The sequence below is a fragment of the Oreochromis aureus genome, linkage group 13 (assembly GCF_013358895.1).
Source record: "Oreochromis aureus strain Israel breed Guangdong linkage group 13, ZZ_aureus, whole genome shotgun sequence".
Taxonomy (NCBI): domain Eukaryota; kingdom Metazoa; phylum Chordata; class Actinopteri; order Cichliformes; family Cichlidae; genus Oreochromis; species Oreochromis aureus.
In genome coordinates this window covers 6,820,167-6,892,255 of record NC_052954.1, presented here as the reverse complement: position 1 = coordinate 6,892,255, position 72,089 = coordinate 6,820,167, and the positions used below count along the sequence as shown (strand labels likewise).

The window sequence follows — 72,089 nt, the reverse complement described above, 5'->3', positions numbered from 1 at the left end:
TAAATCAAGTCTCAGTTTGACTAATTTAATTTCTATCAAGTGGTTTGATAAAGACGTTTGTCACATGGATGCCACATGTTGTTTGGTCCAGAGACAAGAGAACATTGTCCACCTAATTAGTTTTTCTTCAGTGCTGAATGATAAAAAATAAGTCTGGGGATGAAGAAGAAGTTTGTTAAAATTATTAGTGTTTCGGACACTTTAACATGGAGTGTTTTCACACCTGCTGTGTTTAGTCCGTTTAAACCCAACTGTGGTTCTGGTTCGTTTTGGATGTGGACCAAAACAAGTGCACGAGAACCCTTTGGAGGGGGTGATCTTGGGCTCACTCAACTACGACGTTTATGTTGCTTGTTATGTTGCGTCTGTTAAGTTTGAGCTAAATACTTACCCGTAGCTGTGGGTGGTTTGCATTAGTCATAGCAGTCATGGCCGCCACTCCCTGAGCCTGGTTCTGCCGGAGGTTTCTTTCTGTTAAAGCAAAGATTTTCCTTCCCACTGTCGCAAAGTACTTGTTCATATGAGGTGGTCTAATTTTCAGGTTTTTTTCTGTATTATTATAGGGTCTTTACCTTACAAGACAAAGCCTTAAGGTGACTGTTGTTGTTATTTGAATTTATATAAATAAAATTGAATTAAATTTAACTGAATTCTGGGATCTAGGACAGTAAAGAACACACCACGTTCCTCCTGTATTCACTCTTATTGCTTCTGCCCCAAACACATCTGGTAAATAAGCAGAAAGAACATTCTCACGTAGTTTGTAAAGACAGTTTAGTTTTCTTGGATTTTTCTCTGTTTGAAAAGAAAACAAACCACTCAAAAAGGTGCAAGTTCACAAATTAATTAACAGATTTGCACCAGACAAAATGAATTCTAGGTGTAAAAATGCTCTTACATTCATGCACTTGAAAAGGAGTTTGTCGTTGAGTCACATTGTGTCAGAATCCCTCTGTGACCTGCAAGAGAACAAACACACAAATAAATGAATGAAATTCAGAACTACTGCTTGCACACTCAGTGCATGCAGAAGTACATGCATTTTTTTTAAAAAGCATAAAAAGTACATAATTTCCTATTGTTCTTGTAAGTGATTACAATTGCTAGTTTTGTTGTAATTCAGGCTTATGTACTCTTTTGCTCCATGGTCCTGAACATTCCCCACAGCTTGGAACAACTCCTGCATAGTTTGTGGCTGAGTCACACATATAGCAGGTTTGCAAAGCTATCTATTTTGAGAGAGCCCATATCAAATGTGGCATCTCCTAGTTCAAAATTTCAGACTATGAATTATTATAAAACCCGTCAATGATAAATGTCTCCTCCGGGTGCTTCCAGCAGAAAAAGTCTTGTAACAAAATCAGATAGTAAAGCACGGTGTGTAGCTTTATGATGCAAACTGGGTTTGATATTTACATTTTTAAAGTCCTACAATCTAAGCCAGCTCTGCAAAGGTCTGCAGGGCGCCAAAATGGCCGACCTCCTGTTCCCAGGAACTCTAACTACAGGCTTTAGCAGAAAATGACCACTTTAAGCCTGCCTCGACCGCCCTGCATGGCGACATGCACGGTGATTGGCGGGCTGGTGACAGATGCATGCCATGATTGGTGGGGGCCATAATTCAGGCTGTAATTTGCAAAGTGGAAATGTAGGTGACTGAATATTTTGTCTGTGTGTGTGTGTGTGTGTGTGTGTCTGTGTGTGCGTGTGTGTGTGTGTGTGTGTGTGTTTGTGTGTGAGAGAGAGAAGAAGAAACATTTCTGGCAGACATGCTCAATTTGCAGCAAAGGTCTTAGTTACAGTTTTGCCTCTTCCTTTTTTTTTACCACTCCCCCATCATGTGCTTTTTCCTCTATTGGAAGAAAGACACTAAGTAATGACTTCATTTCCTCTTTTATTCAGTTCAGCTTGCCGTGGTCAGGGAGTTGAAAGTGTCTTCCCACATGATCTGCTGATGGCATGACTGTTTTAGTTCACAGGTCAAAAAACCGTTCATTCACGTGTCATCACGTGAATGAACATGAATCACGTGTGATAGCGTAATGTGTCATTGCCATTTCAGGTAGTGTATAGCTGTGTGTAGCTCTAATTGTGTAGTTGAATGTGTGTGAGTGAGGGACACAGGTTAAATGGCACTAAAGAGGGTTTTTCTCTCAGAGGAAACAGTTGTTAGCAAAGAGGAAGTGTCTCCTCTTTGCCAGGAGATAGCTGCCCAGCTGCAGTGCTGAAAGATGGGTGACTGAAAACACACACACACACATGCACGCACGCATTCCCATGTGCACACACAAATCTCCCCACCTGTTACTCAGTTACGATCGATAGTTCCTTTGATGCTTGGGAGTGTGGGGATGATGGTAGCGGGGGGGTTGGGGTTGGGTACAGGGCTACATGGCCCATGGGATCCATGGGTGTCAGGGGCACTTTGATCCTTGTTACAGCCTTACATGCAGAGCACTGTTCTCTAGAGGGGGTACCACATCCCCTCCGTCACCCCTCCTCACAGCACCTTTCCCCTAGACTGCTCCCCCTTACCCCTCGCTTCTGCCCCAGCTCATGTGCTGATCCCTGGGGACAGGTGAACCAGGTACGGAGCATGGAGAAACACTCATGGTGGATTAGCACTGAACAGTTAAATGGCATTGAATACTGCAGACACAAACACTGACACTTATTTATACTTCTTTAAACAAAGTCCAAACTCAACACTGACTTGCTCATTTTTAATTTTCTGCTAATGTCACCGTGACCCCAGCACACATGCACACATGTGAAAATCTCCTCTGCTGTATTCTGTTACCGAGATATTTTCATGTGTGTGCAAAGACGTACGAGCACCCACGTACATTTTACAAACACATGTAAAGGTAATTCAGTAACATCAGCCTTAGCATAACCAGATTTATGACTTGTGTGGTTCATACAGAGTTGAAATGTATTCAGTTTGAAACTAAAGCGCCCCGACACCCTAACCACAGTGCAGAAGAAAAGAAACTGACACAAAGGAGTGTAAGAAAAAAGTGAGAGATGGAGGATAAGACAAAAAAAAAAAGTCCGGGTTTGTGGGCTTGTGGTTTCAACGACAGTCAAGGCCAATGTTTCACAAGATAAAGAGGAAGAAGAGGGGGCATAGAGAGAGAGAGAGAGATGCAGAGAGTGAGAAGGGAAGGGAGAAAGAGAAACACGTCCAGCACGAAGAGGACAGCAGGCCGAACACTGCATCCATTGTCCATGTGGCCTGGTTAACATTTTAATGAAGGAGCCACATCCACAGTCCTGCACACTGGCTCACACAATGATTAACACTCTGCTAATACACTGAGACAATACCACGGCTTACTGCAGGCTCATTGACATGAGCACATATGGACATACCGTACTGTGGACCCTGCCAATCAAATGCACACAGAGGGACACTCATTCACAGAAACTCACACAAACATGTGCAAGGGTTCATTTGCATAACTAGAGGATATGTTTTCCTAGCTTTGGCCATCACGTAAACTCTTCTGCTTACTTAGCTTCATAAGTAACTCAATATACACAATGTAGATGCCATTTAAGATGCTTTGATTTCTGGTTAGCCACATATAGTGTGTATGAGTCTTTGTTTTTCTGTGGTACGTGCAAATCAGCATTTGCCCTACATTCAAGTTGCAGAGGTCGGTGGCAATGGACCTGAAGCTAGCTGCCAAAAATACCAAAAGAATACAAGCACTTATGTAATAAGAACAATCAGCTAACAATTGTCCATAAACCCAATACAAACCCATGGCATGACTTGCATGAATGCATAAACAGAGCACACTCGGTACTCTTGTATTTTTTTAAATAGCTTGAGCTGCTTATTGCGAAATGGAGATGATTTCAACACAACAACATGTTCTCATTCCCAGAATGATAGATGCTGTCATTTTGTCAAAACCAGTGGTGTTTCATAATGTCTGACCCACGGTGTTGATATGAGCCATTGGTTTCGCATCCTTTCTGAGGATTCAGGGTTAATGTCATGAGAGGAAATGTTTTAACCCAGGGGTGTCCAACGCCAGGTCTCAAGGACTGGTGTCCTGCAGGTTTTAGATCTCATCCTGAGTCAACACACCTGAATCAAATTATTAGTTCATTACCAGGCCTCTGGAGAACATCAAGACATGTTGAGGAGGTAATTTAGCCATTTAAATCAGCTGCGTTGGATCAAGGACACATCTAAAACCTGCAGGACACCGGCCCTCGAGGCCTGGAGTTGGACACCCCTGTTTTAACCCAATCATTATATATTTTTTGTCATTTTTAGTCAGATCTAGCTTGCAAATTTGTGCTTTACTCCATCACTGACCCGTCAGCACTCACTGTTGGCAAAGGACAGATGTCTGTAACACTACTGGCATCTGACAGAAGATCAGTACTGGGGACAGTGGGATAGGAGTGTGTTGTGTATGTCGCATTAAAATGGAGGAGAACGTTAATGTTAAAAAAAAGAAAAAGACATTTCCAATAAATGCTAACTAAGCTACACTCCTGGATACACTGTGTCAGTTACATCATATAGTGGAGCTGATCAGGCTAAGTCAAGAAAAAAGCTAATGATTCCACAAGATGCACCAGAGAGCATTTCAGGAGCATATTTATAAGCTGGTCTATTTTCTACTGAACCAAAGAGTCAAGAAGTCGAGATCAGGAATATCATCGTCACAGCTAAAGCTGTCTGTGGACATAACATGCTGACACACGTCTGGTATAATTCTTGTGTAATGCATACACCGATCTGCTATAACATTATGACCACTGACAGGTGAAGTGAATAACATTGATTATGTCTTCAGCATGGCACCTGTTGGTAGGTGGGATATATTAGGGAGCAAGTGAACTTTTTTTTTTCCTGAACTGATATTCTACAAGCAGGAAAAATGGTTTCAAAACTACAGTTCTTTTGCAGTGTTCCCGGTCTGCAGTGGTCAGCATCTATCAAGTGTTCGAAGGAAGAACAGTAATGATGCTTTTGGTCAGTTTTCTGCTACTCAACATTGCCATCCATGTTGATGTTACTTTTACACGTACCAGCCACCTAAGCATTCCTGCAGACCGTGCACCCTTTCATGGAAACAGTATTCCCTGATTGCTGTGGCCTCTTTCATGTAAGGAGTTTGACGTGTTGACTTGAGCTCCATATTTCCCAAATCAAAATCCAATTGAACATCTGTGGGACATGCTGGACAAAGAAGTCCAATCCATGGAGGCTCAACTCACAACTTACAGGACTTAAAGGATCTGTTACTAACATCTTGGTGCCAGATACCGCAGAACACCTTCAGGAGTCTAGTGGAGTCCAAGTCTTGATGGGTCAGTGCTTTTTTTTGGATACAAAGGGGAACAACATGATCAGGCAGGTAGTTATAATGTTATGCCTGATTGGTATATATGTGCATCCAGAAGAGGTGGATGAATTTATAGCTTTTCAGCACCTAATAAGAATCCAAAGGGGTTGAATCTGATTTCAAACTCTTCTTTTTCTTGGTTTCAGCTGCGCCTAGTCTTTGTAATTTTATTGAACTTTCCAGTATACCTCACAAAGGTGAGGTGAGAAATTTGCATTTCTGAGCACAAGCAGAGATTATCACCTGACTAAATACATCAGGACTGATAGAAGCCCCTTCAGAGGGGGCAAAGTCATTGCAGTGTCAAAATCTGCTCGACTGTAACAACATGTGAGATCATGAAAACATTAACCAACAAACTTTTTTTCAGGGGGTTTTTGTCATAAATTAAAACCAGTTGTCCAGCTTTCCTGACCACAATAATATAGATGAGTGGAGGAGAGAGCTTTGATTCTGACAGGGTAGAACTAATACAGCCGACTTCAACGTTTCAAACACAACGACAAGTGAACATGAAAAGATTTATGCTCGTCCAAGAAATGCAATTTTCCATGATGAATAGGCAATTTTAAAATTGTGGGTGAAATGACCCTTCAGATTTGCGGTGAAATAACCATAAAGACTAGCACTGGGCTTGAATCAGCCCACCACCCGTACTGCTCAATGCACAGGAAGGGAGGGATCGGTCGAATGTTCAAATGCATAGGAAGGACTGTCCTTTTGAACGAGCACAAAAGGAGCCTCCATCTTCTTTATTCTCCCCCATCCCCACAGACACACACACAATTACACACTATCCAAGTGATGTAAATCTGGCGGACATATGTTGAAGAGGCTATATAGGGGTTGTTTTCAAACCAGATCCAAATGTTTTTGAGAGCAGACTGCAGCAACACGTTCGTATGTGTCAGCAAAAGTTCAAGGTGCCTTATCCTGCCACTGTGTCGAATGCTCTTTCTCCTTGCCTCTCACACTCTTTCCATTAATTCCTTGTGTCCTCACGACTTTTTAAAAAACTTTTCTTGCAACCCCCCCCAAAACACACACACACACACACACACACACACACACACAATAATGTAATGTGTTCTGCAGCTGTCTCTCTGGGGGAGGCAGCGTAAGGGTGATATGATGAAGAGGGTAAAGGAAAGAAAGGAAAGAAGAAGAGGCACATGAGGAGGAGGAGGAGGAGGAGGAAGAGGGGGAGTAAATCTTGGGGGTCACTGCCACTGGAGTTGGATTCCTTCACACCAGCTGCTGATAGCGTCTGCCTGGGAACATGTGAGTGTGACAGCCCTTACTAATGCTTCTGTACTGAAATGGTCTTGACCAGGTCCTCGTTCTGACAACAAGTTGACAGGAAAATGTGAAGGTGAGGAGATGCGGATAAAGGAAGGAGGCAAACTGCAGGAATTTCTTTAATCTGAAAGAGATACAGCAGCAGGGGAATGGTGGGACTTTCCAAAGTCTGCACATCACTGAAGACAAAGAAGCCACTAGACTTAAATACTCTCCTAATTCCTCCAGTTACATCCCTGAAACCAGGGCGCCTTATTAAGAGTATGCCCCCATTGCATTTAGCCAATCCCCTTCTGCTATGACTAGTTAAATTAATGATTCTCATAGGTCTTTAAAAGCTCATTTTACCACTAGATAACAGAGGCTACAATTTCAAAACAAGGCGGCAAGGAGGGGTACAGAGGTTAGAAGGTGTAATGCAAGCCTGGAGCCAGTAGCAATCCTATTAGTCCCTGAGAATGTGCTCTCATGGACATGGGCATTCTGGTTACAGGGCTTTTTTTAACCTGGGATATCAAGTTTATACAGAACACAGAGGAATCTGTTGGCATACCCATGTAGACAATGATAAGGTATCATGTAGGTGCCTGTGTGTAGTTATGTTGTAGTTAATCTGCCACTTCAACTCAGTCTCACTACTGGGTCATCACATATTGACACTTTGTATGTCAATATGTGCTGACCTGGGAGAAACATCCAAAGCAGTCTCTGAGAATGCAGTTAAGTGCGCTTTGCTGGTGTCATCACTGCTGTGGGACAATGAAGGCTGTATTTCTGACAGAGCAGAGATGCTTTGGTGTCTTTGGTATCTGTTGTTGTATCTTTTGGCTGCTCCCTTTAGGGGTTGCCACAGTGGAGCATCTGTGTAGATTCATTTTATCTCTAGCATCCACTTCTTTCACAACAACCCTCTGCATCTCCTCCTTCACTACATCCATGAATCTTCTCTGTGGTCTTCTACTTTTCCTCCCATCTGGCATCTCCATTCCAGCCCTCCATCCCTCCTCTGCTCATGTCTGAACCTTCTCAGCCTCGCCTCTCTAACTTTGCCTGCAAAGCGTTCAGATTTGCCCCTGTGATGCATTCATTTCTAATTTTGTCCATCCTGGTCACTCGCAATAAAAATGCTAACATCTTCAGCTCGGCCTCCTATCTTTTTGTCAGTGCCACCATCTCCAGATCACAGCAGGGACACTCCTCTCCATCCACTCCACCCTGCATTCACTGTCTTATTCACCGCTCTTGTGTCTGTTGCTTTGAATGGATGATCCCAGGTATTTAAACTTATCTACCATCACTTACTACTTCCATGTTTACCATTACACCTGTCTCCGTCTCATTCACACACACACACACACACACACACACACACGCACGCACGCACGCACACACGCGCACACACACACACACACACACACACACATTCTGTCTTGCTCCTATTGACTTTCATTTTGGTGTTTTTTTATTGTTTTGCTTTTTAATTGAAAGAAAACTTGTGGCTCGACTTCTGCACCTCTGAGTTTAAAATCTGTCATTGTTTTGGAAGCAGTCACATCAGCCCCAACAAGAATTCATGTTGCAATACTGTGCAATATAGACACTATAAAAGTTTACCAACTAACCCACTTAGCAATTATTGGTTACAGGACCACTTTCCTCACATTCCTATTGAGCTATGAAGATATTCTTTTTGTTTTTTCGATGATCGTCTGTAATATGTTTCATTAATGTTTTTAAGGGAGAAAATCAGCTAAACTTTGATTAAACCAAGTTTTTAGGTAATACACATATGGTATGATAATGTTATAATGTACTGCTTATGACAAAATATATAATGATTGGCTGGGACCCACTGACATTTCCAGAAGTCTATCAGGTTTCCCAAAAAGTTGATTCTGTTCATCTGGATGTAGTGTTTTCAGTGGGAGAAACATTTTGTAACTCATCCAAGTGACGTCTTCAGTCTCTATCAGGTATCAGTTTCACCAAAGAAAAAAATGACGATTAAATCTTAGATGAATTCATTTAATGTATTTATGGCCTAAAAAGGTGCAGCTGATCAAACAGTCTATCCATCCATCTATCTAAGGCAACTTTTGGAACCCCTTTGGAACCACTGGAATAAGCTACATCCACACCCACAGGCAAAAAATACCTTAAGGATATTTGAATTTTTGGAAATTTGAATTTTGTGTTTTCTGATTTGTCTCCTTTATGGTCATTTTTCATTTTCTAAAACTGTTATCCAGTGTATTTAAATATAAAGCTGTGTTTTCCTGTACAAACATCCACATGCAGTGAGTTACAGTGAGAGGAGTTTCAACACCTTGTTGCAAATGTCACTGACTTATTCAGTATGTTTGGGAATGATAACTGTAGAAACATTAAAATCAGCACAGATTCATTTTCACAATAAGCATCTCAGGCTCTTTCAACACATGCAGTCCTGCCTACGAGGTAAAAACCTTGTGACTTGGCTGTTTCCTGCAGTCATGTGTGTCATCCATGGGTGTGGATAAACGTTAGCTTCAAGTCTACCTGTTATTACTGCAGATTTTTTTTCTGATTCTTCTTCTGTTTTTTGTTGTTTGTTTTTTAAAGTCTTCAGGTCTATTATTACTTACCTTTGTAACTTAACTATAGCACAAGCACAAATTTGTACATACCATGGGAAAACAACAGCACCTACACACTCTGTATGTGGCTAACCATAAATTAAACTGAATCACAGCTGGGCACCTGGCAAGTACTTCAACAAGTGTGAGCCACAATGACCAGAATGCAGCAGCACATAACATAACACATAACATAACATTCATAAATATCTTGAAGATATTCAGCAACATTATGAGCTTAATGTCCTTTAAATGAGTTATGATGTAATACTGAGAAATGTAATCCTGCATTTGAGTCACTCCCACAGCACTGAGTGTACTCAAAGAACAAAATGTTCTAGCAATCCATAAAATGCACGTTTACCCAACACGTACTCTCATCAGCTGTCACAGTCGTGTACATTAGGCTCCATGCCTATATATTTATACTCATCTGACACGTATTTGCACTACACATTCCCCAACCTTAACCATCATCACTAAATATCTAACCCCGACATTGACCCTAATCTTATTCTTAACCTTCAGACTACCCTTTGAAGGTCTGTCCCACAGTGCTGGGTCCTGCCTGAACATCCCCACTCTCCAATGCAAATACACTCAGACACACACTGCGCGCATGTGTGTGTGTGTGTGTGTTTGCGGACACATTTCCTGCCAGGGAATCGTTGATCACCGGCATACATCTTATCTCAAGCACACACAAATGCATGGCTATACACACATACCGCAAGACCAACACAGGCTCACCTGCATGGAGTTTACACTGCACACCCACACACAGTTGAGTTAGCGCTGACAGGTACAGTACACAGAATACCGGTTGGTGCATGCACACACACACACACACACACACACACACACACAGTGAGAGAGCATGGCTGGAGGTGCCTGGTGTTGTTTTCTGACTCATATTACAGCTCGCTGAAGCAGCTCCTTCTGCTGCGGCAGCAGCTCTCATTCCACTCAAGCCACATGAAGGAGAGCTGGCTTCCCTGTTAAACAGACGCTTTAGTGCAGCACCGCCGCTGGGTCCCACCAACCTAGAGAAAGAGCGAGGAGAGGAGAGGGAGAGAAAGAGAGACCCTCCACCCTGCAGCAGTGCAGCCACACCACAGCCATTATGTGCAGATTCAATGGAATCTAATGTGGAGGATGTGGCTGGCTGTATCTCAGATGCTGTTTATGTAACTGTGGGGAGAAGCCGAGTGTGGAATATTGAACGGAGAATAGCGGAGGCCAAGGACAGAATAAAGCCATCCATTCTCTCCTTTTTTTTTTTTTTGTCTGTCTGGGTGAGCGCTCCTCTGCAGGACTTTTTCCAACAGCTTAATGAGCTCTTGACAGAGCCATCGTAGACAAAAAATACAATTAAAACATGGTCGTGTGTTTGAAGCTATGGCAATTACAAACTGATGATCATGTGTATGAACAAAAAGAGGGTTGTTTGGCACAGATTTCAAAAAGCAACAGGTCTATGTGTGTTCCAGGACCATACATGCAACTGTCAGCTAGGCTGGGAATGAATCACAACCGCTGTATGCTCTCCCCATGTTTTGTATTAGACTGCCCCCTAGTGTTGGTATCAGGTGGGGCATAGTCTGTCCTGCAGCTTGCTCTCTCTCTCTCTCTCTTTGTCTTCGTGCTAACAGGTATTAGCTCTGGGGGAGCCTCAACTTGAGCGAAACTAGCAGATGTGGAGGTGATAATGACTCTCAAAGTCCTCTTGTCCTTGGCTCGGGGAGTTTTCCCAGACCTCATGTGCTCAGTCAGCTGAATTAGAAGAACAACAAGTGCTCTGGGAGTCGGAACATACAGTATGTGTGGATGGCGATGGAAAGATGGAAAGATGATGTGAGAGGTTTGATAAATCCCTCACGTCCAGCCGAAGCGATGGCCCAGACGCCCCCAAGCACACAGATTCCCATTCAGACCCATTTCTTTCGCTCATTGTTCTCCTTCTGTTTTTGCCAACTTGTAATTGGCTCCTGTGTCAGTGCCTGTTTATGCTGTCAAGTAAGTAATAAGTTTGACAAAGTGAAAGGAGACGCTGGAATCTGTTCAGTTTCTGTTTAACAGCTCCCCTGCACTGTTTATCTGAGCACAATCCCAGGCACTTCATTTTCAAGATGTTCAAACACTGAGAGTGAATTTTCTGGAGCATTGGAAACAGGTCGAGTTATCTCACCACACCGCCTTGAGTAATTCCGTTTAGTGCGACTGGATACTTTTTTTCCGCTCCCCAACCAGATTCATCTGACAGCTGCAGTTTTGACTGTGCAGAGTCAAAACATTCACATGAAGGAATTCACACGAAGTGCTCATACACCGTCAGGCTAACACTAATAAATATGATGTGGTGCAGGGGCAGCACATTTTCTCAACTGTCCAGTTTGATTTACTTTGCTTATATCTTTTACTTGAGTATCTAAACTCAAGGGGAAAATAATCACAGTTGCTAGTTTTCCAAGGTTATGCAATAAACAGGAGCTTTTTTTCATTAGGTAGTTTACAATTTTTGCTATGACTTCTAATCCTGCTTAAATAACAGTTGTCAGTGTAACTCTTAGAAGGGGCCTGTGTATTAAATGACACATATTGCACATTTTACAAGAAAGGGTTAGATAAACTCCAGTGCTAAATATATATGTTAAAATATTTATCAGTGACTGAACTCTTTTCTCCTGGCTAAACTCTTATAGTTGTATATTAACGGTACATTACATATATACATATAGGTCAATTTAGTTCAATTAAATTCAGTTTTTTTATATAGCACTGCAGCAGTTGCCTCAAGGAGCTTTATATTGTAAGGTTAAGACCCAACAATATTACAGAGAAAACTCCAACAATCAGACCGCCCCCCATCAGCAAGCAATTGGTGACAGTGAGGAGGAAAAACTCCCTTTTTATAAATAGAAACTTCAGGCAGAACCAGGCTCAGGGAGTGGCAGCCATCTGCTATGACCGTTTGGGTGTGAGGGGAGGAAGAAGAGACAAAAGACAATGTGGAAGAGAGCCAAAGATTAATAATAACTAATGATTAAATGCAGAGTGGTGTATAAACACATTCAGTCCACTATGGGAAGCCCCAGCAGCCTAGACCTATTACCACATGACTGATCCAGCACTAACTATGAGATCTGTCTCAGAATCCAAACTGGAAGGTGGTTCCACAGAAGAGTGGCCTGATAGCTGAAGGCTCTGCCTCCCACACAGCTTTAAATATCATAGAAACCACAAGTCTGAGAGGAAATTGCTCTGTTTCTGTTTCTCTCTGACGTTTCCTTAATCATCTTTTCTGTCTGTGCTGTTGCAGTCGTAGATGCTCAAATTAAACGATGTGGTCAAAGTATGTGCAAAGAAATCCCTGGAAGCCAAAAGCTTAAGCTTCAGATATAAAAGGTCAGTTTTAGGTAATTTTTTCTACTCTTTCCTTTTTATGATGTCAGAACAGATTTCCCTAATATGGTCATCTCATCCACAGAAGTCTCACCCCAAATCTTCTGTTTACAAGAGGAAAGACAATGAGAAGAAAGTTGGGTTCCAAGATGTGGGAAGCTAAAACTGAACTGAGAGACTCCAGTAAGGCCCACAATAAACAAAAAAAGGATTACTGTGAACTCTGAATCATACCTAACTACTTAAAGAGAATCCAAGCATGAAAATACAGAGCTTGGAATGTGCATAACAGCATATCTGTTTTAAAGAATAATGTGTTTGTGGTCGAGGAGTAACATTAGCAACACCCTTACGGGTTGCTAAGTTTGTACTTGATTGAAACCTGACATGTTAGCACAGTGTTGTTATAGTAGCTAACATTAGGCCATGTGTGGATGGTTGGTGTTCAGTGTGGGGTAGAGGTGTGTGTTTCTGTAATGTGAAAGCCTACACCCAAAGCTCGTTTTATCTAGTGTCTCGCCTCAAGAAAGCTTGGCTCCAATCCAAGACCAATGAGTGACGTCACATTTAACTACAACCCCTTTTTATAAAGTCTAGTACTTTGAGCTCTGTGAAGTTTGTCCTCTGCATTTTTTAAAGTGGTGAGGAGAAAGGTTTCCAGTGAACAATTACTGTAGAAATACGTGAAACACTTGATCATTTGTCTAGTGTGGATCTGAAACAGTGCCAACATGGCCTTAATTATGATGTCAGAGGGAATCTAAAGCACTTATTCATTAATTACTGATCATATATTGTGCATTTTTTCACAGAGAGGACAGAAATCATATTTTACCCCTTCAAAAACCCAATTGGACCACCTGCTCCTGTGTGCGTGAGGAAACTGGGTTTTTGGTTCATATCTCCTGACCTGCAATACAGCCTCACAAGACTATATGGCACTTTCCAAAAGTCATTCATCTCCCTGAGCAAGGCAGGTTTCAGTGCATGCCTCAGACACACACACACACACACACACACACACACACACACACACACACACACACGTATGCATTAACAGTAGAGTGTATGTTTAACTTAGCAGCTAGAATAGTCCCCCAGTGAGACGTGCTGATGGATGGATGTCACGAGGCAATGACCTGCCTGGGTCTCCTCTGTTTCACACAGCCACATTAACTGGGTCATCAATCAGTGTGTGTCTGTGTGTGTGTGTGTGTGTGTGTGTGTGTGTGTGTGTGTGTGTGTGTGTGTGTGTGTGTGTGTGTGTGTGTGTGTATGTGTTTCAGAACATGCACAAGCGCCATGTGTTCAAACTGCAAAAGCATGACTCCGTATGAGCTGGTGATACACTCATTAATTGCAGCGAACTAGCCAATCAAGAGACCAAACAGCAGGCTGATTAGTCGTAGACTTGTGCAAATAAACTGCAAAACATCTGCGAGGAAAAGGAAGGTGTGGACAATCGAGACTGGGTGAAACAGAGATGAGCAGGATAGTTTAGCTTGAGGTAAGAGTTGTACAACTTAGCCATACACTGCCCCCTCTGCATCCACGTCAGAATCCCCGTGGATACATTACCAGACACAAAAAGGGAACACACACACACATAAAAGCAAGAACGCACATGAATTCACGTACTTATTTTTCTTTCTTTGCACTTATATTTGTCTCTCAAGTGCACCCACTAATGCTAATGGTCCCTGCAAAGAAGATCCATCCAGAGTTGAGCAGTGCTACAGCTCAGCGGTTGTGATGAATGAAGAAAATCAAAGCTGCAAATTTTATCTGGGGCTCCAGTGTGTGTGTGTGTGTGTGTGTGTGTTTCCCTTCCAGCTGTGCTCCAGCAGGGAGCACAGCTTCACAGCCCAGTCCCCTCTGATACAACCTCTGTGGTTTATATAACAGTTGGCAGACACAATTGTAGAGAGTGTGTGAGTAAATTACTACGTATTTTAGTATGTGTAGGGGCAGGTATCTGTGTGTGTGTGTGTGTGTGTGTGTGTGTGTGTGTGTGTGTGTGCGCGCGCAAGTATACCTCCAGCCTGGCAATGCAGCACGGTGAAACACTGATGTAGAACAGAGGTTATCTGGAGTGAACATGCAGATGTTTATAGCAGAGATGAAAGAGCCTGCATTTACACAGACAATCACACGCTCACACACACAGATAGACATTAGCATACAGGACAACATGCATGTGCAGAGTCCAACACATCCCTGCCATGGTGACACACTCACACCAGTGTGAATGGCATTACACTAGCTAAGGAATCTGGCTGCTGGATGTTTCCGCCATTCCTCTGTCAACCATTCATCTCTCTGCTTCGAGGGAGGAGGGGAATGAGGGGTGAGAGAGGTGCACAGAGAGCCAGATTCAGAAAGAGAGAGAGAGAGAGAGAGAGAGAGCCCGTGTCTTCATTCAGCCACTGGCGATATGCCAAGAACATTCTGTACTGGTTTACGTTTCTATTCGTCATGAAGCTGACCTTCCTGTCTGCTTCTCTGCCCAGTTACTGTCTGCAGGAATCCCCTCCTGACTGCTCGCTCATCTGTCTACGCTAAAAGTCTTACGGACTCATACTCTGGAAGAAAAACGTGATGACTGACAACAATAAATACGTCTGCCTTTATAGCTGTATGCATAAATGTGTGAGGACTGTGTGCCTTTATAAGACAGTCATTGAGTTCTGGTTCTCCAAATGCCTGAATTTAGGCTAGCTAGTCAAAATCCTTTCAGATGCCTGGATCTGAAACAAGTTCATAGAGTGACTGATATCAAAGACAAAAAGTTTCTAAACAAGCTTTTTTCACAGCTCAAAACCCAAACTTAGCAAAATCTGCCAACTAAATACAGCCGATGTTGTATTATGTAGCACATTGTCTATATTCATACAGGCAACATTTCCCTGCTCTACCCCAGCCATCCCATAATTGGCAGCTTGTAGAACTACCTTTAGCAGCAATAACTTGAAGTCATTACTTTTTGTTTGAGTTTTTCAGTCTCTCTTGCTTCAGTTCATTGAAGGTTCAATTCTTTGGCTTGTATGCATTCATTTATGCTCAGCTCTCACAGCATTTGGTCTCACAGCTCTCAAATCATTTCATAGATTTGTGTGTTTGCTGTGTTGGGGATCATTGTCTTGTTTCATGACCCAATGTGGGTGAATCTTTTTGTTGGACCAAAACCTTAACATTTAATTCTAGAAATGTTTGATGCTGCAAGGTACCAAGTCCTGTGTTTGCAGAATAAGCCCAAATAATGACCCCCTCCACCACCGTGCTCAATATTGGCATGAGGTGTTTGTGTGCTGATATGCTGCACTTGGGTTTGCCAAATGTGGTGCTGTGTATTTGGTCACTTATCTCCACTTTGGTCTTGAGTGTCCAAAGGTCACTGTTCTAGCAGTCTTGTGGACTGATCAGATGCAACTTTGCAAACCTAAGTCGTGCCCTCGTGTTGTTTTTAGAGAGAAGAACCTTTCACCTGTCTTTTTCTAACTGTACTGTCATGACCTTTAACATGGTAACTGAGGCCTGCTGTGTCTGAGATGTAGCTCTTGGGATTCTTGGGGTGAATTTGGTGGGAAGATAGTCGTATTTGAGTAGCAGCACCAAGCCAGAACTTACCGTCAGAAGTTCAGTGGTTCAAGCTTTGGTTATTCTACATACCAAAGTAGAGTGTGAATGTTAGATATAGAAAAAGCGACAGGGTGGAAAACACTAAAATTATATTAGTTATGAGCGCAGCATATAAAAATAGTGGGCAAATAAAGTAGAGTGGTCAAACATTTCCATTGAGGTAGTTACAGTTATGCGTTACTCCTTTCTACCATTAGGGGGCCCCAGACTTGAGAAAGTGTCCTATGTAGTTTAAAACTTTGTACTAAATTGCGTGACATGTTAATGGATATGTTTAAAGTATATTTACCTGTCTGTGTGTCTATTTGTCTGTAGTTTTTCCTGAACAGACCACAGTGCTACATATGACAAACAGTCTAAACGCAACCAGCTGTGGCCTGGAGTCACTGAACTGCTGGGAGCCCCTATCCCAGCAGCATTGCTTTCTGTTCACACACACAAGCCCAAATACATATGGTATGATACGCAATTACATATTTCTTAATGTGGAGTTAATGTTTTTTTAAAGCAAATGCTATTCTTTCCCTCTTCCTCTACTTCTTTATTTTCTTAAAGGTTCGCTCCAGGGTCTGCGTGTGCGTGAATTTTTATATGACCACGTCCTTTGCGTGTACATTTATGCGAGTACATGGTGCACAAATGTCCACTTAGTCCAACAATCAATAAAAGCCTCTTTGTTTGAATTATATTAGAAGGAGTAGACCTCTCTATTGGCCTCGCAGCACCATAAACACCACTTATTAAACTGTATAAACTGGCATTATCCAGCACAGATCTGACAGTAAAAAATATATTTTCGGTGTCGCCTCTGGCTGGGGTATATCAGTAACAGCTTCTATAGGTTATTAGTGAGGGTGTATGGAAAGACTGATGACAGAGGAATATGTGCTGTACAGCACGGCTATAAACAGACCTTGACTTGATGTGAATTGAAGAGTATTAGCATGCATTTCGGCACAGAGAGCAATTAGAGAAAGGAGTGGAGTTCATTTGTTTGCTGTGAGTGGAGGAAAGTCAGCCAGTGCTGACTGACAGTTCACGAGTGTCTGAGCTGAAACTGGGATGCAAATAGCGATCGGGGCAGAGGAAACCATGGGCCAAAGAAGAAGAGGTGCACACTTCTTACTTGCAAACTGTCAGTCAGTGTTAGCATATTAGTTTCATGCAGAATGTAAGTTACAAAAAATACTAATCATAACTTGTATCTCCAGAAAAGGAACTCATGGAAACCTAAGCTGAACTTTTAAGAACTTACTAAAGCTTTGATAAAAGGTTCAGCAACAGTATATCACTTTTATTTACTGTTAGGTACACAGTGGTTGTTGGAAAGATGAAAATAGAGTGCTACTGACATTCTGTCATATTTAGGTTGGCTCTCTGACAATGCATCGAAACCCCAACCTCTTATACTAACGCTGGCCAGAATCTGTTTTTAAGGCCAAGAAACGTTCTCAATCATTCTTTCTCTTTAAATCTGCTGTTCTGCCTGATACAAGTTGATATGTGGCTTTTGTTGGCGAATTTGTTTTGTCAAAGTTGCCAAGTGATGGCACAGTACTGCTTCAAACCTGTGAAATAATGAGCCCAGAAAGTCCTTAAAATCAGTGCCAAGCACTGAAAACAGAAGCTGAAGCTGTGGCAATGGCTTGTGTTGTGATTAGTGCAACATGTCAACACACGTGCACACACACACACACAGTATCCTTTCATACATTCAATACACATGAATTATTCAACTGTGCTGCATTCAATTTTGTTTTGTGAAATCTCTTTTAGTTGTCTTTTGGTCTCAATCAATTAATGAGAAAAAATATTGTTCTGTTTAATAACCAAATGTCGTGCTAACTGTAAATAACAAATGGAGATAGCTTCCTGTTGTCCAGCAGGGAGTGAATCCTCAGGTTTCTAGATATGTCTGGTGTGGCTCTATGGAAAAACACAACTTCTGTTCCCTTATCTATGACCTCAGGATACCTGATAAGTTTGTGGTCTAAGGTCTTACAGACAAAAAGCAGGAAAAATGTTTCACCATGTGACTGCTAGCCAATGAGCATGTCCCCCAGATTCTCAGTCCGATCTACCTCACACTCCTTACATCAGATTTTGAAATACCACGTCAACAACGAAAATTCTCAGTTTAAGGATTTCACTAACCAATAGGTGATGTCCCTATCCCGTCTTTAAGTCTGACATCATTAGCCGTTTCGGTGTCCAAACTCTGCTTCAGGTCCCAAAGTCAAACGAACACTGCGGCATCACTGAGAGTCACAAACTGTCTAAATTCTTTCATCTTTAATAAAATGATCAGTGTGGCTGCTCTACCAGGATGCCTGCATGTCAAATTAAGTTTAACATCCAGGCATCCACGAAAACAGAATTCATGAAGTTTAACAGAGTTCAAAGTTAGCAGGGAGTTAGCTCGCTAGTTTCCACCTAAACATAATATACCACGTTCTGACTGAGAGATTTATGAAAAATGAAAACGTACAGCTCTGCTATCACCTCCGACATAAACAAAGATAGAAAACTAAACAGCAGTGACGTTTGTAGGATTACTGAAGTTGGGCTAGCTGATGAATAATGATGGCTAGTGGTGGTAGCTAGCTACACAGCTATGGTTAGCATAATGTAAACACATGAAGCTGGAGGATGAACGCTAACTTTTTTCACCCAATTAAAGTTAACGTGAGGGTTTCCGATGGTTAGAGACAAATACATGGCAGGATGCTGTAAACGGACCAAACTTCAGTCAGGAGAACAACTGAGATAATCCATCCACAATATGAGGTTAGTCGTTAATATACTGCTGCATTGGCTGGGCTGTAGTTACATCGTAAGGTTTTAAAAACTGAGCTTTAAAATGATTAGCGGTAATAAAAACCGAGAGAAGCCAAGAATGATCACTGACTGTTTTTAGGGGCTTGCTGCGATTAAATAGAACAAGATACAAAGCATTAAAACATGTTAAAAACCCAACAGCCTTAATAAACACAGAGTAGTTTGGACCCGGAAGCAGGGTTCATATGTCATCACTTACCTGCATCCATTCTTTATATAAAGTCTATGGTTGCCAAGCTAGTTGTCTGTCTGCCAAATGTTTCTGGGAATTTGTCACAGATTTTTATACTTAAAATACTCCTTCTTACAGACAGGGAAGTTGTGTAATATAAAACCAAAACAATAAGCTGAAAAACACTATAAAGCGCGGCAGACTTGGTGGTTTCATTTGTCCTTTCACGTGACACAAACATAAATTATCCATGGTCGATATTAAAAAGTACTGATTGGATCATGTTTAACTTGCTGCAGGGCAGAAGGGATGTAAGTGTCAGCAAAACCAAATGTGCATGAGACAACAGTAAAAAACATGTTTGTTTTCCTTTTGGTGGTGCCTCTTCAAACCAGTCTTCAGCAGCCTGGGGCTATCTGCGCTTTCACAGGTAGAGCGCTCATCAAAATGAATGACAGCTGCTCAGTTAGTTGGTGGACCAGCTGATGGGGGAGGGGAGCGTGACTAACAATACGCTTTAGGCCTGCAGGCATTAAGTTGCATGTTAATCCTTCGAGTTGTGTCTTGCAAAATGCTTTAAGCAGCTGACTTTAAAGCCTTTAGCACGTCCAACTGGTTTTAAAACTTCACAAACAGCCCTGCTTGGCCAAAACAGTCATAATTATTCCATTTGTCTTGTTTTTATCCAGCACCCAACCTTGGATTTATCCATGCATATACCTTTAAATCACAGCCAATCACACGCACACAGGAGGGTGAGTGTGTAAAGGGTCCACCGATCTGTCTTTGAACGCAGCCTGAGCAGCTGTAACACTCTGCTGTTGACTTCATGTTGACTTAGCCATTAAAGGCTGTAAGACGTCTGAAATCAAAACCTGCGTAACTGTTTGGATTGGACTAAGCGTGCCTTATAAGTGTACACTTGAGCTGTGTTAAACACTTGTACTTCTGACACACACAGGTCGTCAGTGCAACTCGTAAAGAGAACAACAACTCATAATAGCACGTTGCTCTCCCATACTCTCGCAAGAAAAAAGAGGTAAACAACAACAATGAACATAAGCAGTGAAAGTGAAACTCATATTTCAGCGAGACGAGAGCAGACTCGGGCTTTGGTTAAAGGAAGATGTAGGCCTGTGCAAACGAGTGCAGATGGGTGATTAATTGCTCTGGCTCAGATGAAACAATAAACAGAGCGAGAGCTGGATTGTTCCCGTCAACCTAACTGTCATGTCAACCTCTAACATCTTGATTTCAACATTCTTCCAGTCTCCACATTTCACTCGTGACTCACATGTTTGCTCTTTTTGAGTCAACATTTTGAAAAATAAAGACATTTGAAAGACAGACCCATCCTTCTTTCATCTTCTCTTTTCCAATCTTGTTAGCGCCCTCTGAAAATCACACAGTCTTGCTGTTTAAGAGGTCTTTATGATACACTGACACACCTACAGTAAACGTGCACACAGCTTCAAGCTAAATTCCTGAAAAAAAGCAATTGCTACACCCAGTGACACCTCAGAGAGGTTGCATGAACCCACTTGTTTTTCCATTTTACGCTTTTTCTCGTTTTCTTCTTCTACTACTTCTTTGCTTTGACATTATAAAGACATTTTGACAGATTGTTGAAACAACGCTTAAAGTCTTCCAGATGGACTGTCAATAGGTCCCCTTAAATGAAGTCCTTGTTTTATGGAATCAAAGCACAGTCAGACTGAATTACAGCTGAGAGTGACATGAAAGGAAAGGAAAGGAAAATTCCCTTTTCCTACTGTAATGCAGCAGATAACTTAATATTGCTCTTTTTGATTATTCTTTTGATAAAGTCAATTAGCCATTTGAAAATGTGTGATGGTGGCAAGATGGGAGCTGAAAATACACCAAAAATCTAAAAGATTTTTAGAGAAAAAGTCAAACAAACTTCCCCTTTATCAAGTGTTCCTAGTGTAAAGTTAGAGAAATGCTCCCATGGTGTTGTTTTGTGGTGGTATAGTATGACATCAGCAGTTTTCAGATGGATGGTAGTGCAATCTTTCCACGTTGAACTCGTGGGATCCATAAAATGTTGATGAGCGCTGCCATTGGCACATGTGCTGGACTTTCAGGACTCTGGAGATTGAGCATCTGTTGACCCCATTACTCGGTTAAACAGTCCGGTCGGGGTCCTGGGACCTGGAAATACTGAGGGCATGACTAACAGACAAACACGTGGGCATGTTTATCAGTTTAGCCTGATATCGTGTTCCTTGATGGATTTATTCAAATGTGCACACACACACAGATACATTTGTCCTGTCTTTGCAAAGATATTTGTTGCAAAAATATAATGCTCATCCAAATTGTAATCTTAACATTGTTTTCTCTCCTAAAACAAGTGAAACACCCCTTTGCAGTTCAAAATGTTAACTTTGCCCTGTCAAAGATAGCTGTATAAATACAAACACGTGTACTGTACCCTAAACAGGTCTACTCCCTAGCTTGGGATATTGGTATTTTTAAAGTCTTTATTAAACTGTGACATGCCTAAGCCCAGTGGGTCACCATGTGTATGCCAAAAACTCTCTGGCATATCCATTAAGATGTCATTAACAGACTTTGCTCTATGGGTGGCTTAAATGGCCTTAGGCTCATTCAGATGCAATTATCTTCACATATTCAATGAAAAAAGAAACAGGTCCAGCTCCTCTGGCCATTTGTTCATGCAACTGGCCAGGATTATCTATGTGTACCACTGAGTGCTATCATCAGTTTAGCAAGTAGCCTACACTTACATGCCTCCCAGTTGTGGATCTGGTTTTCTTGGCTAAATCAGAGGTTCATTTGGTTCCAAAGTGAAAGGGACATTTTTTTATGTTTGTTTTTAAACACAAAGGACCAGATTTATACATTCCAGCGCAAACTGGGTTTCGGTACTATCTGTATTTATAAAGAGGGCACGGTAACGAGACTGTGTATAAGAGTGGGGAAATCAAAATATTTTGCAACTTAACCTGTGGCATACATTTCTGTTAGCTTCTTTCTCAAGGCGCAAAATATAAGGAAGAGAATCTTTAAATCAAAGCACATGGATTTACTTGTTTTTGTGACATGCAGTTTACCGACAACTGCACAGATATTCAACTGCAAAAAAAGGGCGGGTCTAATTTTTTACACTTGTTATTGAAGTGAACCGACAGCGCAGCTTAAGCTACTCACTGTTGCTGTTATTTGAACGTGTAAAAACTGCTTAAAAACATCAATATAATAGAGAACTCTGGCCCTACTCGCAACAAAAAATGCGAAAATATTCAAACATCTACATTTAGGGACAAATTCTCGTATGAAACTGCCACAAATTCTCATGACAGTGACAAACCTTTACACACTGATTCTTTTTATTTCAGTGAACTTTCTTCTTTCTGCACAAAAGACATTTTCTGTGGGTGGCTAACCTTGAGCTAACCCTAAATATAACACAGCCTGACAGTAATATCACAATAGTTTATTTTCTTGCTGATCCATAGAATAATAAAATATGATTTCCCCAGCCTCTATTATCATTCCACATGAAACGCTGTTTAGTTCCAGGAGAAACAACCCTGCTGTCATTCTGCTCGCTATTGTGCAGTTATGCACAAAATAATATTTTCTCTCTAAATTAGCATTATGGAGTTTGCACCAGTGCTGAGGGCTTCAACATAACAAGGTTGCAAATCACTGTACACACTCTTGTACTGTAAGCACACACAGTGCGTCAGCTGGCTAGTAATTGTCTAGAGCAGTGTAAACAGGAAACATGTCGCGGGACCTCGAGGTTCGTCATCAGACCTCCCAAAGCTTCGGTACACAGCAGAACAATATGAGCATGACACTAAAAATATACACACATTTGTCAGCATATCTGAATTTACCTTCAGTGTGAGAGAGTGCATGTGGGCATTCGTGCATGCCTGCGCATGAACGATTATGTGCGAGTTTATCTACCGTATGCGTCAGTGTGCGTTCATGTGGATGTGTGTGGAGCTGTGTTGTTAGGAGGCAGCAGTATAAACATACTTGTGGAGAATGGGGCAATTTCCTGGTACACACAGCTGGATAAAACCCTGGACAAGTTAAGACACAGTAAGAGAGCGAGAGAGAGGAGAAGAATAAAAGGCAATGTTTTTCTTTTGCTTCTGCTCAATGCTTTACAGGAAATGGTGGAGGTTTTGTAGATTAAATAGGATCTCTTTCATTTGCAGTTTCGGGAGAAGTTGTCTTGCTTTGCTTAGGTAGTTATTCAAGCACATAGATATAGAAATTACTTTTCTAATTGTCTCCAAAAAGACATTTCCCTGTTCAAACCTCTTGGTCAGCTCAGGGCTTAAATGTTTACCCTTCCATGCACAGTCCAAAGACGTGCTTGTTGGGTTAATTATTAAGTAGGACCGCAAGTGTGTCTTTTTCTGTGTTAGCCATGCGATGGACTGGTGGTCTGCCCACTGTGTACCCTTCCTCTCACCCTAGGACAGCTGATACAGGCTCCAGCACCCCCACATCCCAAGCTGAGTAGTGGGGTTGAGTGGTTAAGAAAGCAAATGTTTGGGTAAGTTTAGGATCATACCTTCCTGAGCCTGTCTCTCATTCTTTGAGTATATCAGTGCTGTGACTTAAGACCAGTGCCCCCACAGACTCGCCACATACTGATGCTTAGTTTAGACCCCATGGGGTTACATTGTAACACACAGGATACTCTTGGCAGCCATTTTTCAGCAATTCAGTGTTGTGAATCACCCCAAGCCATTATCTTTTACTGCACTCCAATCCTTGGCTTAACCAAGCATAGTTTTCTATCCAAAAACTAAATGGTTAGTGAAATTATTTCAAAACTAAGTGGCAAACATAAAGCTACCAAAAGGGCCACAAACCTCAGACTTGTGATTGATACCTGGCCCTGTTATGTAGACCTTAATGCTCTTTTGAACAGGACAGTTTATGCCAATACTTCTGTATTTAGTGCAACAAGGGATCGATCCCAAGGGACATCCTGTGCCTGTCTCTGATATTCCAGCTGTCTGGGATAATGGCATTATCTGAAGCTCTGAGAAACAGTTCATTTTTCCTGTTTTTAAACAGGATCTTTTTTTTAAACTGCAGATCTCTTGTCATAAAATCAAGAGCCTACAAAAAAAAGGGTTTCAGATCATGGTAGCTTTAGATGTAACGATTTCAAACCACTGTAAAGGGAGCAGTTAAGTCACAGGTGTCTCTGTGCTAACAACAAGTGGCTGAAAAATGAAGCCAGTGCAGAGGTTTGGGTGCATTAACACTTTGCTAGGCTGCACTTCCATTAATCAGAGTCACTGAACTGGACCTGTTTACCATGTTTGAGGTACAGACCAGTCAAAAAGTTTGTGCTTTAGTTTTTTATAAACCCAATCCTAATATTTTATTGGTCTGTTATTCAACCCTATTTGCAAATGTCTGTGCATTGCACCAGATTAGTTTTTGAAAGCAGTTTTTAAATCAAGCTTCCTGTCGCTAGCTGATAACTTGCTATCCCCTCTTCATTAAATATGGCTAAATTGTGGCTCCAAAGAGAAAACAACATGGAGGCAACCAAGATGCTTACACTGAACGGGTGACATCATGGTAACTGATCCATGTCTATGTATGGGCATGGTAAACTTCTGTAGAAAGAAAGATATTATTATCTGTTTTATTTGGGACTTTTTTTTGTTTGTTTTTTTGTTTTTCAGAAAATTAACCCTTCCTGACATTAAAGCTGGCAGTTTGCTGTTTGTTTTCTCTGAATGGGATCTGACAAAGTTAAAAGGTTGAACCTGTCTGCACATGCATATGCAGCTCCTACTGATGTAAGCTGCATGGCAAAGAACAATGTTATCATTCTGTCATCTGCAGGACTCACACATGCACACACTCGCACACACAGACACACACACAGTGGGAGGATGAAAGCAGCACATTTCATGCATTGCTTTGGTTGTAGTAAACCTGCCATAAATTAACAGTGCGGTTCCTATATTTAGTTTGGAGCCAGGCCAAATGTTCTCACGGCTTGCATGTCTGACTAACTTTCTTCATAACTGCTTAAGCTTTAGGCCCAGGATCAGCCACACATGTCCACACACATACACATGCACATGTCATTAATGTGCGACCCCCACTAAAACACTTAAACCCTTACAGATTACTTCGGGGGGGGAGCCCTGTGATGATTTTCATTTGAAGTGTAAAGAGCCAGTTTCAGCACTGCACATTTAAAATATTTTTAAAGCTTAATTGACCACGAACATGACTTAAAATTTTTCTCTTTATCTGTGCTCCACTGTGTTTTTCCATACAGAGACAAAGGAGGCCAGTGTGTCTGTAGACTCTGAGGATTATGATTAACCCGTTGATTACCGAGGAAGCACTGGGGAAAGATGGAGGTGTGAGAATGAGGGAGGGAACTGGAGAAACAATGCAAAAGATAAGGAGAAGGTGTGGGTGAGAAGCAGGGGAAAAGGTGACAAACATCTCAACAGCTAGTGATATGGTGTGTGTGTGTGTGTGTGTGTCTGTGTGTGTGTGTGAGAGAGAGAGATTGTGGCATAATGCCAAGCTATCTCACCTTCTTAGCAACCTGACACCCATTTCTAATGTTATCTTTGTTTTCCATCAACTTTCAGCAATACAATATGTATGTGACTGCGAGTGTGTGTGCATTACTCATGTTGTGGGGACATAAATCTGTTTACACTAGCGCACTGTGGGGACTTCACTTCCTTATGGAGTCAAACAAACAAGTCCTCATGACATTACTCAGTTTCATTCATCCTGAAATAATTGAGTCATTCAGATAAGCTCCACATTTTGAAGTCTGTGTTAGTATTTTGGCTGCCTGCTTGCCAGAAATTCACTTATTTGGATGAGAGGGTGGAGCACGAAGTTATTAACTAACTGCAGTAAAAACTTTACAGATGCATAAAATGCATGTCTGCTAATGAGTGCTAAGTAGCAGACCAAAATTCTATTAAGTCTAGACACAGGCAATATTATGTGTCATGCAACTCAATTAAAAATGCTCCAAAAGCCACCAACAACAAAAATACTGTCTAAAGGTCCCATTAGCCCCTTTTCTGTTAGTACCTTTTTGGATTCAGGGTTTTCCATTAGGCCATAGAACCTGGTACCAGGTACTTTTTTAGTACCTGCTCACCCAGGGTTCCTAGCGATCCAAGCAGGTACTAAAATGTCACCAGCCAATCAGGTATCAGCCAAACTCCCTGACTGGCTGGTCAGTAGCGTAACTTGATGAGTCATGAGAGCGTCATGTTCATGAAAATTAAAACCGTCATTTTTGAAACCCAGCAACGAGAGAAATATCTACAAAAAACACGAGTCTGACAAAAAGCCAAAAACCGAGCAGCAGGTATATTTTTGCTTCGACGTCTACCTTTGTTGTAGCGTTCGTGCCGCATATAAATGACGCTGCGGGATGCGTCGCTATGACAACAACCATGCATGTTAGGTATGCCGGATTGTTGTGGAAAACCAGAAAACCAAGTCAAGTCGTGGTGATCCCTGGCAAATCGATCCGAGTAGGTACTAATGGAAAAGGGGCTATTCTGTGAGCCGAGTTTAACTGAGGTGAGTCCTAGCTATACTGAGACAACTGCTGGCTATAGTTACCTTCAATGGAGCACAATGATCTTTACAGAAATGCAAGCAGAAAACATGAATCTATAATAATGTATTACATTCAAAATGTTTGTAGCATGGCTGTTTTATGAAGATCACATATGTCTAACTATGCTAACTATGGCCAGATAAAGGCAGTAATGCAAAAGATGGTTGCAAACATGCAAACAGTTCTGTTCTGTGATACAGAAAGAGAGATTGTTTTCATTTTGGTACATTTTAGTTCGTATCTATTGTGTGATATTACTGGACAAGCACTGATTGCCTTGCTTGTCCTGAGTGAATGCCCATTGTTGCCTGTATTGGAACACCTGTCAGTTGAAGAAATTACACTCCTGATATTAAGCCTTGCGAGTAAATGAAAGAGGGAAGTAATATCCAAACCAACTTTTTGTACTTGACTGTAAACATGTTTATTTTTGCTGCAAAGCTGGATATTAAACTGTAGCAGCCTATGTAGCCTTGCTTTTGGAGCCAGTCTCAGGTTCGAGTTTAATGTTACAGTTGAGTCCAAGATTACATTTAAGTTTAGAACATTTTTAGGATAAGCCTTCAAGATAGGAACATAACGTGTTTCTGTATGTAGCTTCTCAAGTTAACCCTGAGGTAACTGTTGAGGGGTGAACTGCACAACACATACACATTTACTGTAAACCAGTATAAGCAGCATTGTACAAAGCACATGGCAACGACCTACACCATTAATAATTTTACTATAAGCATATGTCACAGTGCTTCTAGTGTTTGCAGGTACTGATGACAACATGCTAACACTATAATGTAGGGAAAATGTTTTTACAGCTCACATCACTACCTGCTGCTTCACTTTGAGTGATCTGACCTTCTGGAGTCAATCATGAGTCCAGCAAAACAGATATTGAAGTGAGTACAATCATTAATCCTGAATGTCAGCCCGTTCATGTGTGTTTGGCTGATGAATAAATTCACATTTCAAATATAGAATTTTCCTTTCTGTGCAATTTCACATCATCCTGTCAGAACTGTAAGAATCTACACACGGTTAAAACAACTGAATCTGGCTTACAAACAAACTAAGACGAATGAAGAGTAAAAATAAGCAACTGAAAGTATGTGCAAATACAGAAAGGATATCATACACAGACAGATGTGATCCCAGTCTACTACTGCCAGCCAAAGATCTGTTTATCCAGAGTGTTATCAGTGTAGTGCCAAATTGATCACAGCCTTTCGTGGTTGTTTTTGCTTCACTGATGAGGTGTTATTTCAGTTTTCTTTTCACATGCACCCTGTCCAGACATTTGACTGCCTCACTCCCGCTGTAATGGAAGCAGCACTCGGAAACTACCTCAGCCATGGGGCTAACACATATGTGTAAAGTGAAAGTTTATTCTCTCATGCACTGATGGACCCACAGGATGTTATCACATGGTTGCAGTTTACTTCAACTGAATGGAGTATTTTAGCTTCTTGCAGCTCATTGTTGTGGTTTTCTGGACCCAAAAGCTACTGTTTCTCTCACCACTGTCATCACTCTTGTTTACAGACAGAAAGCAGATCAAGTTAGCAACTCCCTGAAGCATTTAGTGGCTAAAGAGTCAAAAAGAGTTTTATCAGATGGATGTCTGACTGTAAACCAGGATCTGCAGCAGGTTGCTTCCTGTTAAAAGAGAGTTCTTCTTCCCCACAGTCACCATGGGGTCAAAGGTTTTCTCTCTAATATTATAGTGCGTTTACCTGCTCTGAGACCACTCTTGTTGTGTACTGGTGTTAGAAAAACTTGACTTCATATACAGTTGCCCCTCGCTATAACGCGGTTCACCTTTCACGGCCTCGCTGTTTCGCAGATTTTTTTGGGCGCAATTTTGCATGCTTTTTTGGGGGGGGTTTAACAGCGCATTGTGTTGATTGACAGTAGACCATTGTCAGTCAGCCTCGTGCCATGCCTCCTCTACAGTACAGAATGCGTCCAGCTTGTGAAATTTACACAAATCTTGGATCGCTAGCAGTGTGACTCTGAAGTGCTGTACTGTATGTTTGTAAGTTTTTTCCCCAACAAACACAACAATGTCGACGAAACATTTTGCACCGTCAAATGCACCTGTGGTAGCACCCAAAAGGCAGAGGAAGATGCTAACCATTGCACAAAAAGTTGAACTTCCTGACATGCTACAGGAAGGTAGAAATTACCGTATTTTCCGGTTAATAAGGCGCATTAAGCGAAACAAAACAGTCAGATAAGTCAAACTTTACTTAACTCATTCTTCTTGCTTCCTCTACTTCTGTGCCATTGATTCTCTGGCAGTTGCTCTATCCCCATGTTCTGGACCTGAAAACAGGGTTTGATCTTTGGTTTCATTCTATAATACTGGACTTATTTTTCTCCAAAGAACTTTGAGCGTTTGAATTTTGAGAGTGTTTAAACAAGAGAGAAAAGTGTGAAAATGTTCATGCCTGGCTGAGAAATTTGTACAAAGTGTGTAGTGAGGGGTTTTACAGCCTTAAACCATTATAAAAAATTGTAAAAAATAAAGCTGGCTATTTTGCGGATTTCACCTGTTGGAGGTTAATTTTAGAACGTAACTCCCGCGATAAACGAGGGACTGGATAACAACTGTTATTTATCAGTCTGTATAGGTCAACCCTACTTATTATTTCAGTCCAAATAAAAATGAGGTGAAGTGAATTTGCTAGAAAAAGTAGCATGTACTGGGGTAGAAACTAATATTTTAAAACTCAAACCACAATTATCCACTACATCAATCCCCATATATGCTTATGTGATATACAATTGGAAACAACCCTTTAACACTGAGCTTCATCGGTCACAACCAAGCAAAGAAACTTTCAGGCTTTTGCAGCAAAACGAGCCAAGCTCCCCCGATCCTGAGACAGACTTATGATTTATGAGTTCATATTGCCACTGAAACTCAGTGGTATTAGAGTACTCGGAGCAGGAGTGATGTATGCTGTGAGATGGATTCGACTCTCATAAACGTACAGATTTGTCTGATTCTTTTCTTGGCTCTGCCTTTGAACTGCGACTCGTGTAATAAACTCTGAATTCCAGCACAATTTCCTGTCCCACTGGAAGATGCTTTGATGAGATGAGATCAGAGTTAAACACGTACAGAAAGGCACATACAGGCCCACGGTACACAGCGTTTATCTCACACATATGCCTATGATTGCACACACAGCTAGGCACACTTAGCTATACAGACTGATTACATGCATCGCGGGCCCCGAGGGGAATCCAGATAAAGTTTAAGGGTGGAGGCAGAGGAGAGGATGAATAAAGCTCAAAGGCAGCCTGACACACCGGCTTACAGGACAAAAGGCTCCATAAAGACAGGATGTGAAAAGCAGACAGTAAATACCATCCTTGTAACAATACTCCTGAACCTGATTTACTCTGTTTCATGACCGAATGCCTCTTCTCTTCTAATGCACAATAAGAAATAGCCCATTGAGGTAGGAAAATCTGTTCCATGTTTTATAGTATCACCCCATTACAAAAATTAGGAATTAGGAATGAGCCTGAGCATCTATAACTGTAATTTAAAGTGGTGTCTTGGCTAAATCAGCAGGCCTTACAATCCAGTATGAATCCTCTGAGCTACCGAACAAGACTCAACTGAAATCACAAAGCATTCCTTGGCAGCAGAGTGCCTCTCTTTGTCTTGTGCATCTTAAAGAGCACACTGATTTACATCAGAGTGGGTCTGCATCAGATGTGCCTGTTCGTCTCATTCTCACGTCATGCTACCGTGGCACTGTCACACTACGCCCACCTCGCAAACGTATCTCCCATCTTCTTTCCACAAAGCAAACAAAATCAGCTTCGTATTTTTTTTTCTCCCGTATGTTTGTCTAAAACTTGCTGACTCTGCAGATTCCTTTTCCTTGAAAGTCTGAAGAATCGGTCACATCTGTTTAACACTTTTTCAACTCTTATAAGGTGCCAGAATTTATAATTTTGCATTTGTGATTATTTTTGAACAAACCTGTTTGAATGATAAGCAGATGGACATTTTCTTGCTGTACTTCAAATTGCTTAACCCGTTAAAGCCTGAACCATGAAATAATTCCTAAAAAAAATGTTGAATGTTTTAAAAACGGAGGGTTTATTGAACCATCTGAACCTGCACTGTTGTTTTTATTTTGGCAATTTATTCCTTAATAATGTATTGTGCAATTTATTTAGATTTTTGGGGGGTAAAAAAAAGTCACATTGATATAGAAGTCTCACTGTGGCAGGCCATAACAGGAATTTCTTTCTGATGATAGGTTAACAAAGTAGTTTTTTCTTCGCTCACTGACTGCCAGGATTGAGAGTACGATCAAGTCAAAATAAATTACACATTTTGATTTGTTAGGTTTAGAGTTGTGATCATGACCAATGACAACTTAGATGAGAGTCATGAATACAGGACTGCGGTCGAGTATTTTACTCCAAGTACATTTAGTAAAGCAAATCTGGCATTGCTGCTACTTCCAAAGAGGAGGTAGAAAAAAGAGAAACCACATATGGGTGAATCCACTGATTTACAAGTGGACTGTCACATAACTCTGCAAAAAAAAAAATAAAAAAAACTAAACGACGGCCTCAGAGTTTCACTCTTCCAGTTTTGTCTCCCCTCTCACACACTCTTTGTCTCTTGTACTCTTTAGCTCCGGGACATTGATAAACACAGTTGATCCTGGGCCTATGCACTGAGTACAGAGTGTTTGAAGGGCAGCCTTTCTACTCAGGACCTTGTTTATTCTGCCCGCTCCCTGTCAACTGTGTTTAATGTCACCAGCCTTTTCTCTCCCCTGAACACACACACACACACACACACACACACACACACACACACACACACACACACACAGAGTCTTTACATAAGTTGCCTGATAAAGGAGAGAGAGAGGAGGAAGAAATAGATAGCAGCTCCATGTGCATCTGTGTGTTTGATAGGAACGAGGAGGTAATGCATGAAATTCAGAGCTGCTGATTATATCTGTGTTGAATGTGTGTTTGAGTTTGTGTGTGTGAAGACATATGGAGGGTAGTTTGCTGAGCAGAAACAGGCGTGTGTCTTGGCACACGCGTAGGGGTTTGGCATTTTGTTGTTCCCATCCTGCATATGTGTTTGTGTATGTGTGCATTATTAGACCTGTTGGAACAGTGAGGTTTGTGTGCTGTCACATTCAGGTTAAGGTGTGTGATTTTTATGGTGAGTGTGTGTGTAGTTAAGGTTAAAAGTGAATCCGCAGCGTAATCTCTGTGCTGACAGTCTAAATCCCCTTTGTGAAGTGGCTTTTGTGCAGTGAAAAAAAAAGGCTACCTGTAAATTTTGCACCAGCATTATTAAATTATAAAAGATATAAAAACATATAAACCTTTTTTTTTTTTAATGGAAAAGACAACATGCAGAAGTATGAAGGATCAAGGGATATCCTAAAAACAACAAGCTGCAATACTGAGTGCTTTTTTTTCTCTTTTTTTATGACGGGCAATTACAAAACACCAACTTGTGATAAGACTTTGTTTGAAATATTATTAAATTCTGATTGGGACACAGTGAGATGATGAAACCAGTTTAAAAAATCAGACAAAAAGATGCATGCAGGGATGTTCACAACACCTACAAACGTTTTAAAGTAATAGAATACATTTGTAAAGTCAACTTAACTGTAGAACTTTCCAGTCATTTTTGAGTATAAGAGTGATTTCAGTCCTATCGCAACAGGGGAATACAGTGGTCCCTTTTTTATCGGTGTTATTATTATAGATGTTTTAAGGCTGTAAAACCCCTCACTACACATTTTAGAGAGTTTTCTCAGACAGACAAAATAAGTCCAGTATTATAGAACGAAACCAAAGATCAAACCCTGTTTTCAGGTCCAGAACATGGGAATAGAGCAGCTACCAGAGAATCAATGGTACAGAAGTAGAGGAAGCAAGAAGAATGAGTTGAGTAAAGTTTGACTTATCTGACTGTTTTGTTTCACTTAATGCGACTTATAATGCGGTGTGCCTTATGGTCTGAAAAAACTTGATAGATTTATGTAAATCTGACAAGCTGAACGCATTCTGTACTGTACAGGAGACACGGCACAGAGGAGATTGATTGACCATGGTCTACAGCTGATCAGGACGCAGAACACAATGTGCTGTAAAAAAAAAAAAAATAGCATGCAAAATTGCACAAAAAAGGGACCACTGTACATTCATGGACCTTTTCATGAAGTTTGCCTTTACAAACATTTGCAAGAGAATGTTTCGTTCCAAAGAGCTCACTGAATTTTAGCATGGTCCTGTAATAGGATGGCACCGTTTCTGTCTTTCCAGGTCAGTTCTTGACATTTTTTCTCTTCTAGATATTCTGTGATTAACTGTATGTTGTATTTTTGCAAAGCAGTGTTTAGGAGCCACAGCAACTCAACCGTAACGTGGCAAGCCATGTCATGTTAGAGTGGAGTGCACAATGTGTAAAAGTCACCAGTGCTCTGCTGACTCAGTAACTGCAGAGTTCCAAACCTCCTTTTAACATCAGCAGGAAAACTGTGTGCCAGGAGCTTCGTGCCATAGGTTTCCATGACTGAGCAGCTCCTGTAGGTGTCGTGTCTATGTGGCCCAGTACTTTTGTCCACATAGTGGATGTAGAGCTTCTGCTGTTTCCTACACAAACGGCATTGCCAGTATTTATAATTGTGCGTAATGTGCCTCTTTTGCCTTGGAATATGTCCATCAAAACACTAGTTGGTGGTTGAGATTCTTTCTTTGAGGTGATCATTTCTCTTTCGGTAGATTCAAAAAAATGCCAGAAGAAGCAGCTATAAATACGTAGGAGGACACAACAATAATGAATACACTTTTGAGCTGTTCTGAAATCACATGGAGTTACATTTCAAGGGAGGTGCACGTCAGGTTACAGCATTGGTTACTATCTAGATTACAGGAGTTTCAGAAAGGTTTGAGATTACAACATAGATTTAATGCATAGATGTAATGCAGAGTTACTCATAACAGGAGCTGCTCAGCTAGAGCCAGTTTTTGTGCTAATGTCACTGTGCACATCAGTATATAGAGACACATTTACTGCTATTTAAATCTTACAATACCCATTACTTTGGTCTTGAAGTCACCATTGTAGCAAGTTATGATCTCATGATACAGATTTGGGAAGATGGTTTGAGATAATCCTCACTTCAGTATGCCACCCACTGCACTCGTTGTGTCACAATGACACCATGCAGCAGCAGCAGCAGCAGGTAAGGCTGAGCAAACGTCTGTTTTATTGCGTGAGAACTGAGAATAAGATTTCTTCACATAAAAGCTACACAAACTTGCTTTTGCACTCAGCCCACCAACATACTTGTCCCTTTCAAATAAATTTCAGGTTGTAACAGTAGCCAGTAGACAGGCTTTTATGTTTTCCCCCCATTTTATCTTTCCAGGTCTACTTCATATATTTGTATAAATCAAGGAGCAGTGAGAGACATTTATGTTAGGTCTCATATTTGTGAGTTCTGGGGTCAGGACACACACACAAGCACAACAGATGCATGCATATGCATAAAATCTCTCTATAAGTTTCACGGTCAAGGTTGCTACACAAATACATCTGCGCTCTTTTCCAAACTCAAACATGCAACAGCCCCCTAGGTCCAGGCTGCTCTACAGCCCTCCCCTACAAAACTCTCAGTCTCCCCCCCACGTCTGCTGAGTTCACAAAGAATTTAATAGCCAAGCAGAGGCACATCTGCAAGCCATTTCAAATGTTGCTGTTGAGTTGGGCCAGGTCATGCAGAAGGACTGGACACTGCATCCACTGCGCAACCCCCCCCCCTCCCAGGTCAGGACATCTGAAGGAGATCCAGGGAGGAAGCAGAGTGGAGGATGGTATGTGGGTGTATGTGAGGGGAGAACAGCAGGAAACCCATCCTCCCTTTTCATGCTCAGGTGGACTTTATTGTCCAGGTTCAGTGTTAAAGCCTTCAAGTTCATTACCATGTTTAAACTCTTTCAAGATTTTTTTTTTTTCACTGACATACCCCAGGCCCCTGCCCCCTACCCCCATCTACCGCAAAACAATAGTTCTTTTCTCAAGCATTATCATTCAAATGGTGCATACAGTAAAGGCTCTTTGACATTCATATTAATGGACCTATTTCATGTGAATGAGAGACAGCAGGGGGGACAGATCTGGATATTTGCATGTTTCATTAATCAACAAACATTTGTCCTTGGGTGGGCTGTGTAAGTGTGTGTGAGCTTATAAATTTCCACAATTTCAGGCAGTCGATCTCTGCTGAATAGAGATGGTCTGTGAAACCGCACAAAAAGAAGTAGAAGGAGCACACAGAAAGTTTGGGTGGCCTCATCATATACAGTTATGTGTGGATTGTGTGTGTGTGTGTGTGTGTGTGTGTGTGTGTGTGTGTGTGTGTGTGTGTGTGTGTGTGTGTGTGTGTGTGTGTGTGTGTGTGTGTGTGTGTGTGTGTGAGTGAGTGTGTGTGAGGCGAGGATCTACTGTAAGCCACATGCACACACACTATCACTGGTGATGAATAGCCTAACCTGGTGAGGTAGTCCCTCATGAACTAACACACACATACGGAGCCAGCTTGCAAATGGATTACACTGTGCTGAGACTAGTCATCTTGTGTTTCATCTCTTTTATCCCACACACACACACACACACACACACACACACACTGAGTCTAATCCACTGTGTATGTTTATATTGCCAGTGGTCCCCAGGATTACGGTGGCAAGTGGGGAATGCTGGGAACAGCAGGTGACGTGTCGTGAGGTGGCTTCAGGCTGCTTTCCATGACGTCAGGCCCTGAAACAGAAGATGTGTGGTGACTACACAGACCTGTGGAGAGAGAGAAAAAGAGCCATATAGGAACAAAAAAAGAACTTAATATCATCACTTTTATATATGTGAATCAATTCCATTTGAGTTCAGTCCGATTTTATTTATATAGCACCAAAATCAACATCAACAGGTGCCTCAAGGTGCTTTATGTTGAAAGTTAAAGACATTGCAACGATACAAAGAAAATAGAGAAAACACTCATATGACCCCCACCCCTCCCCCCATGAGCTAGCACTCTGGTGATAGTGGGAAGGTAAAAGGCCCTTTAAACAGGAAGAAATCTCCATCAGAGCATGGCTCAGGGAGGGGTGACCAGTTGGGGTTGGAGATGATGTTTTTATATATTATATTTTATGTAAAGCAGCTTGATAGCAGCTACAAGTACTGCAGGAGGTCCCACATTATTAATAGATTTTGACCTCTCAGCTCTACAGAACTCTTTAGCATCTCTCAGGCTGGTTTGGCTTCAGGGCTCAGATGTTTTGTTTTTTTCACCCTCATCACTCTCTTCATCTAATGTAGCAAAACTACCAAAACCTCTACAGTTACACAAAGTCACAAATATAAAGTTGTAAACTATTACAAAGTCAGAGGTGAAACATTGTGACTAACGCGAGAGACGTTTTCACACAATGTCGCATCATTATAGGTACGCTCACCTGGAGGCCTTCTGCTGCCTGCTGCTAACATTTACCAAGTTTGTGTAGCCAAAATGCTGTGAAATCAGAAGTCCGACAATCCACTACTACATGCATGTGAACACATAGGAACTCTAGTTATCACTGGTGAGTAAAACTAAACTGATATTGGAAATAATTTTGGATTACATTTATGTAATATAAGCTATCTAAAATATTATTTCCTTGTTCCTACTGCTCCATTTTTACCCTGAATGTTGCTACGTTGCTACTGCTCCACTGCTTTGTTAGGTCCTGTTTTTGGTTTAATTGTTAGTCGCATTTCTCTACAAACTACAGTTAGTAGTTTTTCTCATACAAACAATTATGGTTAAGCTAATAATGAAACCATGTGAAGAAATCTAATCTGCTAAGTGCATCAAACAGGCGCTAAAGAGAATCATGACACAAATATCCTTTGCTGATCACCGGGGCCAGCAGCAGTTAACCTGCCTGTCACTCGCTCTACAACTGAGGAAACCACTGTCCAAACAAGATATGCTGCCACTCTGACACTCGGCTCTGACTCATCTTCCTCGCTTTTATCACCTGCAACACTTTCCCACTGCTAGATCCAAAGCCATTACAGAGAATCTTCCAGGTCAAAGGTCATATAGAGAGCTTGAAATGTGAAGATGGATTATGAGATTCATTGAAATTCTTTATTTCTAAACTCCACAGGTGACAGGTTACAGTCATACCAGGGATTTACAAAGGCTTTCAAGTAATGCTGTGTGATGTAAATTTTGGTATTGATCCAACACCAGGTAACTATAGCGCCTGTATGGCCGATACCAATACTGATGCTTTTACCCTATGAGGGCAGTTTTTGTAGAGGAGAGCAGTGTGTCGTGACTTATGAGGTGAATCATCATCATTTTGCACTTTTTGGACACATTTTATTGACCTCTAACTCACAGTGATTTTTACTTTCCACAATAATTAACTCACAAAAAGTGCCTTTCAGCTTTTCATGCATTTTGAAACTGGGTGTTTTTGGAGACCTGGAATGTAAATATGCCATCTCTTAAGGACTTTAAATGTATTATATAAATAAATCAGACTTCACAGTCAACACAGAAATTTTCAGACAGTGGAAGCTTGATGTATATATTCTCATTCCCCCCCAAAAAGAATGAATTTACCATAATTCAGTGGGCTACATGCTGAACTTAGAGAATAGAAACAAAATATTGATACTCTGATATCAGTGCTATTGGTATCTGGATTGTTCCCCCTACCTCTACTTTCAATAACATAATGTGTTAACTTTGCATGCAAACTGCTGCCGGTGTAACACTACGTTTGTGTCTTTTACAGGTGTTCTACTATCTTACAGTGTATATGTAGCCTACACTATGCTGGTGCCAGACTGCATTATTACTGTAAACTTTCCCAGAATTTCATGTGAGACGATATTGACAGTGATCTTGTCCATAACGTCTGTTTTGCATGCAGACAGGCCTTGAAAAATTGTCAACAGGCACAATAATGCAGTGTTTTGAGAACTGGTTACCAAGCTCGCCAAGGGAAAATTTATGATGGAAGGATGTTTCTGGTTCCCAGGGCTATTCGAAGCATTAAGCTCGGAATCTGTGTGCCAACATAGAAACAGAAATACATGTGCAAAGGAAGAATAGCTGCTAAACATATGAACTAATGTCCAGTGGAGCAGAGATGCTTTGGAAGGATATAAAGAAGCAGACAGAATGGTGTATCTGCGGGTTTTATGGACAGCACAGATCAACATAGCCTACATTAGGCTGAAAGGTGCCTTAATCAGACTCCACACATTTCTATGAATGTTGTACCGCATGGGAAGGCCAAGTCACTGTTAGCTGATGGCTGTTTTGAATTTTAGGACCAAAATGGCTTTTCAACATAACTGCCCATCTCTATGCAAAACCACCATTGGCTGATTGTTAAACTCATGCGAAGGAAAGGCAGCTGTAATTATCTCTTCCTTTCAAATGACAGCTGCTTGGACTTCTCTTCAGCCCGCACGAGTCCTCTGGACAACTTCTGTTAAAGCATCTGGAAAGATTTACCCCACAGAAATGCTTTTTTTTGTCAAATGTTTTTCTAATAGGTATTTCGTGATTTCATCTCGCTTGGTAGCTACAGTTTTGCAAAGATTTTCCTCGTGCCAAACTACAGGTTTGTTCTCAAATGACCTGTGGACCCACGTTTAATTATGAGAGACAGAACAACAGAACAAATACAGGCGGGTGGGGGGTGGTGAGGAGACATGCATGTGGTGAGGCCGCCAAGAGCTGGAGGCCTGATTTTGAAAAAAAGAAAGATTGGAGAAGAAAGAAAGAAAGTGAAGTAGGGGGCGGACGTGAACAGAAAGCAGGAGGGCGGCAGTCAGTTATATAAGCCAGCTAAATGAATCACTGCAGAAATCAGAGCTATCAGACCGCTGAGACAGACAGACTTGGCCGAGGAATTGGAACAATATGAGGAGTAACACAAATGATAGGGCCTCTTGGCTGTTGAGTAATGTTGTTTCTTACCAGATCAAAGGTCGATCATCTAGGTCCAATGCTGTATTCATTCCTGTTTCCTTGTAACTCCTTTTGTCACATGCAAGTCCCGGCACAGGAGCTGTTGATTTGCACATTTACAAGTAATTGGACTTAAACTTCTGGCAACCCAGTTCTGTTGTTCATTTGCCAAAAAATCCATTAACATAGTTTTCTATTTTACCCTAAGCAAACTGAAATAAAACAAACACGTGTGTGTGTGCTTGTGTTTGACTTAGGTGTAGATAGGGATTAGAGATACAGGTATAGGATTTCATCCCATTAAACCTAACTTGGGGAATGTGTGTTTATACCCCTGTATTCCCTGTTTTTGTGCCTGTGTGTGTGTGTGTGTGTGTGTGTGTGTGTGTGTGTGTGTGTGTGTGTGTGTGTGTGTGTGTGTGTGTGTGTGTGTGTGTGTGTGTGTGTGTTGCGACGCTGTAGAGGAGCCGGGCTGTAATGATCCAGCACAGTTTGTTTGCACAGCCACCCAAAGATCCAACAGGTCCACAGATTCAATCAAGGAGGATGTGGTTTCACTTCTAATTTTACACAAACCGTCTCGGCTACGCTCTGGATGACTGTAGAGTCGAGAAAGAATGAACATAGAGAATGATTGAGTGGCAGGAGATATGAGTCTGTAAGCCTTTCTTCCTGCACTTGCATTCATGTCTGCATGTGGGGCATGAAGGAAAAGGATATTCTGTTTGTGCAGAGGCATGGAGAAAGTGCAGAAATCAGCGTGTGCAGTTGTGTGTGTGTGTGTGTGTGTGTGTGTGTGTGTGTGTGTGTGTGTGTGTGTTTCAGATGTATGCTCAGTATTAATGCGTAATTTTAGTCTGCGTGCAGAACTCCTGACCCACTGCTCTAACAGCAGAGCAGTAATGAGCTTATTAGTCTAGTGATGTATTTAAAGCAGGTCACAGCAGTCTGGATTATTAGCAGCAGACTGTACACACATGGACATGTGATTTAGGGTAGTGGCAGTAATTGCAGTCAAGTACCAGTAGTACCAGCAGTGCTGGAGCTAGTTGTTACTGCTGAGGCGGTATAGTTTTAATAAAGGGGATGTTTTTTTGCCAGTCTTTTTGAAATTATAACCATCTGGCTGTGATTAAATAACATTAAGCTGAAAAAAAAAACATATTTCCTCCAAATCGAAAGTCTAAAAGCTTATAAAATGTCCTTTTACATTATTATGCAAAAGTCTTTCACTCGTGTCTTTAATGGGAAATAGGGGCAGTTATTTATTGAACCATGTGCAAACACGGAAACACAGTGTATAATTCAACAACAGAGTTTGTACAGTTCAAAGATTAAAGGTCAATATTTAGTATGAACACCTTTATTCTTAAACACGGCCTCTCTTAGGCAAGCTTTCTTGTTCCATCTTTAAATAGTCTTCAGGAAAAGTTCTCCAGGGTCTCAAAGGACGTTCTTTGGATGTTGGCCTCCTTTTGTTCTGTTCGCCACCAAGAAGATGCAGCACTGTGTGTACTATGTAGAGGTCCGGGCTCTGGGGAGGCCAATCCACAGCCGATAATGTTCCATTGTGTTCTTTTACTGCACTACTGCATGTTTGGGAACATTGTCATGGTGAAAAATGAAACAGTCAGATGCTAATGGTGGATCAAAATCTGTAGCACTTCTCTGTGTTCGATTGATCGATTTTAACAAGATCTTCAACACAACCGTCTGAAATTCAGCTCCAAACCATGACAGAACCCTTAAACCGAGACCATTTCTGATGAGGGTTCGTGTAATTAGCCTGCTACTTCTCGTTTTGTTCTCCGTTTTTCCAGTTTCCTCAAAATTTGTAAGAACACATTGCACACCATGCTGTGATATGCCATGTTTATGGCTAATAGCTCTTTGGGAATCACCTTGCTAGTACAAAAACAATATCTTATGCCTGTCAGACTGTTCTCTATGGCATTTTGTTAGATTTGGATTAGTTTTGTATTTGTATTTGGATTAGTTTTGTATTTGTATTTGGATTAGTTTTGTATTTGTATTTGGATTAGTTTTGTATTTTGCCTCAGGCTGCGAGTAACAAAGTGCCTATAGATACAATTTATTTATTTTTTCCACCCCTCCCTGAGCCTGGTTCTGATGGAGGTTTCTTCCTGTGAAAAGGGAGTTTTTCCTTCCCACTGTCGCCAAAGTGCTTGCTCATAGGGGGTCATATGATTGTTGGGTTTTTCTCTGTATATATTACTGTAGGGTCTACCTTACAATATCAAGCACCTTGAGGGAACTGTTGTTTCAGTTTCAGTTTTCAGTTTTATTTGTCATATGCAAGTTAGCACAGGGTCAACATTGCAATGAAATGTGTTTGACGAGCAGCGGTCACTCAGCAGCATGATACAGTAGGAGAAAATATAATAAAATATAATATAATAATAAAATAAAATAAAAAATAGAAAAATAGTAAAGAGCAAAATATTAGAGAGACATGGTAAAAGAGAAAAGATGACTAAATATATATGTATCTATAAATATAAATATAAATATATGTACACTAGTGATTAAATAAGAAAATCTTGAAAAGAAATATGACGGGAGGGCAGATGGGATATTGCACAGGAATGAGCAGCAGAAAATTACAGTATTGCACTTTTTAAATATAAATATCAATAACAATAAAGTGAAGTGACCAGTGCAGATTAAACAGAGTACTTGTGAAGCTGCAGGGTAGCTTCTGAGTCCTGTGTTGTGTGTGTTTAAGTGTTGTGGTTGAGGTGTCGTATGGCTTGATGGTAGAAACTGTTTTTAAGTCTTGTAGTCCGAGCAGACAGACTCCTGTAACGTCTGCCAGATGGTAACAAGGAGAACAGCTGATGTGCTGGGTGGCTGTGGTCCTTGATGATGCTGTGTGCTTTACGGAGGCATCGCTGGAGATAAATGTCCTGAATGGCAGGAAGCCTCGTGCCAGTGATGTGCTCTGCTGCCTTCACCACCTTCTGTAGTGATTTACGGCTGCTGGCAGAGCAGCTTCCGTACCAAACTGTGATGCAGCTCGTCAGCAAACTCTCAATTGCACACCTGTAGAAATTAGAGATGATGCTGGCGTTCATGCCAAACTTCCTCAGCCTCCTCAGGAAGTAAAGCCGCTGGCGAGCTTTCCTGATAGCAGTGTCTGTGTGAAGGGTCCAGGAGAAGTCCTCAGTGATGTTGACTCCAAGGAACTTGAAGCTGCTGACCCTTTCGACCTTGACACCGTTGATGTAGATGGGCTGGTGTTCCCTGACTGGTCGTTTCCGGTAGTCCACTATCATTTCTCTAGTTTTGCTGATGTTGAGAGTCAGGTTATTTTCCAGGCACCACTCATACAGTGCCATCACCTCCTCTCTATAGGCCGTCTCATCATTACCTGTGATGAGGCCTATGATGGTTGTGTCATCCGCAAACTTGATGATGATGTTGTGATTTGGTGCTATATAAATTGAATTGAATTAAATTGAATTGAACTGAATTGAATTGAATTTACAACAACACACAACAGGAGTTGTGTTAAATGGCAAAAACAAAAAATTGTTGATCCTGTTAACAAAAGACGGGTCGAAGAATTGGACTTAAAATGATGGAAAAAGCACCTGAAGTCCAAAGAAAAACATTGAAAGTCCTTCTGAAGCCTGGAGAGCTCATGCTATAAATCATGATACATCACAAAATGACATTTAAAAAACAAACAGCTTTTCGCTGTCACAACACAAGTTTGCATTTTCTCTGAGCTTGATACCAGTGACAGCAGTAATTGAGTACAAAGAAGGGTAAACACGCAGGTCAAAAGTTAAAAGCAAATATTGACTCAATGACTCGACACCGTGCAGCTCGAGAAGAGAGCTCTCAACAAGCAAGGTGGGCACAACTTCTGGAAATTTGTTACTGCTGGTTCACAGAACTGCTGTTCTTGGAGCATTTTCAGAGGCAAAGAGAGCTACACCACAGATCCAGCTCTCCATTTCTACATGGGCTTTAAGCTTCCAGCAATAAGACAGCTATTTTAAGTGAAAGTTCCAGTTTAATCCTGGGGATTGGTTTCAGCTCAAATGAAAATCGTCCTGACATTTACGGCACCTAGCAGTGCCGTGCACGACATAAACACCCCCATCAGATCCTGCTGGCAGAATAAAGTGCAGACGAAGAAAACAACATGGGCTCTTTGTGTTTAACTGCTTCCTCTGACTTTCACAGGCGTCTTTCTAATAACGTCTCAAACTTAACGACTTCTTCATCCTCCAGTTCCATCTCAGGTTACAGCTGTCTATCTCTAACAAAATTATACCTTTGAAAAGATTTCCAATCTCCAAAACTGGACAAAGAACCTTAGTGCCTTTCATTGTTAATTACCTTTATCAGTGCATATATATCTTAGCTATATCTTCAACTGCTTGCTTTTGCTTCCAGCTTTCATTATGGACACTCTTGAGTTTCAGCTGAACTGCTATCATGATAAAGACTCAGGGTTGGAAATCTAGAGCAGAGGCCATTTTGATTCTTCAGTGACACGTAATGGAGGCCATTGAGTAGTCCCTGGACAGGAAACCAGGGGCCGTTGGGGGTCGCTGACAGGCGTCACTGACCCCTTTCTCCACTCATCTGGGGAGAAACCAGAGCCATCCAGCTGACAACACAACATCTCTTCACATTCAGAGCCGGCCAAAGATTTGGTGCTAATAGCCGAGGAATGATGATTGTCCCCGCGGTCAGGTTTCACAGAGGAGACGTCTGCTGACAAAGGAAGGGAAGGGGGAACGTGAGCTCAGTGTCAAACACCGTGTGCATGAAAGCTCTGAGAAGTATTATTCACATGCTTTTATTATTTTATTTTATTTATTTTCTTTGTTATATATAATCCATGAAAGTTATAAAACTCGCAGACACCCGCAGCATCTCAGATAATTAAAAGTGACACTAATTATTTCCTAAGGGCTTAGGCTGGTCACACAGTGTGAAGACAACCAGCTGCAACCTGAGCTGTACTGGTCTCAGAATCTCTGCTCAGCGCTTAGTGGAACTCATAGTTTTGAAGAAATTCAAGCATACTGTTAAGTGTCCAGGTTTATGTTAAATAATAACCATAATCTTTCTTTAACCTTAAATGATTTTGCTCCAATGCACAAACACTATAAAGAAAACAGGAATGTACTATTCATTACGCCCTCTGTTTCAGTTTGTATCTGTCTGTCTTGAGTACTGTGCGTTTACTTCTGCATGTACATAAATCTGGAGCAAGCATTATAGATATTCCCTCCTTTAAAAAAAGATGTCTAAGAGGTCTTCAATGAACCATCAAAAGCCTTTGGACAAGCTACATGAATGCATCATTTTAGCCTTTCCATAGCTCATCATCTATGCCTGCTGACTGTCTTTCATGCCACCTTTTTTTTTTCCAGGGTTACTGCTTCATTGGGAGATTTCTCCACAGTCTTAGAGAACTTTAAGCAACAGAGTAATTTTCACTCCAACACTGCTCACAAACCAATTTTCATGTGTAAAAAAAGTGCTTAACATTTAAAAGTATAGGACACAACATCAGGACTAAAAGTGTCTCTTGGTGAAATCCGAATATCTTTCTTAAATGTGTTTGAATCAGAAGAATAACTACACACATGAGGAATTGAGCTTTGAATGAAGCAACCAAGTCCTTGATATTAAACTACATAAGGTGGGTATATAGAGTCAAATAATGGGATTATATGTGTGCAATCATTAAATCATTCAAATGTGCCTATTATGCCTTTTTCATATTTCCTGTCACTTTGTCACAACAGTGGATACTCGTATTACACATGGCCCCATTTTGAAATCATAAAGTCAACATAATACTTTGTAATGTGATTTAGATTTTTTTTCCACTCTCTGCTATATGATTTCACTGGGAAGAGGTATGCTTGTCACATCACACATCACAGGACCCCACCCACATTTGTTTAAACCATCTGTTTGTGAGCTGCAGCCAATTAAAAGAAAGCTAGCTTAAAAGGAGGGTTGAGAAATAGCTAAAACTGCTTGTTTCAGGCAGGATAAACTGAGGGACAGCATCAGCACCCACTAAGTAAATTAGAACTGTGAATTAGGCAAAGTTACTCTAATAGAGTACAAAAAATGCAGAGCTGGAATACCCCAATATCACAGCAAAGCGTGAAATAGACACAACGGCCCTCTGTGTCTGTTTCATGCTTTGACTCCCAGTAATGCAACTGGACAGAAGTTGCATTACCAGCATAGGGAGAAAATATATTTAAAGCCAAGAAGTCGACAGTGAGCACAAAACATATCAAGTAGGGACCTACATTCCAGGGTCCTTAATCGACAGAAACAAATAAGCTAGTAGGCTAATATGTATTTACATGAAAATATGTTAATAATGTTTGTTTAAATGCTTTCTTGTTTTCATCTTGGCTTCAAATAAAATATCTCCATCTGCTGTTACTGCAACTTCTGCATGCGTGTCCATGTTTTGGAGATACAAAGCATGAAATGGACACGGTGGACCAGCATGTCTATCATGTCGATACCGGGTTGGCTGGAGATGGAAAATTACATTTAGTTTGCTACATTATATGATGACAAATCAAATGAAAAAAATGTGTCAAATTATGGAGAAAAATGTGATTCATAGTTTGAAGTCCCAAAAAAAGAACTTAAATTTATTGATTCTTTATGTGGTGCTATCTAACACAGCTATACAATAATGAAGTAGTATGGGCACACAGCAAATAGCACTACTACAATACAAATCCAATTGCAAGTAGTTTTATTTTCGAAACACTCGCCAGTGGGATGTAAAATAGCACATAATACACACATATCCTTCTGAAATTGTCTCGTAATCGCAGTCAAGCGGTTACAAGACAAGTCAGCGTATCTAGATCTTGGAAGTTTTCGCTTCAGAAGACAGTCTGTACTCGCTGGAAGACCTACCTACACACACAAATACTCATGTCTTGGATAATGACGTGCAGTGAATCAAGTGACACACAGATCCCTCCTTTCAAACACACTCGAACCCACCACAGGGGAGGACAGACCGCCACAAAAAGCCAAACTCCATATGAGAACCAAACAAACAAGAAGATTTACTCAAGACGAGCGAGACCGGACGAGGATTACGGTCGACTGCATAAACGCAAACACGAAGGACGTACAGGAGTGACTTGGATGTCGCAGACCACACTCGGCTTTAGGTTTCTGACCACAGTTTGCAGTCTCGAGATTTGGATGTAGGTTAGCAGTGCTCATCTCGTTCTGTCTGCGTTTAAAAAGCATCCAGACCTTTCGTCCTTCGTCTGACCGCAGATATCCTACAGTTTCTGCCAAGTCTTCCTTTGGCTTCCGTCCAGCAGGCAAATGCAAACCTCCCCTCCCTCATTTCCCTCCACCTTCTCACCCCTCTCTCTCCATCTTCTTTTTCTTCTTCTCTAACTGTTGTGTAAACCTCATAATTACAACCATGGGGAATTTTCATGTTTGTACAAGAAATGAAGTTTGACATGGCCCTTAAAGGTACAGCGAGCTGAGTGACCCCGAGCTCCCCTGAAAGTATTCAAGCCCCACCAGAGCGAATTAAAAACGCATCGTCATTAATCTCCAGTGCCATCTTTTTTTCTTCAGAAAAGCTTTTTTTTGGTTTATTTTTTTAGAACTTACAAGGTTTCCATTCCACCCGTCCATCTTAACGGTAAAGCACTATTACCACTAATCCTGCTGTCTGACTCGGGCCTGGGACCCTCTTCACACGGACAGCCAAGAGAGAGAAACCCCATCTGGGCCCAGCCAACCAAAACCGCACGGCTTTATGAAGGACGTGTGAAAACTCTGCAAATATCTGGGTTTGGAGTAATAAGAGGGAATCTGATGTATAGCACGGAAACATAAGCGCGCCTTCTTTGTTTTTGTTCTCTTGCCCGCGCCTTCTTCATGCTCTTTTCCCTCATGTATCACCGGATTTCTGTTTGCACTGCTGATACATTCTTTGTGGCTGATAGTTGTATCAAACCTAATTTTAACTGGCACAAGTCAAAAGCAAATACCAGTGTTCCAGCAGTGAAGCGTGACACACACACAGTTTTCTTTGTTTAAAGATACAACAGTGTGCCGGGGGTGTAAAATTAATCAACAAAAGACTGCCTTTTTTGTTTCCAGTCGTATATAATTGTCCACAGATCCTCATCCAATATTTGAGTAGCAAGCAGTGTTTAATGGGCTTGCATTCTTAAAATAAAACCAAGTATGTTTAAGTCTGAGCACCATTTTCATGCCAACACCCTTCAGTCACTATGACCTGATCTCTTGCAACTTTGCAAAATGTGGCTCACATCTATTTTTATTAGTGCTGGGAACAACAACTCAGGACACATAAAACTGTTGTCATTTTCCCATAACTGCAAAAAGACAGAGTTATGGGAAGATTGATTTCAAAATGTCTTTAGTCACAATGAACACATTTAAATGTCCCAGCAGAAGAAACAAAAGTCATGCTGGAGCCATCTTTTCATAGCTTTTCTAAGAGCAGCTAATAACAATTCATTGTTACTACTTCAAAAAAAAGACACTATGATGCTCCCTACTAGAAAGTCTAACAAGTCAAAACCCTTAAGCTGTAGAATAGTAGATAACAAATATGAAGTCTCGTGGCTTTGTCAGTCAAGAGCTACAGAGGAGCTGAATAGTTTCACTTTGCTTTGCTAAAATTAAGACGCATATAGTCCTAAGTCTCAGCATCCCACAGAAACTCATGCAAATAAGGCCAGATTTAAATCCCAGTGGTGCGAGGGCTGCTTAAACATGAGACGCACTGTATCAGCAGGACTGGAAGGGCCACTCTGGGAGAGGGCTGGTCCAAGTGAGCAGTGTTGGGGAGTAACGGAATACATGTACCGCCGTTACGTATTCAGAATACAAAATATGAGTAACTGTATTCCGTTACAGTTACCGTTTAAAAAGGTGGTATTCAGAATACAGTTACTGTTATGTTACTGCTTGGTTAATTTCATGTTTCAGATGTTAGTAAAATGTGCCACCCTGTGGCCCCTTTAAGTTGATATTTTATGACAGTAGAAGAAGAGTTAAACAGGAAGTGGATGTTTTCATGCTATGCTGTTTCAAGATGGCCGCACCACATTCATGTCCTTCTTTTGGGTGTTTGTTAAAGCATTGTCTGTAAGTATTTAATGGTAAAAAGCAACGAGACACTCCAAGTGTTGTCTTTATGTGTGATGGATCACAGTTAACAAGTTTTCAATGCTCTATTCATATGTAAATGAGATCGCCAGTTCATATGCTAATTAGTGGTGCTAATCGTCATGCTAGCTTCTCAAATGCATTGTTAGGTCATTGGTTTAAGGCTGTATGTTGTTGTTAACAGTACAGATGAGTAATGTACATTTCCACATATGCTTTATTGTTACAGTTTCACAAAATGAAAGAACCAGTAAACTTCATAAGATCTCATCTATTGTCTGGAGTTCCTGGGTTCATGTTTAGCTGTTTGGCTAGCTAGTCAGACTTCTAGCGAGGCCATTTACAGTGAAAAGACAGCAACACAGCAAGCATCATAGCTACGGAAGCCACCGCGTGGAGCTACGACCATCCTATCAAGCTAAGTAAAGTATACGGACGGACGCAATCAAAATACAACAAATCCAAAATGTCTGACAGTAAATCCTCCAAAACCGGGACAGAGTCAGTCCGTTCCCACAAACCACCATCAAAAGCAGGCTCGTCAGCTAGCATTGAACTGCTCAGAGCAAAAGCGAAGGCTGAAGCTGCTCAAGCAAGAGCCTCATATGCAAAGAGAGAAATAGAAATTAAAGTTGAGCAAGCACGCTTACAAGCCACTCTCGACGCGCTGAGAGCAGAACAAGAGAAGGAGGCTGCCATAGCAGAAGCTAATTCTTTAGAAGCTGGTCTACTTGAATTAGGCTTCGAAACACGCAGTGTAGCTTATGGGCCATCCCTATCTGAGAACAAAGAAAAACGCACTGCGCAGTACGTTTTGGAACAAACAGCTATCAATGCAGCAGAATCAACAGCCCCAGTAAAAACTGAATACAAAGACCCTGCACCTGCTCTTCAAGAAATCGCTGTAAAAGCGGAAGAGAAAACAAACTGTGCTGCTACTCATAATGAACTGTACAAGCCCCTATCCACCAGCTACAAAGAGTTTACCCCTCTTGTTCAGACACCATATAAATCCAATTGTGCTCACAGTGAACATGCCCCGAGCCAACCGACTTACGACCTTGCCAAATATCTAGCCTGCAACCAGCTCATTACTACAGGCCTTACCAGCTTTGATGACCAACCCATGAATTACTGGGCATGGAAATCATCTTTCAAAACCGCAATTGCAGGGTTAGACCTTTCACCAGGAGAAGAGCTGGATTTGCTGGTGCGCTACCTTGGTAAAGATTCAGCCAAACAAGCCAAACAAATGAGAGCTGTCAATATCAGATGCCCTGGAGTTGGGTTAGCTATGACTTGGGACAGACTTGAAGAAGTATATGGCTCCCCAGAAGCTGTAGAGCAAGCTCTCTTTCAAAAGGTCGACAGCTTCCCTAAAATCACACTTAAAGAGCCTTATAAACTCCGTGATCTTGCTGACCTAATGTTAGAGCTAGAGGCAGCTAAGCTGGATGGTTACTTACCTGGCTTGTCCTACTTAGACACATCAAGAGGGATCCAAGTGATAGTCGAAAAATTGCCGTACAATCTACAAGAAAAGTGGATGAATATTGGCTCAAAGTACAAGCACGATTATGGCGTCAGCTTTCCCCCCTTTACTGTGTTTGTCAACTTCATTCGCACTGAAGCCAGAACACGAACTGACCCTAGCTTCAGCGTTCGCAGCCCTAACCAACCCATAACAACAGAACAAAGACACATGCATGAAAGGTTCCCCAAAGAGCCCATATCTGTTCACAAAACTCAAGTACAGGACAAGGCAGATGCAGAAAAATCCAAATGTGCTGTGAATCCAAATAAACAGTGCCCAATTCACAACAAGCCTCATCCCCTGAAAAGGTGCAGAGGGTTCAGAGAGAAATCCTTGGAAGAGCGCAAACAGATTCTCAAAAAGTTAAACGTCTGCTTTCGCTGCTGCTCATCTACTGACCATCTAGCCAAGAACTGTGAATCAGAAATCACGTGCACTGAGTGTGACAGCAAGAATCACATTTCTGCCCTCCACCCAGGTCCAGCACCACGGGAGTCTAAATCGCCCCCTTCCCCACAGCAAGGCGGGGAGAGTGACAAAGCAGACACCCAAGAAGTCACGTCTCGGTGTACTGAGGTGTGTGGAGAAGGAGTGAGCGCCAGAGAATGTTCAAAAATCACACTAGTGAATGTATATCCTGCTGGACACAGAGAGCAAACAAAGAAAATGTATGCAATCTTGGACGATCAGAGCAATCGATCGTTGGCACGTTCCCAGTTCTTTGATGTTTTTCAGATCCAAGGAGAGAGTCGCCCGTACATGTTAAAGACATGTGCCGGACTCACAGGAGTATCAGGAAGAAGTGCTTCCGGCTTTATAGTAGAGTCAGCGAATGGAAAAGCAAGTCTTCCTCTACCAACACTCCTCGAATGTAACGACATTCCAGATAATCGCTCTGAGATACCGACTCCAGAAGCTGCCCATCACCACGCCCATCTACGACAGATTGCTAACTTGATCCCACCATTAGACCCAAACGCCGACATACTACTACTGCTGGGACGAGACATGCTTCGAGTCCACAAAGTCCGGGAGCAAATCAACGGCCCAGACGACGCCCCATTTGCTCAGAGACTCGACATGGGTTGGGTCGTGGTAGGTGATGTCTGTCTTGATGGAGTGCACAGACCCCCACACGTGAACAGTTATAAGACTTTCATACTGGAGAATGGCCGTGCAAGCCATTTTCAGCCATGCAGCAGTCAAATAACTGTTAAAGAGACATTCACAAAAGCTCCTGAGCATAGTCACAGCCCCTCAAGCATTCATGTATCAGGATGTAATGTGGACAGCATTGGTCAGCAGGTTTTCACATGCACAGCGGATGATCACAGACTTGCACCATCAGTTGAGGATATGCAGTTTCTCCAAATAATGGACTCAGAGTTCTATCAGGGCAGTGACAATAGCTGGGTTGGTCCTCTGCCCTTCCGATCGCCACGACAACGGCTCCCGAATAACAGACAACTAGCCTACGATCGCCTTATGTCACTCCGGCGCACTCTTGAAAAACGACCTGAAATGAAAACACACTTTCTGGAGTTTATGGAGAACATGCTTACCAGAGGACATGCTGAAGTGGCACCAGCTCTCAGTCAGAACCAGGAATGCTGGTACCTCCCTTTGTTTGGAGTTTACCATCCGAAGAAACCTGCCAAAATTAGGGTCGTATTCGACTCAAGCGCCCCATATGAAGGAGTCTCTCTCAACAACGTGTTGCTAACAGGCCCTGACCTCAACAACAGTCTTGTTGGGGTGCTCATAAGATTCAGAAAGGAGCAGGTGGCCATAACGGCGGACATTGAACACATGTTCCACTGTTTTGTTGTCAAAGAGAGCCACAGAGACTTTCTCCGCTTCTTGTGGTACAAAGATAACGACATGTCATCTGAAGTTATAGAGTATCGCATGCGGGTGCACATTTTTGGGAACAGTCCCTCCCCTTCTGTCGCCATATATGGGTTGAAGAAAGCAGCAGCGACTGGTGAGCCAGATTTTGGGAGTGAGGTGCGGACATTCATTGAGCGAGATTTCTATGTCGATGACGCTCTCAAGTCATTTTCTACTGAAGAAGAGGCTATACAAGTTCTCCAACAAGCTCAACAGGCTCTTGCTTCCTCAAATCTCAGACTACACAAAGTCATCTCCAACCGACCTACGGTCCTAGAGGCTTTTCCACCAGAAGACAGGGCAAAAAATATTGGAAACTTGGACCTGTGTGCTCAAGACTTGCCAGTGCAACGCAGTTTAGGGCTGCTGTGGAATGTTAACACGGACACTTTCACATTCAAAGTTGAAAACGAGCAAAAGGCCTTCACGCGTAGAGGTGTCCTCTCTACCGTTAATAGTCTCTACGACCCCCTAGGGTTTCTCGCTCCAATCACAATTCAAGGCAGGCTGATTCTCAGAGAACTTACCAGCTTGATGGATGACTGGGATGCAGCACTCCCAGACAACATGAAAGCAGAGTGGAGCATTTGGAAGGACTCACTTCGAGATTTAGAAGGTCTCCAAATACCACGCCCCTACACTTCTCTCTCCACATCTGGCGCTCAAACCAAAAAACTTTGTGTATTTGCCGATGCATCCGTGAAAGCCATTGCAGCTGTCGCTTACATCAAACTTTCTACTTCAAACGAAACAGAAATCGGCTTTGTGTTTGGGAAAACAAAGCTAGCTCCTCAAGCCGGCCTCACAATTCCAAGGCTAGAGTTATGTGCTGCAGTGCTTGCAGTTGAAGTTGCGGAGCTGATAGTAGCGGAAATAGACATCACCTTTGACGACATTGAGTACTACACTGACAGTAAAGTCGTGCTAGGCTAGGCTACATCCACAATCAGTCACGAAGATTTTATGTGTACGTGCATAACAGGGTCCAACGCATCCTCCAATCAACATGCTCCAACCAGTGGAAACATGTTCCATCCGAACTCAACCCAGCAGATTATGGGTCCCGCTCTGTTGCAGCAGCGCACCTGAGCAGCACAACATGGTTTAAAGGGCCGGCCTTTCTCCTCAAACCGTCTGCACAGCCACAATCTCCAGTCACGTTTGACCTTGTGGATCCCGCCCTTGATACAGAAATACGTCCGCTGGTGACAACAAATCTGACACAAGCCACAAAGTCAACAGTAAGTTCACCTCATTTTGAGAAGTTTTCCAACTACAGTCCTCTCCTCAGAGCAGTTGCCCGCTTGATCCACATTGCTCGTTCCTTTGGTCAATCCAACCAAGCATCCAGCTGTCGTGGTTGGCATCTCTGTCAACCCACGGTGGAAGAATTGGAAAATGCGAAGGTTTGCATCATAAAGAGTGTTCAGAGTGAGTGCTACAAAAGGGAAATAAAGTGTATTCAGGAAGGAATCAAGATTTCCTCCTCAAGCAGTCTCTGGAAACTGCATCCGATTTTAGACAGTAATGGACTCTTAAGAGTTGGGGGCCGGATCATACAATCTGAACTGGGCATCGACACCACTAACCCTCTCATCATCCCTGCCCGACACCACTTGGGAATGCTCTTAATTCGGCACTATCACGAGACTGTGAAACACCAAGGAAGACATTTCACAGAAGGTGCCATTAGAGCTGCAGGGTTCTGGATGGTAGGGGCCAAAAGGGCTATCAGTTCAGTGCTTTTTAAGTGTGTCATATGCAAGAAATTGAGAGGAAAAGCAGAATGTCAGCAAATGGGAAACTTACCATCTGAACGAATGCGAGTTGCACCCCCCTTCACATATGTAGGTGTAGACGTGTTCGGGCCATGGGACATTGTAACACGGCGCACGAGAGGAGGACAAGCTAGCTCTAAAAGGTGGGCCGTGATGTTCTCATGTCTGTCAACAAGAGCAGTCCATATCGAGTTGATCGAATCAATGAGCACAGACAGCTTCATAAATGCTTTAAGACGGCTTTTTGCAATCAGAGGCCCGGCAAGACAACTAAGATCGGATTGCGGTACGAACTTTATCGGCGCCTCTCGTGAACTGAAAATGGACAGATCAAACATGTCGGTCAAGGATGTCGAAGGCTACTTAAGCAAACAAAACTGTTCATGGATCTTCAACCCACCACATGCATCCCATATGGGCGGTGCCTGGGAGCGAATGATTGGGATTGCCAGGCGTATCCTTGACTCTATGTTACGGGACTGCAAAAGAGCACTACTAACACATGAACTGTTGTCAACATTCATGGCAGAAGTCTGCGCCATCATAAATGCTCGCCCTCTGATTCCTGTGTCCACTGATCCTGAGTCACCTCTCATCCTCACACCATCAATGCTGCTCACGATGAAACCAGACTCAGCAACGCCACCCCCCGGTGACTTTGGAAAGGGGATACTTCTGAAAGAATAATGGAAAAGAGTACAAAGTCTCGCTGACATGTTCTGGTCCAAATGGAGACGGGAATACCTTCATACTCTTCAGTTGCGACACAAATGGCAGGACAAGAAACAAAGTCTCAAGGAAGGGGACATCGTTCTGCTCAAAGATATTCAGGTGAAGAGGAGCGATTGGCCCATGGGCGTCATAACCAAGACTTTCCCAGGGAAAGATGGACTTGTCAGGAAAGTGGAAGTAACTACTTCTCACTCAGGCAATAAGAAGACTTTCTCTCGTCCTGTAACAGAAGTAGTTTTGCTGCTGTCCCCCGAAAAGTTTAGTGACTGACAATTTAATGTGGGATTGTTATAATCCCAGGCGGGGAGTGTTATGTTACTGCTTGGTTAATTTCATGTTTCAGATGTTAGTAAAATGTGCCACCCTGTGGCCCCTTTAAGTTGATATTTTATGACAGTAGAAGAAGAGTTAAACAGGAAGTGGATGTTTTCTTGCTATGCTGTTTCAAGATGGCCGCACCACATTCATGTCCTTCTTTTGGGTGTTTGTTAAAGCATTGTCTGTAAGTATTTAATGGTAAAAAGCAACGAGACACTCCAAGTGTTGTCTTTATGTGTGATGGATCACAGTTAACAAGTTTTCAATGCTCTATTCATATGTAAATGAGATCGCCAGTTCATATGCTAATTAGTGGTGCTAATCGTCATGCTAGCTTCTCAAATGCATTGTTAGGTCATTGGTTTAAGGCTGTATGTTGTTGTTAACAGTACAGATGAGTAATGTACATTTCCACATATGCTTTATTGTTACAGTTTCACAAAATGAAAGAACCAGTAAACTTCATAAGATCTCATCTATTGTCTGGAGTTCCTGGGTTCATGTTTAGCTGTTTGGATAGCTAGTCAGACTTCTAGCGAGGCCATTTACAGTTACTTTGTTGAAATAAATGGATCACACTGCGGTACTTCCCTGTTTCATATTGTCGCGGGTCAGGATTGTTTGGGTTTGTTTGACAGCTACGTTCTGTTGTTCCAGGCGGCAGCGTTACGGTTGCCATGGTTACAGGACGCGCTCTCTCTCTCTGCGTGTTTCCTGGGTGAGAGAGCGCTTTTTGTTGTTGTTGTTGTGCTAAGCTAAAAGGCAGAATGCTACAGGCATAGCTCTAAAGCATGTAGCCTGATGGGCAGTGTAGTCCGTGCTGCAGCGAGAATGGACTACCATACCCGTTATGTGTCTGTGAGCGAGGGAGGGAGAGAAAGGAAAAGTCCGAGCTGTCACGGAGCAAAAACGGGAGCTGGAAGCATGTAAATATAATAATAACCACAGCAGCCAAGAAGAGTGCCTGACGAGCCCATTTGTAAGTAAGCTATTAAGACTCAACTGTACACTGTGTTCGTGTTTTCCTCGGGAAAAAATAAGTTCCGTTGGAGCAGCCTTTCAACGCCTCTCTCTGTCTCTGGCAAGCAAAGTTGACCCAGACAACAAAGTAAAGCTAGTTTTCGGCTACCAGCCCGACACGGAACCCACCGTATTAGCCACAGGTCCCTTTACTACGGTTCGGAGCCGCGGACCTTCAGTAACAGTAATAAATCACAGCAATAGGACATTCATGTAGTTGTAAACAGCACGATAATATATTAAGTATTCCAAAGTATTCAGAATACGTTACTCTCATTGAGTAACGTAACGGAATACGTTACAGAATACATTTTGGGGCATGTATTCAGTATTCTGTAGTGGAATACATTTTAAAAGTAACCTTCCCAACACTGCAAGTGAGTTTGTATACCTCATACATTTTCCTTCCCTGTTTTTTCAGACTGACTGTTGTCAATACAAACCAAAGCCTGTCAAATATATGTGTTTTTTTGCATTGTGCTTCACTTGCATAATAACCAATTATGATCTTGTGGATGGATAATAAAACAAAGGGACCCCACACTGCGAGAAGTGACTAAATACTCCCTGTAGTAATTTTGACTCCTTTGGGGTCATTTTGGGTGTTATCTGGGTTGCTTTGTTTCCCTTTGGTCTCTTTTGTATGTCTTTGTGGTCGTTTCCTGTGTCTCACTGGAGTTATTTTGTGTGTCATTAGGTTTGTATCAAGTCTCTTTATGTTGGCATGTGTCTCCCTGTGGTCTTGGGGGGTAGGTTTTGTGTCTCTTTGTGGCGCGGTTGCGTTTCCTTTGGGATCCGAATAGAAAGGTGCATTTAACAGCGCTGAGCAGCAGATTATATCATATTTAAATATAATGATTAGTTATGTGGTCAGCAAAAACAGCTCAACATATGTGGCTCAAAAGTGACAGCGAGAAATACAATAACTTCCAGTGTGGTTTGACTTTTTTAGACTATTTTAGAGGCTGTTTTGTAGTCTGTGGCCAGAGATTCAAAGAGCGTCCACACAGGAAGGCCCTCGCAGCAATAGGGTGACCAGAGACCACAGAATTCAGTGACCTGGTGAGTCGAGCAACTAAAGTGACAACCAGTGCTGGTAAAGGATACCACTGATTATCATATGAAACTGTAATAAATACTTTAAAGGCAACAGGAGCCTGAAATATCCACTATTATCCAAAAGAAAATGCCATAAAAGCAAATCACTGTATATGTGGCTGGGGTTTCAGGCTGATATTAACTAAGAGCTAAGGTTATATTTGTATACTTGAAATTAAAGAGAGCTTGACAGAGTTAAAGTGGTAACAAAGTTGAGGTAGCCTCAATAGACAGTTCGCACAGTATGACTGAACTGCTTATCTTTGCCATTAGCATTTTAAGTTAGCCTAAATTTACCAGTGTCAAATGGATTACAGGGTGTGATTCAACAGGTTTAGGAATTAGCCTATAACTAATTTAAATTTAGTCACTCCCCTCTACACTGTCTTCGACAGTGTTCAGTGTGACACTCTACAAGGTAACAAACATGTAGCAGCAAGCTAACACAAAGCTCCACACAAAGTTCTTGTAAACACATTACATTTTTAAGTAAATTCACTGATTACAGATACATACATTACATATAGAGATATGGACATTATTTTTATTGCATAAAAGTCCAGAGCAGAAACAACCACATTATGCTGCTAACACAACTTAGCACAGAGTATGCTAATGCAGAGCTAGCAGAGAACCCAAAGTAATTATAAAGCTGTGTAAGCTGACCCCCAGCCCAGCAGCCAGAGCCTGAAATTTGTTGCCTGAACAGCAGGTAGCAAAAACAGTGATGAGCAGTCGGTTCTAAAAGTAAAATCACTGTGACGATCACTTTGAAGTCCCTTTAGGCTGGTTTTCAACTTTGCTTTGTGTTCATACTCATGTGTGTCCTCATGTGTTCTGTGGAACTGGAGCTAAGGTTTATATTGTTAAAACTAGTAATAATGAGAGGTCAGGTCATTTTACTGACCATCGAGAAAGTAATGCAAGAAATGATTTTAAGGTATTTACTGCATTACTTTTAAGAAAAGTAACGAGCAATGTGTAATACATTACCTTTTTTGAGTAATGACACCGATCTTCACATGCATCTTTCAGTCAGACTGCTGTTTCAATCGACAGAAGTCCTCTTGAACTTCTTTTGCTTTATTTGACCACAGTTCATAAACTTGTACGAAAAGCAAACACAGACTTCTCTTTAAAGCAAACCCAACTTTCGTGTGGAACATCATTGCATCTAATGAGACACAGTTCCATCACAAAAAAGAGGGCTCTGCAAAGATCATAGCTGTTTAGTGGTAAAATTTTACATGTACTAGCCTGAGCCTCATATGTGGTGAAATCTTTAAAACTGCTTTCCTGCAACACTGAAATTGAGAATGGCTCTCAAGGACTCTGTATTTTCCTCTTAACACCCTATCCAGTACACTGCTTACTGCGGCATTTTTTAAGTGCCATTATTAGGTGGTATTATGAGGTGAATTACAGTATATCTTCGAACACACATGCTTACTTCAATAATACTATAAATGTACATAAAGGCTCCCCTCCACACACATAGCACTTGGTACACCCCCACACCCTCTCTTTACATCTCAGATACTGATAGACCCCCATTACTTTAATATGAAAATTACAACCACATGGAATTTCTCCCATGGTTCAAACATACAGCGGCTGGTGACCACACCGTATGGCAGCCTGTCGCTCCACTTCTGTGTTTTTTTTCACCCTCCTCCCCTCCACTGATCAGGCACTTCAAGCTTTGCCAACCATAACACAGTTGGCACAGGACTTGGCCTCCCATCACTGCCGTGCACGCAAATGTTGTTTCACTTCTTTCTTCTCTTTTTTCCTCATCATCTGTTTATTTTTTTTTTCCTTTCCGAATGGAAATTTTGAGGTCGACTGGTGTTGCCTGTTCCGGGCGAACAGTTCCAAACACAAAGGGTAGGATGAAGAATGGATGGAGGGTTGAAAAAAGACAGTAAGAAGTCGCTGGGCAAATTCAGTTTTTTAACCAGCATTGAGGGAGCTTCAAAACAGCTCCCATGTGTTCTTTATTTCAGCTGGGGTTCGATTGCAAATGGAGCAAGGCAAGAGCTGGCTAGACCCTCTAGCCGACACACAAGTACTACACACACATACACACTGAAAGACGTACATACTCTGCCCACTGTCCCCATCCGCCAACCACATCCACTGACTACAAACCGATACAGAGCAGGGGGACTGTACTTTCCCAGACCCTGCTGCCAGTTTGGACTTATTACATTACCTAGATTTACTTTATGACAGTACAACAAGACATTGTGGTTTACAGGAATGCAGGACTGTCTTACAAAGCCATGAATATACACATAGAAGATTACAGTCATCCAGGGGAGGCAACTGAGAACACTTTCTCTTTTCCAGGAGCAACAGTCTGTTTCATATTCAGCCACTCTCAGGCCTGAGAGATGCCAGGGGCCTCTTCGCTGCTGAGCAAAACTTCCTGGCTTGCAAAAAGGTAAACAAGCTTGTTGATGAAGGGGAAAGAAATGATCATTCATTTAACATCTTTTCATCATCTTGGATGGTCAAAAAGATTGAAAAGATCATGTAGCACAAACTCCACAGTTCATGTTTATATTATGAAGTTTTTTGGCCAAAGCTACTTTTAACATCCACCAAGTTACTGGCGACTTGAGGGGTACGATTAGGGCTTGGGTGAGAGTGATGTACATCCATTTTTATAGACTTTTTACATATTTGGAACATACAAATGGAAAAGTTTTTAAAAGAAAAATTGTAATGCCAAAATCAACGTGTGAAACTTCAACTGAAAAGCAATATCTTCTAGTTTTTGAAAATTTCCATATCTTGCAGGTCAAACTGGAGGGGTTCTGTTATTTAAACTTCTGACACACGTGAAAGAATGAAGGGGAAAGCCGGGGTGTGTATGTGATATGCACCATAGGCATTAAAATAACACTCTGGCTTTGAGCCTTCTCCATGTCTTTTCACTTTGCCATCGCTATGGCATTATGACCTGTTCCTGCCTGTTATATTTCTTGGCTTATTGCAAAGGCTGTCCGGTCTTCCATCTATTCTTAGTTCTCATTCCCAAGGTGTCAGATACTGATGTTTTACCAAAGTCCCTTGAATCTCACCAAGACACACAAGTTGTCTCTCTGTGCTATCAGACTGCAGCAATAGAGAGACTTGTTCTATCCGGTCTTTAAGTCTGACATCATTAGCTGTGTCTGGGCCCAAACTCCGCTGCAGGTTCCCAAACGATCACTGCGGCATCACTGAGAGTTTAAAACTGTCTAAATTCTTTCATCTGTAATAAAATGATCAGTGTCGCTGCTCTACCAGGTGTAACAATTAAGTTTAACATCCAGGCATCCATGAAGACAGAATTTATGAAATTTAATGTTAGAAGTTAGCAGGAAGTTAACTCACTAGTTTCCATCTAAGTATAATATAGCCTGTCCTGACTGAGAGATTTCTGAAACAAATTAGAAGGTACAGCTCTGCTATCACTTCCAACATAGAATAGAATAGAATAGAATAGCCTTTATTGTCATTGTACAGGGTACAACGAAATTGGAGTGCCACTCCCTTGGTGCAAAAATACAATAATAAATATAAATGTAGAATATAAAAGGTACATTAAAACAAACAATAGTAAGTACAATATATACAGGATAGCACAATATATACACAATATATACAGGAAAGTAAACAGCAGTGACATTTGTGGGGTTACTGAAGTTGGTATATAATGATGTGCTACGTGATCGCCAGCGACATAGTTATGTTAGCATAACATAAACAGTGAAGCTGGAGGATGAACGCTAACTTTTTTCCACTCGATAAAAGTTAACATGAAGGTTCCCGATGGTTAGGGACAAATACAACTGCATGGCAGGATGCTGTAAACGGACCAAACTTAAGTCAGGAGAACAACTGAGATAATCCATCCACAATACAAGGTTAGTCAATAATATACTGCTGCATGGGCTGGGCTGTAGTTACGTTGTAAGGTTTTAAAAACTGAGCTTTAAAATTAATAGCAGCAATAAAAACCGAGAGAGGCCGACAATGATCACTGACTGTTTTTAGGGGCTTGTTGCGATTAAATAGAAAAAGATACAAAGCATTAAAACATGTTAAAAACACAACAGCCTTATTAAACGCAGAGTAGTTTGGACCTGGAAGCAGGGTTCAGTTGTCATCACATAAAGACCGGATTATCTGCCATATCTGCTGTATGGACCCCTTGAGTAAGTGTCACTTTTTTTGACATGCACAGTTAATGTTGTGAAGATATCTCCTGTAACCTTTCGGTGACTACCCCTATCCAGCGAGTAAATGGTAAATGGATATAGAAATATGCTTTTCTACTTGAAGCACTTTACACAACTAGCATTCACACACATTCATACAAGCAACATGGAGTTAGTATCTTGCCCAAGGACACTTGGCATGCAGACTGGAGCAGAACCACCAACCTTCCAGTTAGTAGACGGCCTGCTCTACCACCTGAGCTACAGCCACCCCAGTAAAAACAGACGTAAAAAATAAGACAAAGCTAAGACATAAACTGAAGTCTCCTGACTGTGAAAAATGTGAGTTACTCCACTATCAAACCTCCAGTGGCCTCAGCTATCTGTGTTTTATATTGCCACGGCTCGCAGATTGACCTCTTTCTTGGGTGATCTCTTGGTCACGATGTTGTGCATGGCTGACCATCAATGCATCTGCTTACTGTTTAAAAAGCCACTTTTGAATGTAATAATACTGATGGGTGCAGATTTAAAATAAGAAGCTTGAACCAGAATGAACCAGAATCTTTCCTAAACAGCATGAATGGATTGGCTGCCAGTTTGTGACTTAACTAAAGATTTGTTCCCATCTATGACATAACCTGTGCTCACAAGCAACAGTCCTGAGTTTGTAAGCAAATGACTATTACAAATTACAATGAACACGTCTCAGTTTCTCTTTCATGCTCGCTGCTTGTCAGCCTCTAATCCTTCCAAGCAAATGTTTTGTTTCTTACTGCTAAGGAGGGAAGGCAGTCATGGAAACTAACATATTCCAGATAAACACAGGAGGTGAAGCCCTTCTCTGTTTGCTCTGCTGTAAACATGAAAGCATTTTCATACTGGTGGAATGCGAGCAGCCTGCGCGCTCCAGAGCACATATGTGCACTTTCATGTATGAACGTATACGTCTGCTTATCCTCACCCTTTAACGTGTCAGCACAGTCGCTCAAGCCTCTGCATATCTGCAATATGAATGCATTTTGTGAAGAAAGCAAGTTCGCTGGATGCCATATGTAGCGTGAATGTTGCATCAGCAGGCGGGACATATAGCTATTACAGTCTTGGCTTCTGGTGTGAGGTGTTGCTTCAAGTTCAGCTGCAGCCAAACTCTCGAGCCGAACAAATAAAGAAACAAAATGTCCGTGGTTAACATCAGCCAGCCAAAGTTTTGCTTGTCATTTAAAATAAATGGATTTCTTGAGGCTTTCGTTTGTTGTGGTGAACACATATCCAGCATTTAAGGTATGTGGTTGTCAGGAGGGTATACATAGAAACAAAAGGCAATAAATCCAGTTTGCAAATCTGACAGAGTGGTTAAAAGTGCATTTTTAACATTATTGTAGCATTTACTTGTCAAAGAACTTCTGACATTGTTTGAGGCCCCACTAACTATAAGGATACTTAGTTCCAAATTACGACAACAGTAAACTTCAAGACACTTTGTATTGCAATTCATAGACCCTACAATAATAGAGAGACTCTAGAAGCTCTCCCAATCAGACCATCTCCTATGAGCAAGTACTTGGCGACAGTCTGAAGGAATAATTCCTTTTTCAGAGGAAGAAACTTCCAGCAATCAAATCAAAGCCATCTCCCAGCTCTACAGCATTTTACAACAAATATACAAATACAAAAGTTGCAAAACAAAACTGCACTTAAGTGACCGAAACCCACTGACTATGTTCATTGCAATGAATGAACACAGCATATTGCCCTTTTATTTTGTAATATAAGCAGTTGAACTGCCTTTAAAAAACACTGGGTCCCTCCAGCTTTTAAACTTTGTTCTTCAGCTGTAACAATGAGCAGCCTATGGTCTTTTAATCTAGACTTATTATAACAGGTTCCCTTGTGACTCTGATTATGCTTTTAATCTCACAGAAAATGTCAATGATCTGTTAAATATCTTGACCTACAGCCTTAAAACACACACCCACACAATATACACACATGCACTGTGCAGACTGGCCAGTTGGTTTCCCTTAGGACACAAGAGTATGATTACAAAGTTTCAGGTACTCACATGCTGTTGAACACACACACTGACACACACATACACAGTGTAAATGCAGAAGTGTCATCTCCCTCATGGGGTTACCTAATGGTAGAAGAGCTGTGGTTACAGCGCTGTTTTAATTTTGGACTTGTACAACGACTTCTATAGCAGTAACTCGCTTAACTCAGAGGGCAGTCAAGACGTCATCAGTAGCAGCAGAGCCACTGAAGCGAAACAGTTAAATCCCTCGGAGGATTCATTTAAAGCTTAACTGCAGCAAGTGTAGGTGGTTTGATAGCATTTGGATGCTTTATCTTTGGATGCTTTATCTTTTTTAGTGTTTGGCAGTTCTGCTGTCTGGTGATGATGTTTGTTAACATCGCTATGGTAATCTTGGACATAACAATTATCATCATAACAGGAGTCATGATGAGGGAATTTCCACTGGAGGAGAGCATATGTGTTTATGTGTGTGTGTGTATCTCTGAAGCGGGATGTGAGCAGAGATTGGCGCGATATCTGTGTGATGATATCACACAGATATTGTGGTGGTTTGGGCTGAATCACGAAGCAGGTTAGCCAAGTCTCGCTGTCTCTACCTCCTTTTTTTTCTCGCTCCCTTTCCCCTTCAGTTCTCTCTTTTATCCACAAAGCCTCTGACTCTTTCTATGACCCCTTCTCTCTTTCTTTGCTCACAGTTTAATTTTATGGGCTCTTGCTCCTCCTTTCATGCCATACCAGATACTTTTTCTTCAGAGCACCCTGTGTAAAAATGAAGACTCACAAGGCTGGTTAACCGATTCAGACACTGAAAAATGAATAATGGTGGGAGTTTCAGGCTAGCATAAGAATCTGTGTGTACTGAAGGTATGGGTTTCTGCATGTACATATCAAGTATTAATATGGATATGTAAGTAAATGAGCACAGAAAAGCAGGCAAAGCCATGGTGTGCTCTTCCACAGCATGTCTTTTTTCCTGTCTGATGCCAGATGGCCCCGCCCCTCCCTGAGCCTGGTTCTGCTGGAGGTTTCTTCCTGTTAAAAGGGAGTTTTTCCTTCCCACTGTCGCCAAAGTGCTTGCTCATAGGGGGTCATATGATTGTTGTTTTTTTTCTCTGAATGTATTATTGTAGGGTCTACCTTACAATATAAAGCACTTGAGGCGACTGTTGTTGTGATTTAGCGCTATATAAATAAAATTGAATTGAATGGAATTGAATATACTTTGTCACAATACTGGAGGCTCTAATTCTTGTTCTTCCTTGCAGCCTTGGTGCATAGTGGCCCATGAGGCCCTCTGCAGGTTCTGGCAGGAGTGCCCCATTGGCTGCAACCCACGAAAGCACCTTTGTATACCCATGAGGTGTCTTATGCCGGTAGAACTTATTTTAAAGCACTGACAGGGAAAAACATTGCTTCAAGGTTGGAAAAATTATGCTAATGTGGATGTGTCCTAAACCTGTTTTCTCTGTGATGGTCATTAGATGGGAATAGCTGCGGCAATAGAGTGGCTAAAGCTCAGGAGGTAGAGCCAGTCATCTGCTGATCAGAAGGTTGGTGGTTTTTTCCTGGCTGCTCCAGTCTGCATATCCAATATCCTTGAGCATGATACTAACCCCAAGTTGCTCTGTTGCGTCCATATCAATGTGTGTGAATGTTACATAGAAAGCACTTCTGCATATAAATAGTGCTTGTATGAATGGGTGAATGAGGCATGTTGTATGAAGTGCTTCGAGTGTTCCAGGAGAGTAGACAACCAGTCCATTTACCATTTAGCTGTGCAAACAGACTTCTGGTCCAATAGAGGACAACAGCTTTGTGTTTGGACCTCTGTAAACACTTTCCTGATTTTATGGGCTCAATCAGTCATTTTTGGCCATATTTAATAACAGATTTTCTAATTCTTGATCATACTTTTGACAATTTGTCAATGTCATTAGCCAATGAGCATGTGGTTTTACAGTCAAACCCACCCCTCCTTGTTGGTTGTTTTTGAACCCATGATGGAGATGGCAGAAACCCTAATCTTGAGGCTTCAAAGACTGCACAAACCAATGAGTGATGTGCAGTCTTTTATGCTGTCTGCGTTTGAAAGTATCGGGTACCCTTGAGTGTCATTGTTCAGCATGCAAGTTATGGGAAAACTGGACTTCTTTAGGTTTGTGAAAATGTTTCATCTCTCATCCAAGAGGCTTCGTCAGTTGTAAAAATATTTCACCTCTTGTAGGGTTGTCCCCTTTACAGAAAAGATCTTTGATCCACTATTGATCAACTCAGTCACATAATCCAAAGTGTGGAAAAAAAGCACAGGTCATTACCATCACTGGAGGTTGAGGGTGAAACCACTGCAAAATCTTGCCTCATTGTGTGACCTATTGAGGTCACCGGATATAAGGCGTAAATGGGAGGTGAAGCACCTGGGAAGGGATCTCAGGACTGCACTGTAAGTGGCTGATAGCTGGTGCCATAAGTCGTCAGTCGTAGCTACACAGTAGCTAAACCATTAGCTGTTAACTAACGTCAGTTAATTTCAAGTGTGTCTATTTTCAACAGTGTATCTTCCTATCTGGTTTGTTAATGTTACATTGCAGCTACACATGAGTCATCTAATTATATTTAGAATTAAATGGAGTGAGAGCGGTGCACTTTATAGCTGTTAGAAGTAAAGGTAAGCTGGATAATGAACCACAATCTCTTGTTTTCTCTCTCTGCATTTAATTAAATGAAGATATGTAAAGCCACCTGAGGTGCGTTAAGTACTTCAAGTAATTATTAATAGAACCCATTACTGTTAGTGGTGAGCTACCTGATGAAAACACATTTTCAGTTTGCTAATAGATTTGATTTTTTTAAATAGAAATATATATTACATTTGCACATGGTTTTGAAACATTCAAGTACAAAATGTGGAATATGTGAGGTGTTTGACCTCCGATTTGCTCAAGCCCCAGGGCGGCTGCAGCTGCAAACTCGCACACGCTTGCATACAATCAGCGGTACACATACACAGATGCATTCCACACATGTGCTAAAAAAACATGACGGAGGCCTCCTGACAGCAACCTTTGTTGTTGGCTGAACAACAAGAAAATGTCACAAAGGAAATCAAGAACAGGACAAGGATGTGAAATACTGTACATAAATAAAAATATACTCTTCTACCACATGTGCAGCTGGCATGCTTGCAGTGCAGACAACACAGAATTTTCTCAAAGTTAAAAAAAAGATCTGTGATGAGTGAGGACAGTCAGGTACTATAAACGAACACATAAAACAAACAGAAATGTCATAGTTTTCTACATGGTTTTCCATCATTACCTTGTTGTGCCATCATCTTCTGTTAAAGAGAACAGCCTTTTTAGTGAGGGTATCCAGCCTGCAAGGTAGTGCAACTTTAATGTAACTTTAGATTATAATCTTATGTTTGCTGTTAAATCGTGATAGATAAGAAAAACATTCAACTTAAAACACATTTCAGTAAATGGAGTGACGGCTAGATCGGCCCCTCCTCAACCCCAGCATCCACGTTTAATTTCACTCATGATTCTCAGATTTTTATGTGAAATATTTCGCAGCAGTGATGAGCTTGGACCCTGAACACCAAACTCCTAACTATATTCTCATGCTGCAATAAATCAGTCATGGCAAGCAGGAGTTGTCTAACAGTTGTGGATACCGCTGTGAGAAATCGAGATGACTTCTGGGTGATTATCCCAAACACCTTTCAGCAAAGTCTTTGGATTTTTAGCACAGCCTCAGTGTGGCCCAATGAAGCCAAAACCTCATCGGTGACACGACAATTCAAGATATTTACCATTGTTGCTTTTGGCCGTCTTAGCTGTTTTTACTGGAATGTAGTTCTTTAGTCCTCGTCCAGCTTTCGTTGCTGGCAATTATTCATGCTGAATAAATTGTATCCTTCCATATTATTAAGGGCACATGAGATTTTCTTTCTCATGCAGTATGCCAGGACTCTGTGTATCCGACTGTGAAGAGCTGTTTGCCAATATGCCGCCATCGATGTAACAACATGAAAATCCTCAATTTTTATTGCTCTCAGTGATATAAAGTGGCTGATCTAATGAGTCAGAGCTGTGGACAGCTTTTGCCAAACAGAGCCAGATCCAAAACAAACCCATGCAGACGTCGGCATGAAAGTCTTTCATTCTTGTGAAATCAAACCCATTAACCTCCCATTATTTCCCCTCCTCGACCTAATGCTTCGCCGTAATAGCTTGAAGAGAAAAATACAACGACACAGAAATGGAGAAAATACAAACAGAGAGGCTGAACTCTGGTCTGTTCATTACCTCCTTCATTCACAGTTACTTCCTGTTGTTTTCCCCCTTCAATACTAGCCTTACTTTCCCCTTCGGCGGGTGATACAGGGCCACTGGAGGGATCCTGTGGTGACTGGCGCTAAGATGTTGGCAGTAGTGTCCTCATGTTATGGAGGATCATTGTTTGTAGCTGTTGTGACGCGTCCTGCTGGATGTTCGGGGTGGGATGCATTAACCTCATGTTGGAGACCACCGCTGTTGTGGGCGTCATTGTGATTGTGGTAATGGCAGGTGGACTAGTTCTTATAATGTGCTTTTTTACTCTACTGGAGCTCTCAAAAAGCATTATACAAAATGCCTCATTCACCCATTCATATAAGCACTTACTATCAAAAATTCATATACATTCACACCTTAGTGAAGACCAACTTGGACGTCAGTATCTTGCCTAAGGACCGCTTTCTGAGCTACAGATAAGGGACATTAGGTGATGTTTAGCTGGACAGTACATGTGACAGGACCACTGAGGTCTCCCAGTAAAGCATTGTAGGTTTAACTGGAAACAAAGCACAGATATAATTAAACAGTAAAGTGAACGCACTAAAATTTAACTTAAACACAGACACGGGGATGGCAGCCAAGCAGGTGCACACACACACACATTCGCTCTCCTCTCCTATTTTCCTCCCACTTTATTTTTCTACCTGATTACACACTAAATTCGGCTTTGGCGCACACTCAAACCCTGCTACACATCCTGGGAAAAATCATCATGTGTGGGACTTACACAGTTTCCATGTAGAAATCCAGTGGAACAATATTGATGTAAAAAGTCTGTGTTACCCTCACACACACACACACACACATACATATAAACTCTGGGACAAGGAGTTCATTGAGGGAAAAAAATACAGCTAAGCCCTCTTGATTGCTGGCGCGGCCTTTTCCTCCAATTCCCTTGAGTCACCTGCTGCTTCGCCACAACCTCCACCACCACCACCACCAGTTCCTCCCTCTCCTCCCTGCTCAGCCATCCCTCTTCTTTTCTTTCTTTACATTGTTTGCCAACAGCGTGCCAAGAATGTGCTAATCCAGCGAGCACGCCAGCAGATTAATTGAGGGCGTTTTTCTTTGATCAGGCTGGCGGTATCTAACACTTGAAATATTTAAACCCAATCAGTTAGGAGGAACAATAGCTCCAGGGTCAGGGCTAAGGAGCAGCGAACGAGTCCCTCCACCCCTACTCCTCGTCTTTTTCACCTCCTCCTGCTTCTTCTGCTCCCTCGCCTCCTTCTTTTTCTGTCTGCTGATGATGACCCCCTGGCCAGCAATCAGTTGAGTGCAGGAAGGATTAGATGGACATTAACTATGATTAATGGGAAAAATAACATGGCAGCCAAACAAAGACCCTGCTTCCATGGCATCTCGGAGCTGCTTTGAAGAGGGCTTCACTTTCTTGATCTCGTCACACGCACCGCACGCAAACACGCACATGTGCGCTCTGCAAGCAAACCCATGCACACGCTGATTCATGCACATGCAAACATACGCACCCAGAAAGAAACGCACACTTCTCCATCCATGGCCCGCCTTTTGCTCTCTCTAAGGGATTATAAATCAAACCCTTTAGAAAGAGGAGTCCTATTTAAAGGAACTGTGTGTGCATATGTGTGTGAGTGTCTGTGAGAAAGAGAGAGAGATTTAAGTGTTACTGTAGGGCCATAAACCCCCCTACGCTGCAAGAGAACAAAGGGCAGACATTCATTAATCTCTGTGCAGACCTCTGTTCTCTGCACTCTACTGAAGTACAGTCAGCCACACACACACACACACATAGCTACACTACTTCTTCCTACTGTGACAACCTGCCTCTTCAGTGTGTGTGTCTGTGTGTGTATACGTGCATGTGTGATCTCAAATCAGCACCATATGGAAGCACTGCTCCTTGAAAAATGCGTCTTTACTGTTTATCTTGCATTGATGTGGACACAAATAAATGATTTGTGCATGCCTGTGTGTACTAGCTGGTGTGTGCAGTGCTTCAGAGGGCGCTGGTACAGCAGTGAGTCAGGCCAGGGAGGCAGGATGTTCCCATGCTATGGAGTGTCAGGGCCGGCTGGCCCAGAGCCAAGCCAAACCATGGCGGCTGGAAGGAGAGTGGCCCAGCACTGAGATCCAGTTACTGTTTCCTCAATCACTGCGCAAGAGAGAAAGAAAGACTTGATGAGCCATCTTTCCTGTCTACACACAGAGATGATAAAATGATAGATCTGGGTGAGCGGGCTCGACTGTGGGCAAACACCGCGTGCCAGCTAAAGATGAAAGCTCCATTTCGGATTTCAGTCAGAAAGATAAACGGCCAGTTCTCCTGTTTCGTCTTCTTGTTCTTGTCCTTCCATCGCGCTCATCAATCCCTCCCACCGCTGTGGAAAAAGAGGGCGAGGTAAAAGAGTTTGGTGTGTGTGTGTGTGTGTGTGTGTGTGTGTGTGTGAGAGAGAGAGAGAGAGAGAGCCCCATATGGAAGCCATTCTCCCATCTCTCCTGTATTCGCTGCTGGGAATGTTTCAGCGTTTTCTGGAGATGAGCGCTCGTGATGTCACCCACTGGCACAGGACTGCTGCGTCAGGGAAGAGGAGGGGAAGGACAGGAGTGGGGGTGTGGGGTGCCAGTGGCAGTGGATGGGAAGGGTTGGGGGGTGTGGGATTGCTGAACTGCCAGTTTTTTCTCACCACACTGTAAATTAGTCCGCCGGTCTCTTGATGGAAAACATTCAAGGGGCAACACGGAGGGGCCTTGAAATGTGACAGCCGTGCTTTGCTTTAGCGTGTGTGAAGATATCTTTTCAATTTAAGAAAAGGCCTTGAAGAAAACATCTTGAGCCACATCAAAGGAGACTTGTTGCTCCCTGTAGATGGTCTCTGTAGCCTTCGCTTTACGGAAAAGTCAGAGGCAGTTCAGTCGGCCTGGTCTCACACTCCACTGAAGATAATTAGATAAAAATAGAAGTTCAATTTCCACTGGTTAATATTCCAGCGCTGTGGTGTAAACCATAGCACAGTTTCTTGAAGTGTGACTCGCCACATGTCTTCAGTCACTCCCAGAGATTTATTTAGTCCTGAAGATGCTCTGTTGTACTAAAGGCCATTTAACTATCAACTACCATTCAACACATGACAGTGGCTTAGGAACATCAATCACATCTGTTCAAGGGTAAGAAGAAGTACATTCAATTTCTTGGTGTAGTGAGTTAAGCATTTTTTTTTAAACCTTTCACAACCTGATCTGTTCTGTTACTGAACATACAACAACAAGGTGTAACATTATGATGGCCTGCCTAATATTGTGTTGGTCTTCCTTTTGCTGCTAAAACAGTCCTGACCCACTGAGGCATAGACTCCACTAAACCCCTGAAGGTGTGCTGTGGTACCAAGATTTTAGCAACAGATCCTTTAAGTCCTGTAAGTTGTGAGGTGGGCCTCCTCCTCACTGACTTGTTTTTCCAGTACATCCCACAGATGCTCGATTGGATGGAGATCTGCGGAATTTGGAGGCCAAGTCAACACCTCAAACTCGTTGTTGTGCTCATCAAACCATTCCTGATCCATTTTTACTTCGTGGTAGGGCGCATTATCCTGCTGAAAGAGGTCACAGCCATCAGCAGACTGCTTCCATGAGAGGGTGTAAGCAGTCTGCAGCAATGCTTAGGTAGGTGGTATGAGTCAAAGTAACATCCATATGGAGGGCAGGACAAGGTTTCCCAGCAGAACATTGACCACAGTATTACATTGCCTTTATGCAGCCACATACACAACAAACTGTGCCCTGTGTACTCTCACACCTTAATATCAGAACCAGCGTGAAGTTTTTGGACCGAACCACAGGGGCCTCACCCAGGAGCTGCCCAGGAAACCTGCTTTCTTTGTAATTGTCAGCCATTGGTGAATTCTGAGGTTAAAAAATAAGATTAGTTAGACGTTTACAGGAAATCGGCTTTTGTCTCCCTTGATCCATACCCTTAGTAAACACTGTCTTTATGAGTTTATAGTCTCAATTGCTAGTTAAATGAATACACAAACATGGTGTACATAATAGCCCCGTTGTTGAGACAACATCCCGACTGTTTATCTCAGTTATCTGTTGTACCACTTTATGAATGTCAAAAAACTGCAATTCCAATGTGGAGCAATCCAAACTCTTCAAAATACTTTTGAATTTATTTTGCCTTAGGTAATGAATCTGCTAACATTGTTTTTCCCCGTGAATTATTGATACTATTGTGATACTATTAACAGCAGAACTTTTATGGCCATATCACACTGTTTAGTCTCTTAGCTCGGCTGTGTTTGATCAGGAGAGTGTTTGGGTAGATGATTATAAATTGTCTCCTTTCAAAGAGAATGTGAGATATAGTGAACGCTCTGGGAACGTTAGTAATTGTATCTTCAGTTTATAAAATCAGTCAATAATGGTCAAGAATGAACTTTAAGGCTCCACTCTTGTATGTTGATAAACACTTTCAGCTGTCTCATACATGTGTGTAAACAGCCTACTAAACTGTATCAACTGTGAATTATCGGATATGAATTAAGTATGAACGTCAATAAACTATAAACACTCCTGTAATTTCTCCCATCATCTGTAGAGTTGTTTAGATATCTGATCTAGATGAAAGGTAATTAAAAAACAGCTGAAAAAGATGTGAGGCCTCACCACACTCTAATGTATTGGCTGTGGCTTATGATCAGCACGGTGGGGGGATTTTGTCACACATACCCAGTGTTGGAGAGTAACGGAATACATGTACCGCCGTTACATATTCAGAATACAAAATATGAGTAACTGTATTCCGTTACAGTTACCGTTTAAAAAGGTGGTATTCAGAATACAGTTACTTTGTTGAAATAAATGGATTACACTGCGGTACTTCCCTGTTTCATATTGT

The 72,089-nt window shown here is 41.8% G+C and overlaps 1 protein-coding gene and 2 long non-coding RNA genes across 3 annotated transcripts; all 3 read left to right on the top strand.

The window, feature by feature from the left end:
• The first annotated feature begins 12,605 nt into the window (after positions 1 to 12,605).
• LOC120443216 lies at positions 12,606 to 13,640 on the top strand. The gene is made up of 3 exons (XR_005615239.1): positions 12,606 to 12,694; positions 12,777 to 12,874; positions 13,504 to 13,640. It is a non-coding gene; the product is annotated as an uncharacterized LOC120443216 (long non-coding RNA).
• Positions 13,641 to 23,857: 10,217 nt separating this feature from the next.
• Positions 23,858 to 25,934, top strand: LOC120443217. The gene is made up of 3 exons (XR_005615240.1): positions 23,858 to 23,904; positions 25,058 to 25,174; positions 25,666 to 25,934. It is a non-coding gene; the product is annotated as an uncharacterized LOC120443217 (long non-coding RNA).
• Positions 25,935 to 48,714: 22,780 nt separating this feature from the next.
• LOC120443413 lies at positions 48,715 to 55,050 on the top strand. The gene is made up of 2 exons (XM_039622083.1): positions 48,715 to 54,684; positions 54,935 to 55,050. The coding sequence occupies exon 1, from the start codon at positions 48,715 to 48,717 to the stop codon at positions 52,603 to 52,605; it is 3,891 nt and encodes a 1,296-aa protein (XP_039478017.1). The 3' UTR covers positions 52,606 to 54,684; positions 54,935 to 55,050.
• The last annotated feature ends 17,039 nt before the right edge of the window (positions 55,051 to 72,089 follow it).

Coding starts and splice junctions, on each gene's coding strand:
- LOC120443413 (XM_039622083.1), top strand. CDS start 48,715: ATGTCTGACAGTAAATCCTCCAAAACCGGGACAGAGTCAGTCCGTTCC.